The following is a 72,089-nucleotide window of genomic DNA, read 5'->3' as shown; positions in this document are numbered from 1 at the left end:
CAGGGCCACCTCTGCCCTTAACCCACAAAACTAACTAATCCCTGAGCAGAAAAAAACTAACCAATCCCTAGATAGAAAGTCTTCTCCCCAGAGAAACTCCACCCCCAAGAGATCCTATATAAACCACCCTGCCTGTTCAGTTGTGGCCTCTTCTTTCCCACCCCAGTAGAGGCAGCCACTTTCCTGGACTCCTCTTTCCCAAATAAATCTCTTTCTCAAAAAAGTCTTGGGTGTGAAGATCTTCATTTGCTGGTACAGAGAAGAAGAACCTTGCTAAGATGTCCCTTAGCAGACTGAGCAGAAAAAACCTTGCAGGGATGTTCCCTTTGGGGGCTGAGCAAGGTAGAGCTGAACAGACGAACCTTGGTGAGATGTCCTTTAGGGGGCTGAGCAGGGTGGAGCAGAAAAAGTAACAACTTCTTGACTGAGCTGGAGCTGGAGGAGATTGCTACATTTCTGCAGGGGTTTCCCCTTTAGCAAAGTGAAGCAAAAGAAGCAACATGGTGGGCTGGAAGAGAAGTGGAGCCCTGCTGGGAAGCCCCCTTAAGGGGGTCTGAGAAAAGCTCAGCTATAGCGGCTCTCCAGGAGAGGAGCAGGATTGCTATATTCTGCACGGAGACAATCCCTAACCACACTCCAACTCCAGGTATTGTCTGACTCTCCTGAGCAGTCTTGATACCTTTCCCTCCAGAGCTGAGCTGTCCTAGCAGCTCCAGGTATTGCCTGACTCCCCTGAACAGTCAGGATACCTTTCCCTCCAGAGCTGAGCTGTCCCATTGCAGTTCCAGCTGCCAGAGCTGCCCTAGCAGCTCAAAGTGTCACCTGACTCTCCAGTCAGGGTACCTTTCCCCTAGAGTTACAACACTCGCTTACAACTATGCTGGCTGTGTGTGTGTGTGTGTGCATGTCATGAGGCATGCATAGAAGTCAGAAGACAGCTTGCAAGAGAAATTCTCTCCTTCCACAATGTGGGTACTAAGGTTAAATTTAGGTCCCTTCCCCATCTTACCATAAGAGAAATCCCAGTTATAAAGTCTGCAGTATACTCCTTATCTTGCAATCCCCTGCCTCACAATTTGTTTTCAAACTGCAGTAGAGTGCACACAGACAAATTTCCTGTTCTAACCTCTTAGAGAGCACAGTTCAGCAGTGGTTAGTTCATTCACTGTGTGTATCCATCACCATAACTCTCTCCTGAATATTCTTACCATCCCCCAAAGGAAACCCTTTATTTATTACGTACTGAGCAGTCATTCCCCTTTCTTCTAGCCAGACTCCCTGGAATCTGCTAATGTTTTGGTTCCACTATTTGCCCATTATGGACAGTTCTAGTACATGGCTCTTTGGGGGATTGACTTCTTTCACTTATCTTAACGTTTCCAAGTTCATTCACATGGTGGCATGGATGTGTACCTTATTCCCTTTGTATGGCTGAATAATGCTCCTCTGAATGGATATACCAGATTGTGTTTACCCATCCACTAATTCACGGGCAATGAACGAGTAGTTTCCAGCTTTGGCTATGTTAACTAATGCTGCTGTGACAATTCACAGGCAAGTGTTTGCTCAAACACCTTCCTCCAATTCCTTTGATTATATACCTAAGAGTACATTGCCCTTTCATATGGAAATCCTATATTTATTTCTTGATCCATTGCCAAACCTTTTCCCACAGCAACATATGAGGGTTCTGACCTCTCTGCATCCTGAACTCTAACAGAATGAGTTTTATTATAACAACGGGAAGGAAAAAAGTCTGAATTATTTCAGCTTCATTTATTTAATGTGATCCCATTAAAACAAGAACTGGAAACGGGTGAGCATTTTAATGCAAAATATATCATAGCTTTTGAGATTTGGGAAAAGCAAAGGTTGTTTAACACATGGGGATAAATTTGGTCATTAGTTCGTATCTATGGACCATATAAATAACAAGATCATAAAATCCATGGAGCTGCTAGTGGCTCTTCCCCGTGACATGATTCATCAGGCATATTTTTCTATAAAAGTAGTACAAAAGCCCATCTCAATGACATCTGGACTCATCTGCATAAAATGAGCATTTGAGGTCATATCATCATTGCATCACATTCTGTGCTTCATCTGACCCATAAAAGCAGAAGTGGGGTGCTTCTGAACATGTTAAGAAATTTTATGCATGTCTTCTACTTTTTTAAATGACATGGAATGTTGAGACTTGGCATTGTTTCCCTTCTATCAAGCTATGGATGTGCCATTCGTATCAGAAGCCTAAATAAGTGCTCATTAATGTTAAGGGAGATTCAGACAATAGTTCAGATAAATAAGCTGCTTAAGAAGCCTGTTTCTGAAGATTTGTGGACCAAGATAACACAAACAGACTGAATGTCTTTTCACATTCAATAGAATCAACCAAGTAAACTGACTTTTATGACCTCATTTCCTAACCTCAGATAGGGAGGAATAGTGTCTGGGCTCTCCAGTCTCTAATCCGTCATACATTTTAAGAACAGCTTTATTTGGTTGAGGGTTTTATAGGGCAAATGGAGAACAATGTGTATGACTTCCCAATTCTATGATGACAAGGGAGGGGTTGGGACAGAGTGGAGTGTCTTTCTCTTTCATGCCTCTACTTATTTGTTCTGATATGCAGTGGTTAATGTCAGTAACATGGTGTCCTGGTTTGAGTGAGAATGGCCTCTCCATAGGCTCAAATGTATTAATGCTTGGTCCACAGTTGATGGGACTGTTTGGGAAGGATTAGGAGGTAGGGCCTTGTTGGCCTTGTTGAGGGAGATCCCTCATGCAGGGAGATCAAGATGTGAACTCTCTGCTACTGCTCCAGCTCCATGCCTGCAGGGGCTGCTGTCACGCTTCCTGCCATAATGGTCATGGAATCCAGCTCTCAGGAACTGTGATTCCCGAATTAAATACTTTTATAAGCTATCTCGGTCATAGTGCCTTGTCATGCACTAGAAAAGTAACTAAGACATGTGGTGATGAACTGAGAAAGCATTATTATTGTCCCCATGGAATTGATAGCTTCTGGTGAGTTTTATGAGGTGTCACAGTTGTATTTTGCAGTTACCTGTTGCTACATAACAAAGCACCCCAAAACTGAGTTATACTAATTAGTACGCATTTATGCTCTCAGTTTTGTGAGCCATGGATTGGGATAGGAGACAGAGACACAGCTCAGTTCTACTCTCCACGGACAGGTCTGCATTTAGGGTGACTTGGATGAGGTAGGAGGATGAGACCTTGCAGATGGAATATACATATGATTCCTCATGAACATGAATATGGATACCTCACCCCTTCTCTTTGTTGTATCTTTTGTCATTGAATGTTCTTATTTTTTCTGTCTTTATTTGTATGTGAGTCTGTGTGACTGTATGCCTTATGTGTGTGCCTATTTATAGAGGCCAGAAGAGGGCATCAGATCCCCTGCACTGGAGTTACACAGTTTTGAACTGCCAGACATGGAAGCTGGAAACTAAATTCAGAGTCTTGGCAAAATCAACAATTTCTCTTAACCACTAAGTTATTTCTCTCTCCCTGCCAGATAGTTTTCCACCCATCTGTCTGGCACCTGGGATGAATGGATAGGTAAATGAGTAGATGGGTAAGTCAGTGGGTAGATGGGTGAGTGGGTGGATGAATAGGTGAGCAGGTGGATAGGCAGATGGATGGATGGATGGATGAATGGATGGATGGATGGATGGATGGATAGAAGGAAGGATGTGTGGATGGTGGATGAATAGGTGGGCAGGTAGATAGGTGGATGGATGGGTGGATGGGTAGGTAGATGGATGGATAGGTGGGTGGGTGCATATATGGATAAATGGATGGGTAGAAGGGTAGGTGAATGGGTGAGATGAATAGATGAGTAAATGGATGGTTGAATGGGTGGATGGATAGATGGGTGGATGAACAGACAGCTTCAGCTGCCTAAATATCTCCCCCTTTCTCCAAGCAATCTGGTTTCTTGGAGAAATATAGTCTCTGATTGCTCAAGTGTCGTGTTAGTTGTGTGTCACTGTGACAAAATACCTGAGAATGAGGTAGGAGTGACTTACTTTGTCTCACAGCTGCCGAGTACAGTATATCATGGTGGGGAAGACCCAGCAGCAAGGACTTGAGATGGAAGGTCCCATTGCATCTACAGTCAGGAAGCAGAGTGATGAACACTGCTGCTCAACTCGGTTTTTTCCCTGTTTTATATTATCTAGGACCCTGTTCATGGAATGGTTCCACCCACATTCAGGGTCTTCCCACCCCAATTAACCCAATCTAGAAATTCCCTCACAGGCATGCCCAGGGGTATCCTAGATAACTCTAGATCCTAGCAACTTGACAATCAATATTGATGACAAGTATTTTACACAGCAGCTATCTTCATGCAGAGTGAACATGCCCAGAGATTCCAGACCTTTTATGAGCTGGACATAGGAATCATAGAGAAACTGTTCTGCTACTGGGGCCAGCTAGACTCATAGGGAGTGTGAGCCTCCACTTCTCAACAGAAGGAATTGTAACATATGTAAATATAATATATACATATAATATGTATATGAAAATAGATAAAAAGAATATATGCACATATTGGAACACACTTGCTTTAAAATTTTTTAACTATATTTGTATTGTGTATGTGGAGTAGAGAGTTGCACATGTCAGCTACATGCAAATAACCATTTCAAGGACTGCCAACCTCCCCCACTGTCTGTGCAACACAGCTGTGTATAAAGCCACCAGGCTTCCTAGCTGTTTACAGTGAGAGGATGATCTGGGTCCAGCCTTTGGCTGCAAGCACAGTCTCCCAAGCCCTGCTACTGGGTGTTAGAGATGGCTGATGATTTCCAGGTCCCTGGATGATTTCAGAATCATGTTCCTGTGGTAGCTTTACTGAGAATGCCCAGGAGTTATTCTTTGATGGTTTAATAAGTGTAGGTTTACCTGAAAAATTATGGACTATTCTATAAGGAAAGGAATTTGAATTTAAGGAAAGGTAAAGGAATTAGTTCAACAATGTTTATTGAACTCTGATAGTCCATGTGTTGGAGACAGAGCAGAAAACAGATGAAAAACTCCCTCTGGGGGCTGGGGAGGTGGTTTGGTGAATGTGTTTGCCAGGCAAGGATGAGGGCCTGAGTTTAGATCCTCAGCGCCCACATACCAGGCACGGTGACATGTGCCTGTCATTGTGGCACTGAGAAAGTGGATCCAGGGAGGATCACAGAGCCAGCTGGCCAGCCAGTCTGACTGTAATGACGAGGTCCAGCTTCTGTGGGAAATCCTGTCTCAAAATGGAAAACATGGAGAAACTTAGGACAATATCTTATACCAACCTCTGGCCTACATACTCACACACTCACATACACACACACACACACATGTATGCATACTCATCCACATTCACACATGCAAAGACTCACAGTCACTCAAACACTCACACACACACACACACACTCATATTCACATATGCACATGCATTAAACTCATACACATACCCATACACACATGCACACATGTAAACTCATATACACTCACACCCACCTCTGCTCCTATGAAATGCACAGGAGAGAAGGAGAGAGAGAGAGAGAGAGAGAGAGAGAGAGAGAGAGAGAGAGAGAGAGAGAGAGATAATACTAAAGGAGTCAAGTCCCAAACTGTAACATGTCAGATGGCAAGTGGTGTGGGAATGACAGAGAAATTACAGTTCTTCCAGCCTGCCTGAGGCACTGATTGGGAAACATGGCCACTGCCCTTCATACACTTCAATGGCAGAGCTGTCTGCTTAGGGAGAAAAGAGCTGCCTGAATTATCACAGGTGTAAATCTAGCATAGGGCCGCACCCTGGTGCCCTGTTGATCTCTGGTTTATGAATACTGACCAAAAAGTCACATCTATGGTATGCAGCTAACTCTATCCTGTTATGCTTCCCTAGGACAACTGGGTGCTCCCTCAAGTGGGTTCCACATCTGGTTTTGCTGGCAAATGTGTCCTCAAGAACTCTATAAAGTTTGGGATAAATATTTGGATGGTGGTCACCAGACACAACATAGCTGTTAAACTGTTGAAGAAATCCAGGTTCCCAGCATTTACCTGGTTGGTCCCTGGTGTGCACACTTGCTTTCCACTGGAAAATGATGGATCAGTTTCTCACTGAAAGTTACCAGTTGTGGGACCAGGGAGATGGCTCAGTCAGGAAACTGTTTGTTGCAAGTATGAGGACCTAGGATTAATCCCCCAAATGCCCGTGTCTTAGATTCATTTCTGTGGCTGTGGTGAAATACCTTGGCAGAAAGCAACTTAAAGGAAAGGGGTTGATTTCAGCTTGCAATTCCAGGCTACAGTTCATCATTGTAGGGAAAGAAAGGCAAGAACTTCAAATAGCAAGTCACATCATAGTGACACCCATAGCCAAGAGCAGAGAGAAACAAACACATGTACAATCACTGCTTGTAATCTCACACAGTTCAGGACTTCCTGCCTAGGGAAGGGTTACACCCACGGTGAGATGGGTCTTCTCACATCAATTAACTGAAGACAATCGCTCATAGACCAACCCAAGGTAGGCAGCCCCTCATTGAGACTCTCTTCCCAGATGTCAAGTTGACAATTAAAGCTGATAATCACACCAAATTAAAAACTAAAACTAAAACTGGGTTTGGTGGTGTGCCCTTGTAATCCCAGCACTGAGTGGTTGGAGAGACTCTCTGAGACATATGTGCATGCGTACTCATGCATCTGCATGCACGCACACGCGCGTGCACACAGAAAGAGTTAACAGTACCATTTTTATTTTTCCTTCTTTGTCTTTTCACAGCTGTGCAGTCACTGCACACCCTAAATGACCAGATTTCCCACTTTATTGTCACCAAGTCGAAGGCACTGGAGGAAGACGATGACCCCTTTCTACCCACGGAGAAAGAGACACTGAAGAACTCTATGATATTGATGAGACACCTCTTAATGGATGCCCAGGTACAAAGATCAGTGGTGGGTGGTCCAGGGTTGTCCAGGATTGTGTTATTATGACATGAGAGTGTCATTTAAAAAGTTCACACTCAAGAATTGCACAGCTTAATTACCAAAAACAACAATGAAAATACTACAAAAATTCTTACCATGTTTTATGCAAGCTTAGGATTTTATGTTGGGTCTCATTCATTGCTATTGTTGGCCACAGGTTGTACAATGCCTTTAATGGATTTGGGGATTATCTTTGGGATTTCTTTAAATGTTTTATTTGGGGGATAAGCTATCAAGGATGTTCAACTACCAAACCAACCACCAGTCACTTTTACCATAAACAACAGTACCTAAGAGGCACTCTGATACAGTGAGGACTGGGCTTTTTAGTAGATTTTACTATGTTTTTAAGTCAGAGTAATGGAGCTTAAAGATAATGTATGTGTTGCTTTTGAGAATGGAGTGTATCTCCTCTCAGTCTTGGGAAAGAGAAAGAATGCATTTACATACAAACTTGGCAGGCATTGAAACTGGCAAGAGTGTCGGTGTGGAGCAAGACTTGATCCAAAACTGTATCTCTGAGTAGCTGATAAATATTTAGGGGTGTCCGATGTGTTCCCTAGTAAATGAGTCAGCATTTGAAGATACTAGCAGTGAATATGCTGCAGGGGAACTGCCCATTTCACACTATTGTTGGGATGTTGTTTCTCAAGGTTCCTTCTCATATGCTGTTTTATTGAAATATTTAAAAGTAATCTTTCTCCTCCTTCTGTCTTTGTTAGTGGGTTTCTCCAGATATGTTGATGGGCAAACACCAGGTGTTCTAAGAGCCGGATGGTATTTTTCTTTGGTTAAAGCAAACTGCTCTAGAATTTATTGTCATTTCTGCCTCTTGGGGATCTGGAAGTATTTTTAGGAAATCATCTTTGGTTTGGGGGGGGGGGGGGGGTTCTTGTGTGACTTGTCTCCAAAGCTTTCTTCTGAAGCTTGCTTTCCATTGAACAAGTGAGGTCAATATGGCTGTTCCCTGCCTTCTGCTCTGAGTGGCAGAGTTTTGAACCATGGCCTCTCCACTTTTGTTCCTATTAGAATGATGCTTTGTGTTTTATTTTCTATGATCAATCTGGAAATCTGGGTTTCATCTCACCAAGACTGTAGCTGATGGGACCTGTCTACATGCCTCACCTGTCAGTGTTTGAAGCTGCCCCATGGGATCCGAGCCCCTCTGTCAAGGTGCCCCAAATTATGCAAAGCCTTTCATTTACATTCTTATTCTTCTAGTCCTCTTTTGAGTAAGCAGCCATTCAGCCTCCCCTTCCTTCCCAAGCCTGTCTGGGGGAGAAAAGAAGGCTTCTAAAGCCGCAAGAGCCAATTTTAAGGCTTGGAAAAAAGGGGAAATTTAGAGCAATTTACTGAATAAAGAAAGCAAATTGTTCCTGAAAGCGTAGCTTTGCTCAATGCCTGGACCCAATCCGATAGCTGACATTGCAGCCCAGGGAACTGTGTAAATGAATCCCCAAGGAGACTGTGTATGTTCTAGTTTGCAAAATCCCAGAGAATAAAAGCCTCTTCATTTCTTTTTCTCATTTGAATTTGCTAATGCAGAGTGCTGAACTTTTCAAAACCTTTAACATCAGAGGGAAAACAGGCCCCATATTTGAGGGGCATGGAGAAGTGAGTCCACAGCCCAGTCGGGTAAATAGAGTTCATAACAACTTAGTACATTTATTATTATTATTTTGGTGTTTTGAGGAAGGATTTCACTAGGTAGCCCAGGCTGGCCCCGAACTCATAGCAGTCCTCCTAGGGTTCCAGGCATACAGCACCACAGCTGGTGAATTCATTGCCAGTTTTATTAAGAACTGGAAGAGAGAAGATTGAAATGCCCCAGCACAATAATGTGCTTAAGAAGCTGGGAATACTATTTACCCCAGTTTGGGCCATACACATTGTATCCTTATGAATTACCACCCTGTACCCCAGAAATATGTACCTTTACTATATGTCAATCCAAAACATCTTACATGGCTTAAGATTATTCCTCATCAAATGTTAAACTGGCATCTTGAATCCTCCTTGGCATTGGTAACCTACCTCCCTCCCTCCCTCTCTCCCTTTCCCTCTTTTTTCCTCTCCCTTCCTTCCTTCCTTCCTTCCTTCCTTCCTTCCTTCCTTCCTTCCTTCCTTCCTTCCTTTCTTTCTTTCTTTCTTTCTTTCTTTCTTTCTTTCTTTCTTTCTTTCTTTCCTATTTCCTTCTTTCCCATTAGGAGTTAAAGTATCCCATCTGACAAGGTTCCTGAATATTTTATTGTCTTGTTTTATTGTCTTCTGTTCCTGAATTGATACAAATAGAATGTTCTCATTTTGACAAATAAAATAAGGTTTTATGGCTCTTCCTCTCCAGTCCTACACTCTACAATCAAGGTGGATTGGGTCCACATCTCCAGGAAATTGTCACAGGAAGCTGGTCAGGTATTGCCATGTGGTATCTAGGCACACTCTTGTGTCAGACCTCTTTCTGTTCAAAAACTGTTTGGTGAAAATCTTGTCGTTTAGATTTATAAAGGATGAAGTGGCTTGTACTTAGTTTAGTTTCAAGATATCAGCCTTGTAGCTTTACTTCCAAACAAACACACTTAAATTTCTGAAAGTTTTGCTGAAATCAAATAGAATTGTGATGTCCCAGCCCCTTGGGTTGCACAGAATCTCTGGGTGATTCTCTCTCAGCTTAATGACACCAATTTTATATGATGCCGAGGAAATGGCATTTTGTGGATGACTGGGGGTAGGTGGTTTTATTTATTTGTTTAAAGATTTATTTTATTTGTAATTATATGTATGTGTGTCTGTATGTAGGTATGTGCACATAAGTACACTGCCTACAGAGGCCATAAGGGGGCATCAGATCCTCTAGTACTGGAGTTACTGGCAGTTGTGAGCCTCATGTCATAGATTCTGGGAATTGAATTTGAATCCTCTGCCAGAGCAGCAAGTATTCTTAAGCACTGAGCATCTCTCCAGCTCCAAAATGTAGTTTTGAGTTTTGTAGTAGGCATCCAGAAATACATTCTTTTCTTGTAGTAGGCATCTAGAAATATATATTTTTTAGTGAGAATCTTTATTGAACACCCCATTTACTCTTGTGAAATTCAGTTATTTTTCCATCTATTTTTACACATTGCTTCGTATTTTTCTTCCAAAGACAGATGGATATACTTATTTATTATTCTAAGCTCAATAGTGGATTATCAATAGAATGTTAATGTAGCTTGCATGCACAGCTTTCTTTTGGCTCTGCATTTTATGATATCAATGGATCAGTCTGTAGGTTTGCATTTTGTGGGACAAAAGCAAAGAATGAACCACATGCCTTGACTTGGTGGGCTTCCTAAGTGTCTTAGTTCAGTACACACAGGGCTCTTAATAGTATTCGATTATGATGAAATTCTCTGACATCAGCCACACATTGTATGAAGCCAGGAAAAAGAAACAAAAGTCTTGCAGAGAGCCCAGAGGCTTCTTGGAGAGTGCATGCTTACAAGGCATAATCGATTCAAGTCACATCTGTTTTGGAGGCAATAAATCCTGCTTAGGAGAATGTCAAAGGCAAACGCACTGCTGTGCTATGAAATCCCACCTCTGAGGATTATAAAACAGTATGCATGGAGAAAACACATCCCCCAGTATAATGGGGGTGCCAGTGATGATTGGCAGGCCTGCTCTACGCAATGCAGCATCTCATGGGAATAAAGGGATAAGGAGAGGGTATCCCAAGAGGCCATGGTGATGCATTCATTCCATAACTGTTTCTTTGCATGGTCATGGTGGTGAGTCTCTGCAAGAACCAAAGAACATAAGAGCCTCTATTTGCATTGCATGGCATCTTCTGTCTGCAGCCCGCCCCCCCAGTTCAATGAAGTACCCTATTCAGATGGCATTTGAAACCTAATCTGGTGGTTTTTATTCCTGAGAGCTTCCTCTAAACCCAAAATGCCAAGCCAGTCTCGTAAGTGATTAGATTCATAACAGCAAAAAGGCAATTCTTTCTAGGAGAGATTAATTCTTTTCCTCGCACTGTGTAACTCTGCATGCTAGGAGGGGTCGATTACAGCAAATTAAATTTCCTAACATCAACTCTGCCCCCTCCCACCAAAGGCTTTGGGTCATTGTTTATTAAAGGAGAAGCCATGCTTGGAGAAACAGGAAGATAGCCGGGTTCAAAGTAAGGTCTTACTGTTGGAGGTTGAGTTCTAAAGACTGACAGATGTATGTACACATGGAAGGCTTCTTCTGCTGGTCAGGGGGTGAAGACTAGCTGAGGGAAGTTCCATTGCCCAAGCAGTGATTCCATTGCCCAAGCAGATGCTCTCCCTGCTTAAAACTTAGGGGACTCATTTTAAGAGAGGATGCACTGTAGGACTATCCCTTCCTATAGGTCCACATGTAGGGACAAAGCAAGGAAACCTGTCAAAATAAAAGCAAACCACGTGCCTGGCACCTGCAAGCATGTCTGTGTTTGACCTATCTTGCTTACTTCTCTGTTACTGTGATAAAAAAAAAATAATAATAACCTGAAAAAAGCAAGCTAAGGGAGAAAGAGTTTATCTTGGCTCATAGTGCCAGAAGGATACAGTAATCCATCACAGTGGGGAAGGCAGGCAGCAGGGCACAAGGTTGGCAGTCACGTCACATCTATAGTACTAAAGCAGAGGGACAACAGGAAGTGAGGGTCAGGCTTTACAACCTCCAGGAGGCGTGTCCCCTAAGACCCACTTCCTCCAGTGAGGCTCCACCTCCTAAAGGTTCCGCAACCTTCCCAAACAGCACCATCAGCTGGGGACCAAATATTCAGATACATGAACCTGTGGTGGCAGTGGGGGTGGGGGCATTTCGCTTCAAGCCACACTAAAAGTCAGATACCTGGTAGGAAAACGGTAAAATGGTATATATTTTTTTTTCTTATTTTCCTCTATATTCTGCCCTTTTCCCTCTAATCTTGTCCTTCTCTGCTTTGCTCCTCTCTTCTCCTCTGTCTTCCTTTCTGCTGTCTCTCAGGAAGCATGTGTGCCCATGCCTTGTGTGTGCCTTTCCAAGCAGGAAAACGGCACAGCAGCAGGAGGTGGGGTGATGAGCTGAACGCAAGCCTGGCGGATGGGAAGCAAGATGGGGACCCTGCCAAGATCTGGGATGGAATAGAGTTTGGGTTGCTTTGTTTTTCTTCTTCTTTTGAGAGAAGGCTTTAGCAAACTCCACTGGAGGGTTAGACCCTCCAGTTGGCTTCTGGCAGACTCGGGCTGAGTTAACAAGAATAGATCAGCTAGTGGAGAACTGTCTGTAGACTGGTCTCAGAAGGAGGAGGATGGATTTGGACTAGAGTCAACATCAGCTCTTACCAGTGGACAGGGAGGTTAGCTGAACAGCTGCCACCCCCCTGCAGTGGGGAGACATTGAGAGGCAGGCAGGCCATGCATGTCACAGAGGTAACCTTCAATTTGACTCCTGATTCTAACACTTTTCATGCCTGTGGGTGCTATTTTATGTCGATACTACAGTTAGAAAGCATCGCAGTTATTACTAACGTATTTATCTGGGGCTGATAAAATTGTTTGGTCAATTTTAAGAGACAAGACAGTAAAGGTAAACTCTATACTCTTAGACCCCAACGAGGTTTATGGCTCCAAAAATGCAATTTTCTGAACTCTCCAAGCAGAATATAAAAGACACCCCAAATATATCAGGGTCTTCAAGATATCTGTTGTTATGTTAGCAAATAATGACTTCCAAGATAATGTCCAGTTCCAGCATGATCCTTTCAGAGGCGTCTCATCTCATGAAGGTGACACAATGTTAACAGAGCCCACACTTGGGAACTTTGCAGTCACCACAAAAACATTGCCAAGAAGATCATGATGTTTCAAGTATGTTTATGAATTTGTGTTGGATTGCATTTATAGCTATCTTTAGGTCACATGTGGTCTGGGACGTGGGTTCAACATGTCTATATGAATGATCTCAACTAAGAGGAGAGGAGAATAAGTTTGCCTGCCACCTTCCAGAGAATGTCTGCTCTATGTTGAGGTTTTCCTGACTGGTGGTTGCTGGAGACTGGGATGGTTGGCTTTAATTGCCAACTTAGTACAACTGAGAACCTGGAAGACAGTCTCAGGGAGAAATGGTCTACTGTTGGTTGACCAGTAGGCTCGCCTGTGGGGAATTGTTTGAATTAAATTAATTGATATGAGAAGTTATATTACTATTATATAGTATATACTATATAATTAGTATATATAAATATAAAGAAGATATATATATATATATATATATATATATATTACAAGTTAATTGATATGAGAAGACCCAGTCCACAGAAGGCAGTACAGTTCTCTAGGCATGGGTGTACTAAATTATATGCCAGTGGAGAAACCAAAGCTGGAGAGATGGCTGAGTGGTTAAGAGCATATACTGCTCTTGGTGAGGACCTGAGTTCAGTTCCCAGCACCTGCTTGGGGCAGTTGACAGCCAGCTATAACTCTGAGTCCAGGGGATCTGATGCCCCTTTCTGGCTTTCATAAGTCACCAAATACATATAGCAAGCACTTGCACAGTCCCACAAACATAATACATATAAATAAAAAAATAATTCATTCTTAAAAGAGTAGAAGATTGAGCTGAGCAGAAGCAAGCAGATGAACATGCATGCATATATTTCTCTCTGCTCTTGACTGTTGATGTGATGTGACAAGCTATTTTAAGTTCCTTCTGCAATGACTTCACTGCTATCATAGACTGTCGTCTGGAATTGTGAGCTGAAGTAAATCCTGCCTGCCCCTCTTTTCAGGGAATCAGGGAATTTTATCACAACAGAAAGTAGGATAGGGGTCATGGTGTTATTGGCATTTTAAAAAAGTTCTTAAAAAGTGTGTGTGAGAGGGGGGGGGGGGAACGGGGACCAAAGAGGCTAGAAGAGAGCATAGGATCCCTTGGAGTTGGAGTTACAGAGATTGGGAGCTGCTTGGGATGGATTCTAGGAACAGAACTCCAGTCCTTTGAAAGAACAAGCATTGGCCAACCGTTGCGCCTTAAGGGAGGAGACCAAGGCTGTTTCTAGACTCATCACAATACACAGAACAGCTTTACCAAGCAAATAATGATGTACTCATAGATGTCCATAATATCAAGGTTGGAAAGCCTGCTTTAGATCCAAAGTTCACATTTTAATTATTTATGGAAATCTTCCAGTTGCAAAAACCCCTGTTCTCTAAAGTCCACTACTGATGATAAATGTTCCTCAAAACATGTCTTGTGTTCAACCCACTCCTTTTCCTCATCTCACTGAACATCCCCAGTGTCACAGACACTGTGCTAGACTGTGGGGGAGGAAAGAAGTGATCCTTGCTCTTCAAGATCCTGTATGAAATCAGTTAATAACAAGTTTCCAAACTGTCTTAAAGGTATGTTTGGTAAGGTACAAGGACTTTCTCATCATCACAATTAAATTGAGATCTGAGGAGCATGTGTTTGTGGTTTTGTGTATCTCTGCATTTATGTGTGTGTATATGTGTGTTTATGTTTGTGTGCATCTTTGTGCTTATGTGTATTTATGTGTGTTTATGTGTGTTTATGCATGTTTATGTGTGTGTTTGTGTATATTTGCTTATGAACATGTTTGTATGTTTATGGATATATGTCTGTATGTATTTGCAAGTGATTACAAATATGTGTTTTTGTATGTGTTTTGGGGTTTATATGTATATCTGTATATATTTGTGTGTGTGAAAGTGTGTACACTTGTGTTTATGTGCCTGTGTTTATGAGAGAAAGAGAACTCTCCTTATGCTTTATTGCATGTATTTGTATTTTAATTTGTCTCTTTAGTATTACCCCATGAGGTAACTGAAAATAGATCCCTGGAGATCGTACAAAAGAGACCCGTAAATTACTTATTCTAGGAATTAGCATTTCATTTAAAGACTATAAAATGTACAGCTGGCCTCTCAGGAACAGAAGATCCTTTAATCCTTTCCTTACCGGTGTCCACAGGGAAGCAGGCAAGGATGCAGTTCTTGTTAGATGCATGGACAATTAGACACATGGAAGGAGACTGGGGAAAGTTGTCTGCACTCGGAGGCGGTTGGTTTGGAGGTAAGGGCTTGCAGTTCATCAGTGGCTGGGCACAATCCAGCCAGCAGGCAGCTCTCCATTATGCACCTGCATTAAGAGCTTTATGGTTCCATGCTGGGCAAGGCATTGTTTCCTCAGCATCACACACTCTAGAAATGTAAATTAATGGTAGTGGTAATAAGATGTAATTAGGGTGAATTAGGGTCTAAGAGGTGATTTCATTACCAGTACCCTTTTCACCACAATGGAATTCAATATCAGGCTTTTATAAGTGTCAGTTACTCAGTATTATTTTTATGTATGGCTCCTGTCCATTAGTTAGAAAATAGAGAGTTGAATGTATGCCATATAGTTATACCCTAAAATATTTTACACTTATAACAGCTATTGTTTATTTATTTATTGTGTGTGTGTACATATTTTTGGAATTCAGAGGACAACTTGTGGGCGTCAATTTTCTCCTTCCACTTGAGGGACTGGAGATTGAACTCAGGTCATCAGGCTTGGGAGCAAGTGCTTTTACCCACTGAGCCATTGTACTGGCCCTAGGATATTAATTCTTTTTAATTTTGAGTTTTATGTGTTTGAATGTTATGCTTTTATGTATGTCTATGCACCATATGCATGCTTGGTGCCTGTGGAGGCCAGAAGAGGGTGTTGGATCCCATGAAACTGGAGTTACAGATGATTATGAGCTACCATGTGGGTGCTGGGAACTGAACCTGTGCCTTCTAAAGAGCAACAAGTGCTCTTAACAGTGGAGCCATCTCTCCAGCTCCTAGAATACTAAACATTTTTTGAGATGCATGTATTTTTATTTTATGTGTCTGGAGTCTGAGTGTTTTGCCTGCATGTATGTCTGTGGACCATGTGCATACAGTACCTGCAGAGGTCAGAAGAAGCCATCAGATCCCTCTAGAACTGGAGTTACAGCTGATTGTGAACTGCCATGTAGGTGCTGGGAATTGAACCTGGGTACTTGATACATTCCCACCCTCCCCATTTCCTCTCTATTTCCCCCTACGTTTCGCCAGCTCCCTCTAAAATTCATGACCTCTTCTTCAGTTATTATTGTTTTACACACACACACACACACACACACACACACACACACACACACACACAAATACAACCCACTGAATTCACTTAGTGTTTCTCCTATATGTATGTATTTAGGGCTGACCATTTGGGTTTGGATAAGCGACCAAGGGGGTCACCCCTGGGGAAAACTGATCCTCCCTTTCAGTAGCCATTCATTGCCTATAATCACTGAAGCTTCTGCCTGTGGATGGGATTGTTTGTTCTTCCTAGAGGAAGGTGTTATGAAGGAGCACCCCTCACCAGTCCCTCCAGCTTACAGCCTCACCCTGTGTCCTTTTCACCCTACAAAATTCTGAGCTTTTTACATGCCATCCAGCTCCAAATATTTCATTACAGCCACAGAAAACAGTAGCATATGATACAGACATCCTTGGCTACTTTTGATCTGTTGGAAACGGTATTTGAAACAGGTAATCAACAAGTTTCATACATATCACATTTCTTTCAGGAAAGTCTCAAGTTGGCTTATTTAGAGGTGGTGGGGTGTGTTCTTTTGTCCCATAAAAATGCCCAGAGGACAGAATGTGTTTGAACAGCTGGAGGATATATTTCAAGAGAACTCTATGTTAAGCTTGGACAGGTTGATGTCCAAGTGTGAGAAGCATGGGCTCCTGATAAATCTGGAAGTCTGAGGAGTCATTAAAAGACTGTTAATCCCACCGTAGGTAGAGCCAGGTGCATGGCTAATTTGTTTGATGAATACATCCTGAGAGTCTATCAATTACTGAAAGCCACAGTGCTAAGCATTTCATAGAGATGCAAAAAAAAAATTAATGTAGCGGAGGGTCATTGAGTACTCGCTCACTCTGCCGAGTTTTCCACCTCCATCATCTTATTTAACACATGGAGGAAACACGTGATAGCCTCCCTATTTTATGGATGAGAAAACTGAGACCCAGAGGAAACACCCATGATCACGAATCTGGCCATCAGCTATGCTGGTTCAGTTGTAAGAGTAGCCATGGTTTTATTTTTAGAATTTCCATGGGAGGTGACTCTGAAGCTCCTTGCATTAGGTACAATGTGTTTCCTCCCCTCTGGAATCTTAAGCTGGGTAAAGCAGTGTTAGATTCAGAGCAGACATCCAAATGCCTTGTGTGCTTCTGCCTTCTTGAAGGCCGATGATGCTGTGAGAGCAAGTGTGATCTCATGGGGAAACAGCACTTGGGACAGAAAAGGAGTCATCCCCACTGAGTCTCTCCTGGATTTGCTGAGGTGACAATGCCCGAGGAAGCACAGCCAATCAGCTGAGCTCAGCCTAGCCTGGGCTGGCAGCACTGCCAATCAGCCAATCACTGTAGACTTGTGGGAAATGACAAGAGGTAGTTGTTTTACGTAACTGTTTGACAACCTTTCATTGCATAGTAAGACCCATATAGAGGCTGGGGAAATGGCTCAGTCAGTAAGATACTTTCTGTTTAAGCACAGAAACCTGTGTTCCATAGAAGAATCCACATACAAAGCTGGACATGGTGAATGCTCCTGATTCTGATGTTGAGGAGGAAGAGACAGGAGGGTCCCTCAGACTCACTGGCCAGCCAGCTTAGACTAGTCTCCCTCTCCCTCTCCCTCTCTCTCTTCTCCTTCTCCCTCTCCTCTCCCTCTCCCTCTCCTCTCCCTCTCCCTCTCCCTCTCTCTCTCTCTCTCTCTCTCTCTCTCTCTCTCTCTCACACACACACACACACACACAAATTAGTCATATAGAACTTGGGCTATCTATAGAGTTGCAGGTTACCAAAGCACATTTATTTATTTATTTATTTATTTATTTATTTATTTATCTATCTATCTATCTATCTATCTATCTATCTGTTTGTTTCTCTTTTTTTAGACCTATTTATTTTATTTTGTCTATGAATGCTTTTCCTGCTCATTTGTCTGTCCACCACCCATGTGCATTGCCAGTGGAGGGGTCTGGGATTCCCTGGAACTGGAGTTACAGTTGGTTGTGAGCCACCATCTGGGGGCTGAGAACTGAACCTGGGTCCTCTGCAAGAGCAGCTATTGCTCTGAACTGCTGAGCCAACTCTCCAGCTCCCACCCTAATCTAAACAAGAACTTTTCTACTTTTCTTTCTTTCTTTCTTTCTTTCTTTCTTTCTTTCTTTCTTTCTTTCCTTCCTTCCTTCCTTCCTTCCTTCCTTCCTTCCTTCCTTCCTTCTTTCTTTCTTTCTTTCTTTCTTTCTTTCTTTCTTTCTTTCTTTCTTTCTTTCTTAAATTTTGGTTTTTCAAGAAAGGGTTTCTCTGTGTAACGACCCTGGTTGTCATGGAACTCACTCTGTAAACCAGACTGGCCTCTAACTCACAGAGATCCAATTGCCTCTACCTCTTGAGGGCTGGGATTAAAGGTGTGCGCTACCACCACCTAGCTAAACAAGAACTTTTATGGTTTTGATAGTTTACAGGAAGTCTTTTAAACTAGACTGGAGCCACATGGGCAAGAATAAGGATATCTGGAAGCACCATTGAGATGGACACTAGAATTCCCTCCAGAACTACTTTCTAGAACCATGGTGTCTAAAAGAGCCAATATCTCACAGCGGTAGCTCTGTTGGGCAACAGCACCTCATTCAGGCAGAACCCAGGCCACCTTGATGATCTTAGCTGCAAGGGAATTTGGGAAATGTAGTTTTCAGCTTTCCATTTTTTTTTTTTTTTGTAGTTCTGGGAGGTGGGCCACGGAAAGTGAAATGTGGGGGCTCAGATGGCTCGGTGGGTAGAAGCACTTGCTATGGAAGTTTTAGAACCTGAGTTTGAATCCCTAGAGTTCATACAAAAAGCCGGGTATCCCCAGCACTGTAGGATGCAGAGCAAGAGGATTGCTGGAGTTTGCCAGCTGCTAGCTTTTCTCCAAGTTAGTGAAAGAGCCTGTCTAGAGGGAATAAGGTGGAAGGTGATAGAGCTGGACACCCATGACCTCTTCTGGCCTGTACACATATATGTACACACACCATATCCCCCAAATATCACAAATATTCCCACACTGAAAATATTAAAAATAAATGATTTTTAAAGGGATAAATTTGGAGACAGGGTTAAGGATATGTAGAAGAAAAGACATGGTGGGAGACTGTCAGCTCAAGATTGGGGATCAAAATGATGCAGCTATAAGCCAAGGAAGGCATGCGGCTGCAGCAGCTCAGTATGGTGATGACTGTCCAGGCTGCCAGCTGTCTCTGTCTACCCTGCAAGACTTCCGAAAGTTGCTTGTATCCTTCTCCCATTTCTCAGGTTGTATTATATCCTTCTGAGGTCTTTGATGTAGTTGAAGACTAGATTGTTCCTCAGTTATGATAAAAGCTAAGTTAGATATGAAACCTTAGACTCACAAATATAGGAGAGATAGGATATCTTCTTTATTTTTGCCAAATACAAATAGACTAGATATTATAAATAGACTAGATATTGTACCTGTAATTCTTGCTCGATAATTGTTTTGTTATATGTAATTTTACTATGTTAAAGTTAAAACCTTCCTTTTTGAAAAAGAAGAAAAGAGGAAGTGTTGTGGATATCGCTCTGTATAAATAAACACTGATTGGCCAGTAGCCAGACAGGAAGTATAGGTGGGACTAACAGAGAGGAGAATTGAGAGAACAGGAAGGCAGAGGGAGAGACTGCCTGCAGCCGCTGCCAGGACAAGGAAGATGTAAGGTACCAATAAGCCATGAGCTACGTGGCAAAGTATAGATTAATAGAAATGGGCTAAACATAAGAGTAAGAGCTAGACAATGATAGGCCTGAGCTAATGGCCAAAGAGTTCAAATAATATAAGCATCTGTATGTTTATTTTATAAGTAGTCTAAGGGACTGCCAGGACTTGGCAGGACCTGAAGAGAAAACTCTCCAGCTACAGCTCAGAGAGAGGCCTCAAATTCTCATTTGAGGACTTCACACAGTTCCATTGCTGTCGCCATTTTAATTCAGGATTTCTTGCCTTAAGGCCCGAGAGACTCTAAATTGCTGCCTTTGTATTAAATGACTCATTTTGTGACCCTTCGGCATGGTGGCCACAAGGAAGTAATACGTTCTGCAAAAGGCTGCAAATCAAACAGGTTCAATAGAAAGTTGGTTCTTTTTTTTTTTTGGGTGGATTTAAGGTGATTGCAATCAAAAGCAATATGCTTGTTTTCCAAAGGGTTAACAGCCTTGAATGCTGAGCCCAGAGGTCTATAGTCCATCAGGGTAAGATAAGGGTCTTTTAAAAGCCCAAGAATGGTGGAGCAGGTGCCTGGGTTCTGTCATATTTGCTGGTCCTGGTATTACTGTTTATTAATATTTTATTTATTTATTTATTTATTTATTTATTTATTTATTTATTTATTTATTTGGTATAAGCATTTTATATGAATGTGTGTCACTGGTGTGCAGTACCCACAGGGGCCAGGAGAGGGTGTCAGATTCCCTAGAGCTGGAATTTACAGGCAGTGTGAGGTACTGTGTGGCTGGGAACCAAAACCAGGTCCTATACACGAATTAGAAACATCTTAACCACAAAGCCCTCTCTCCAGCCCTTCAAAGCTGATGCGAACATCACACATTATCTGTTGTTTTCCTTGTGTGATGGGAAGTCATCACCTGGCTTTTGAGTCTCCTTTCATTCATCACTGCCTCCACTGTCATCCTTCTAGCTCAGAAGCAAAGGGAAGCAAGCCTTTGCTCATCTGGGAAGGATTCCAGATGCATCTCATCAGAATGGAGAAGCACTTGACATTTCAGATCGTCATGTGCACTTCTTAATCAGTTTCCGTTGAGCTTGGTGCTCCAGTGGGCCCATGGGGCAAGTGAACAAGCAGAGACAGAGCAGGGTTCGCTGGCAGGTGGCAGGTGTTGCCCTTGGACAGTCACTCTGCTGCTCCGAGAAGGATGCATGGAGTCTCTTTCGGAATCCAACCTTTGGCTCAGAGTGACAGGTCTTCTAGCCGTCTTTTCCCAGGGTCATCTTTTGCCTTCGGAGCAGTTATGGAGTGTGTGTCACATCCTCAGACTGACATCTACTTCTATATAGCCAGCTTCAGTCTGACTGGCCTGGTGTCCTCAGTGCAACATGTTCTGTCATCCTTGGTCTTTGTAGTATTCTGTGTCCCCAGGTCCATGCCTGTCCCCTGGTCAGGGTTTGGGAAGGCTGTCCACAAAGTACCCTATTTGAATTTTAAAGGGAGAGTGTAGCTTTTTCCTGAGGGCCTTGCCTGCTCAGGCTGAGGGGCTGTCTCTCAGTTCTGCAGAACGAAAGGAAGAGTAGCCAGGGTAAGAGAAACACAAAGGACTGAGGGGAGCCAGGGAGAGCTGCAGGGGAACGATCGATGTTTACGGGAAGGATGGATCTCAGAGGATACTGCAATAGTGATATCTGCCCAGGGTGGAGATTTGGTTGTTGAGTAGCTGCTTGCTTAGCCTGCCACAGGGCAGCCCTGATTGTTCCAGCCCAGCTCCTCTCCAGATTTTGTTGGAATATTTGATTTGGGTCATTATTGCAAGGAGGCCATGTTAAGTTCTTAGCTCAGTTGGCTGTACTTGGCCAGTAGAATCAGACTTCTGGGGAAGGTTCAATAAATTCTTATGGAAGAAGTTATGGGATCTGGAGAGATGTCTCAGTGGTTAAGAACATTTGCCGCTCTTAGAGAGGACCTGAGTTTGGTTCCCAACATCCACATCTGGTGCCTCATAACTGCCTGTAACTCCAGCTCCACGGGATCTGACACACTCTTCTGACCTCTGCGATACCTGCATGCATATATGCATATACACACAGATACACATGCACTGAAATAATAAACTTCAACAAAAATCTTATCTATAGGAAAACTCCTATTTTGTGGGTTTTTTGGAAGTTCTCATTTTGTAGGTACATTCTAACTTGGCTTTTGAAAAGTCATTCAGTGTTTCTAACACATTGACAAGGTTGCTCCTTATCTGTCAGTATTGGCAGATTTTCTCTTCCTGAGGTAAAGGATTGGTTCTAGTCACCGTCAGCTGCCCCTTCACGTTTTTCTCTCTGGCCTTCTTGGAACCTCCAACCCCTCAATGTCCTCCTACATGATTAACAGCTCCTCAGATGAAGGAGGCCCAGGGAGAGGAAAGTGGAGAGACAGGTGGACGACATCACCAAAACCAAAGCGTTATATGTCAGAAGTTTCAATTCCCCAAATGACTCCCTAGAACAACATCATCAGACATCTGAGAACCACTAACAAAATGAGACAGAAATGATAGAATTACAGGCTCAATGAGCTGAAAAAACTTATATCCAAGAAGATAGCTAATAGAAAATGTACAACAGGATTTTAAATAAGTATAATTAATATCTCCAGAGAAAGGAGCAAATAACACACCCAGGAAATCAGGAGAGTGGCCCTTGGTTTATCTACTCATTAACTTCAGCATCATTTTCTGGGTTTCTACTAAGTGCTAGGAATAAAGTCTGGACGGGAAAGAAAAAAAATATAACCAATGACACAGTAAGTAGGCAATGCCTGGGGTTATGTATTGTGGGGAGGAAGAAGACAGAATGAGAGGTTTAGGAGGTGCAGGAATTGGGGTGAGCATGCCCTGCCACACAGAGCATCAGAAAGAGCCTCAGGGAAACAAAGGAGTGGATAAGTCAAGTGGGGATCAAAGGGAAGAATGTTCTAGTCAGAGGGACAGGAGGTGCCAGGGCCCCCGAGTCACGAGGTGTCTTAGTGTTCTATTGCTATGAAGAGACACCATGACCAAGGAAGTTTATAGAGGAAAGCATTTACCTGGGAGACTTGTGCACAGTTTCAGAGGGTGAGTCCATTATCTTTATGGTGGGAAGCATGGTGGAATGTGGGTAGGCACGGTACTGGTGAAGTAGGTGAGAGTTTTACATCCTGATCCACAGGCAGCAGGCAGAGAGAGAGAGAGCAAGAGACAGAGAGAGAGACAGAGACAGAGAGACAGACAGACAGAGACAGACAGAGAGACAGAGACAGAGAGACAGAGACACAGAGAGAGACAGAGACAGAGAGACTAGGTTTACTCAGGGCTTTTGGAACCTCAGAGCCCACCTCCAACAAGGCCACACGTCCTAATCCTTCCCAAACAGTTCCACCAACTGGAGACCAAGCATACAAACACATAAGTCTATGAAAGCTGATCTCATTCCAACCTTCACAGAAGTGTCAAGTTTCAAGTTATCATTGAGGCTGGATGAGGTCATCAAGGAAAATGGTCTTAGAGACCACACAAAAAGAATGGGCAGACCATTGAAGACTTTGAAGGAAGACTCTAACTCTCCTCAGAGCTAAAGGGGAAGAAGCCTGAGGAAGATTTTGTGTGGAGGAATGATTAAACATTCCACAATGAAGATTTTGGACTGCTATGGAGCCAATTGTCCAAGGTGCAGAACAGAAAGGAAATGAGTGAGGTGGTCCAGATGAGAACCAGTCAGGCTCCATTACTCTTGAAGGTGCTGAGAAACAGATCCCTTCTGGGGATCTTTCTAGAAACTGCCAACAAAGGGTGATTACATTCTGAATAACAAATAGGAGAAAAAAGTCAAGGGAGAGCCAGAAAGCTCAGCCTTGAGGAAGTGGGATGGTAGAAAACAATGTGTAGAGCTGTGGTTCTCAACCTATGGGTCACGAAGCCTTTAGGGCCAAATGACCCTCTCACAGGGGTTGCCTAAGACCATCAGAAAACACAGATGTTTACATTGTGATTCATAACAGTAACACAATTACAGTTATGAAGTAGCAATGAAAATAATTTTGTTGTTGAGGGTCACAACATGAGGAATTGTATTAAAGGGGCTGTAGCATTAAGAAGGTTGAGAACCACTGGTGTAGAGGGAGGTGAAAAGGTAGGAGTATTTTGAGGATGTTCGCCATGCCATGCAGGAGATGTTTAAGCAGACATGGACAGTGGGAAAGGGCTGGTCCACAGTGCACAGCTGTGTGGGTTTTCCTAGGAAGCTTGTACATGGAGGAGAGAAGACACCCCAAAGTGAGTCCCCAGTGCAGTTTCAGAGGCTGGGATTGGAGATACCAACAGGAAGAGCAGGAGCTGGGATCTACAAACATTTCCAATAGGTTTCACTCTACTTCCCATGCCCTGACCTCTGTGATAACAGTCCCACCCGCAGGTAGAGGCATTGGAGGGAGGGGTAGAGGGAGCAGTGAGGACAGGGATGAACGAATGAGTAGGAAATGCTGGCCCTTGGGCCCAAAAAAGCTTGTGTCCAGTTCCTGACCCACATCTACCAGCAATGTGACTGTGCCCAGACAGTTTGATATCTCTGAGCATTCAACTCTTCCCTGTGAAATGGTTATTGAGATACAGATGGACCCTTGGGAGATGAAGGATTCCTGGCATATTGCAGGACTCAGTAAGTGGCCTCACACAATAGCAGCCACCTGATCAACACTGCAAGGATGTCACAGGAATACGTCACTCAGGGTTTTTGTGAAGAAAAGCGGCTGGACCTCTGCCCCATGACCAAAAGCCTGTTAACATGAGCTAGAACCCTGTAAGAGGGTAGCTGAGGGAGCTAAAAGGTAGTCTTCAGTGGATGTCACCTTCATTTTAATCTATCTTACTTTTTAACAAAAAGTAAATGCTTTACTTCATGACTGTGTTTGTGTGTGTGTGTGTGTGTGTGTGTGTGTGTGTGTGTGTGTGTGTGTGTGTGCACTATAGGACAACCTCAAGTGTTTTCTCAAGTGTTTCCTACTTCTTAATTTTTTGAGACAAATATCTTCCTGGTCTGGAACTTACTAATTATGTTAGGCTGACTGGCCAGCAAGTCCCAGAGATCTGCTTGTCTCTTTGCCCAGCACCAGGGTTGCATGTGTACCCCCATGCCCAGGTTTCCACCCATTCTAAGGATGTGCTTTATGTTCGCATCTTGCATAGTAAGCACTTTATGGACTATACTATTTCTTAGCTCTACAGTTGCTTTTGAATATGATTTGAAAACTCATCTATTGCTAATCATAATGAAAAATTGAATAGCAAGTGAAAACCCAATACTATGTGATTGGATAAATGAAGACCAGTCGTCCCTAGAGTGGAGTACTCAAGAGCCATTAAACACAATTATGTAGATCTGTGTTTATTGACATGGAAACATGGCTGTGTTAAGATGGTAAGTGAAAACAGGGTCAGGAAGACAGCATCCAGAAATATTAACAGAAATGGCCTCTCAATGGTTACGTCGTAGACTTTTTCTTCTTTTTAGGTTTTGTGAATTTATATAGCAAGCCTGAACTCTTTTCATAACAATTAGAGGAAAATTCTTCTCAATATAGAAAAATTGGGAAAATATTAATTCAAATTTAAGAGCAAAAGCATACTAATATTTATTATTCTATAGTACCATTGTTGATCTTCGAGAGGTCCAAGGTTTTAGAATGAGCCTGGTATCATGGGAATGTCCCCCCTCCAGTGAGGGGACAGGGGTGACTGAGCAATATTTACTCCCACTCCATAAGGTCACGAAGACTCAAAGTCTGAGTCCACCAAAGCACCAAAGTTTATCCTGAAAATCAGTGAGTTTTTGGGAGCTTACATACAGAGATGAGGGTAGTGGTGAGGGCTACAGGCAGGAGCATGGGTGACCTTAAATTAGCCATATGGGAAATCTGTACCCCAGATGGATGATGGTTTCCCCATGGCTGTGAAGATGTTGCTCCTCTCCCAAGTCTTCCCCACCTTCCATAGATAATGAGGTCTTGGGCAATTAAGGCAGAACTGAATACTAACAGCTGGGAGGAGATGGTGGGTACTCTGGGGAAAGGCCGATAACTTCCTCCGCCTTCTCGGAATGTCAACAGTTAACACGCATGAGCTTTTCGAGCTTGCTCAGATGGTCCAGTGACGATGACAGTTACTTGTCTCAGAAGATGTTATATGTAACACCTGGCTTGTTTGTGTGCATTTTCACTCTCCCTGCCATGTCTGTGTAATAGGTGTGCAATTCAAGAAGTCTACTTTGTGTGATATGATACAGGCTTCATGATACGTGTGCACATGTGTGTGCTTTGGACACATATATGGCATCTTACCTTATTCAGCATATTGAGGATTTTTCCTTTGTTTTATGTGTATGTGTGTTTTGCCTGCATGTATGTTTGTGCACCATGTGCATCCAGTGCCTGCAGAAGCCAGAAGAGGGCGTCAGATATCCTGGAACTGGAATTGCAAACAGTTATAAGGGGCCACGTCAGGGCTGACAATTGAACCTGAGTCCTCTGGAAGAGCAGCCAGTGTTTTTAACTGATGAGCCACCTTTCCAGTCCCCAGTATATTGTTCTACTGGATAGCTCTTTTCAGAACTCTCCAGCACCATACATCCTATTTAGTTAACCATCTCAAGTCTAACCTTCCCAAACCCTCCTGTGCTGGAGCCAATGTCTATAAATGGTCTAGGTTTCTTTTCCTTGTTAAAGTAAAACATTTTTGGAAGATAAGGAACCCAGCTGGCCTTAGAGGATATGTGTTTGCTTGTGTGGCACATGTGTGTGCCATGTCCCTGCATACCTCCATTGCTCCTGTCTGGAGGGTGTTCAGCCTTCCCTGACCAGCTTATCTTTGATAAGGGTGAATGTTGGATTAGATCATAAATGACAGGTCAAGGTAACCTTCAAGGAGCTGGTTTTGTATCTTGACTGATAATCTGTTCTCAGTTCCCAAATGTCTATGGCATGCATATCTTCTTAGCTACCTTTTTTCTTTATTTTTTTAATATCTTAGTTATTTATACTGCTGTGACAAAGTGCCGTGACCAATGAAACTTTTAAAAGGAAACATTTAATGTAGGTGATTCATGACTCCAGAGGGTAAGAGTCATGACAAGGAGTATGGCAGCAGTCGAGCAGGCATGGTGCTTGAGCAGTAACTGATAGCTCACATTCTGATCCATAAGCACAAGACAGAGAGACAGAGACAGGGACAGAGATTGGGAATGGTGTGATCTTTTGAAACCACAAAGCCTACCCCCAGTGACACACGTCCTCCAAGAAGGCCACACCTCCTGCTCCTTCCCAAACAGTTCCCTCTACTGGGGACCAAGCATTCGGATATATGAGCCTGTGGTGGCCATTCTCATTCAAACTACCACATTAACTGAACTAGAGAGGGGATCTTTTGTCTTTTCCTTCTGTTCTTTCTTCTTCATTTCTCCATTTTTCTCTTTTGTCTCCCTCCATCTCTTCCTTCCTTCTTTGCTCCCTGTCTGTCTTAGTCAGGGGTTCTATTGTTGTGAAGAGACACCATGACTACAGCAACTCTTATAAAAGAAAATATTTAATTGGGATGGCTGTCTTACATTTAAGAGGTTCAGTCATTACCATCATGGTGGGACATGACAGCATGCAGTTAGACATGGTGCTGGAGAAGGAGCTGAGAGTCCTACATCTTATAGGCAACAGGAAGAGGACTATGACACTGAGCAAAGCTTAAGCAAAAGAGACCTCAAAGTCTGCCCCCACAGTGACACACTTCCTTTAACAAGGCCATGCTTCCTAATAGTACCCTCCCTATGAGATTATGGGGGCCAATTACATTCAAAACACCACACTATCCCTACCCTGACATGTCGTATTTATCCATTGAAATAAGCAGTTGGAATTCTGCAGTAAATTGTTCACATAGATGGCTTTTCTAATGCAGGAACCACAGAAAGTCTCCAACTCTGACAAGATGGCCTGTTGGCATTGAGCCTATAGCCTCAGAACTTCTGTCAGAGTCCGACCACTGTTCCATAGGTCAGGTCCTCTCCATGAGCAACCCATTGGCCACCCTGACCTGCTTTGGAAACAGACTCTGTCTAGGGTCTTCACAGACAAAGCCCAAGCATGAATTCCCCTCAAAGCTGAAGTCCTTTGCTACCAGCTGGCTTCCTCTGAGAAGCCAAGGGGCAATCATACCTCTGTTCACTGGTCTCTTACTGGAATTAATGGCTTATTTTCACAAACATGCATTGAGTCTTCAGTGCCAGACTCTGCTGGTTGCTTTAATTTTCTTTAGATAAAGATATTCTTATGTATCCTAGGCTAGTCTTGAACTCATTAAATAGCCCAGGTTGCCTTGAACTTGGAATCCCACTGTCTCAACATTCCTGGTGATTGGGTTGCAGGTATGTGTTACTATTCCAAGCTCTGTTCTAGCTACCTTGATTGGTCAAATACTCTTAGCCAAGTAGGGTAAATAATAACATTGTTCCTATGTTAAGGCCAGGAAATAGGGAGAGAGGGGTTCATGATAAATCCAACATAAGATTCAGAGTGAGTCCCAGAGGTAGGATGAACATTACATTCCCCCTTGTTTAGCCTGCTTGCCATGTCTGTGAGCTAGTACTACAGAGACAGAGCACAAACACACCACTGCCACAGCCAAGACTGCCTCAGACTAACCCCTGCCCCGTGAGTCCTTTCTCTCTGTGGTTTCCAAGGAAGACACTCAGCTACTTGTGTGTTGTGGCCTGTCTGCCCTGCCTGCTGTGGGGAGTCCAGGATAAGCGGGCTTCTGTAGAAGGTGCCTTCTCCCTGGTGGATAGGAGTTCTCAGATATCCCAGATACAGAGTTCCAGGCAGTGAAGTCAGCCAAGGAAGGATGGGTAAGAATCATCTCATGCCCAATACAGCTACTTATGCTCCAGGTAACTTTCTGAAGTGACATTTTACCAATGGGCCAGCACTTGGGTCTGTAGATAGAGATGCCATTCTCTTAGCCAGCAGCCCCAAGAGTGGCGTGAAAGAGATAGTTTATATGAAGGGCAAGATAGAACATAATTCTAGAACTTTGCATGGTTCCCTACCTGAAACTAGTCATAATCACTTAATGATAAAAGTCAGCACTGTAAAAGGAAACTATTTTCTTAAATTAGGCATTTTGCATGTATTGGTAATGAGAAAAGCATGTTTCATTAGCTAAAATCTAAGATAAATAGCAGATGGCCTGCAAGAACACATTTTAAGGTGGTATGGGCTATTTCTCCGCAACAAAGTAGCTAATTAAAAAAACAACAACACAGTTTTAGAGCTTGTGAGATGGCCTAGTAGGCAAAGGTGCTTGCTGCTAAGCCTGATGACCCGAGTCACTGCTCAGGACCCATATGGTAGAAGGAGACAACTGACTCCAGCAATTTGTCCCCGGACAGCCATCTGCATACTGTGGCATGCAACCCCACCCCACAGACATACTAAATAAGTAAGTGGAAAAATGTGAAAATGAATTCTCTATTGTGCACAGGAGTGGTCTTCTTGGGTGACCACAGTGCAGGAGAATGAGTTTGCACATAGTAGATGGTCAGTAAATACCTCCTCAGAGGGAGTTAACAATATTGGAGATGAATGAGGTAGGGATCTCAGGCCAGATTCACACCTACAGATTTAAAGAAAGAATAACAGACCAAGAACCCCTGAGCCTTTAGGAAAGATGGCTTTCGGCAGAACCCAAACACCCAAACATTGTCCTATGATCTAATCGCCCCGGCTCTGATTCGATGTGAGGCAGAGTAATTTGAAAAGCCACAGTGCCAGTTCAGCAGAAGCGCAGCTCGGGGGGGATGGAGCCCCATTACGATGACACAGTGAAGACAGCAAAGGATCTTTTGGTCCAATCAATTTATTTTAGTGTCCCAAATGTTCACAGCAGCAGGAGCAAATGTGATCACAGCTGCCAATGTGGCCAGCCTCCTGTCACAGGGAGAAATGTATAGCCTTTCCTTCCCCACCAACCTGTGCTGCCTCCAAGAAAGGATCAATCCATCTTCTCTAGAGAGGGGGCAGAGCCACTTTTGGGCTGCAAAGTCAGCTTGTAATGGAAACCCAAAGAAAGAAGCCCCGCCCATTGTTCTTACAGCTTCTGGTTTGAAGCCAGGAGATGGCTAGAAGTGTGATGGGACCAGTGACTGGCATGTAACAAACCAGAGGCAGACACTGCCTGAAACCGAATGAAAGTCCTTACATCTCTCCCTACGGTTTGCTCTTTATTTCCCAAGCAGTCATCACAAACTACTTCTTCACATATCATTGTCCTTATGAAAAGCTGATGGACACATGGAGGATGAGGCATGCCTGGGTTCATATGTAAATCCATCCTCCAAAAAAGAGGTCAAGAGATGGTGATGTGGTTAGCCTAGGTGACCTTTCTTTCATAGGAGAGTAGTTTGATCATGTAACTCTTGAGGGATTACTGTCCTTAAAGAGGCAGATACAAACTCAAATGAAGTCATGCATATGCAAAAACTGGGTAAGATTATTTTTCCTAAAGACACAGATTTGTTCTACATTCTGTGCAAGCTTCTCTTTTCTGGGATGTATCTTATTCCTGTAAATGACGAAAATAACCAGTATTGTATGTGGTTGGATAGCCTTAGAATTATCAAGAATTTGAATTGGAGAGATAGCTTAGTATTTGCTGCTTTTTTAGAGGACCCGAGATCAGTTCCTGGCACCATATCTGGTGGCTCACAATCACCACTAACTGCAAGGGATCTGATGCTCTCTTCTGATCTCCATGGACACCTGCACACATCACACACACACACACACACACACACACACACACACACACACACACAAATAAAAACAAAATGTTAAAAAAATATTGAGAATTAACAAACAAATGTGAATAATGGTTTAACTTCTGAAATTAAAGCATGTTTTATTACTTCACACAGAATTCCCTCACTACAGAGTTAATGAACATGGACTAGTTTCTGGCAATATATGCACAGCCACAAACATGGGGATGAAATTTTTTTAGGGCTGGGATTTGAGCCTAGAGCTTCACACATTAGTTAGGTGCTCTACCAGGAAGACCCTTAGTCCGGGAGAGGATTGATTTTTCAGCAGTCAAAGCTCTTGTGATGGATGAATCTCACAGGAAAACACACTGTAGCTCAGTCCTATCATCCTGTGGAAGACAAGGATGGAAAAGAGGGAGGTATGGGAGAGTGCCAGCTGCTGTAACAGATAAACCCCAAGATTACTACTTTGTGACCTGTGTGGGCTTCTTGCTGACACTGTGTCCAGATGCTGATTTTGCAGAAGTTCAGGTGAGCATGCAGAGGTGACTCTTTCTGCCTTGTGGTGACTGCTCCACCTTCAGCCAGGAGGTGGAGCAGAAGGTGAAGGCAGCATTTAAGAGAACTGTGAAGTCTGTGCCTGGGCATCCATCGTGTCTTCAACAGTTGGCTGATGTCATGGGAAAAATGCCACCATGGCTGGAAGATACAGGTCAGCTGGGTTGTTAAAAATGGAAGGACACAGGTTTGCCAGTCATCCAGCCTAGTCTCTGGTGTGGGGACAAAGTCCTTGAGGGTTAATTAGGAAGCTGAAGCTTGAGCTGGGTCAAGCACCAGAATCAGAGAGAATTGTGAAGTGGATGTGAAACTGTGGCCACCATCAGCATGACCCTGTGGTGTAACACGAATCTTAAAAGGTGTTATTAATAAAAACAAATCCAGGGCCAGGTATTGGGGTGTATTCTAAAAGATCAGAGAGACAGAACAGGCCATAGCTAACCTCACCTTGCCAATTCCTCAGCCAATCCTGTTTCCTCAAACTGGAAGCCTCTGAGTCCTCATCCAAGTGGTTCTCAGCTGAACTGCTGCTAAAAGCCTAAAAGCTTAACAAGCCTAGTTCCTGGTCCTCATGCCTTATATACCTCTATGCTTCCTGCCATCACTTTCTGAGATTAAAGGTGTTTGTCACCATGCCTGGCAGTTTCCAGTGTGGCTTTGAACTCACAGAGATCCATACGGATCTCTGCCTCCCAAGTGATAGGATTAAAGGTGTGAGTGCCACCATTTTCTGGCCTCTATGTCTGTCTAGGGACTGTTCTGTTCTCTGACCCTGGATAAGTTTATCAGGGTAAACAACATATTGGGGACACAGTATCACCACAGTGTAGCAGTGCCCATTGTCTCTCAGACCTAGTCAGCAACTTTATATTTCTAAATAAACCTGAAGTTAATTATAAAGTTTTAGTTATTAATTTTTTATATTTATTTAGTGTATGTATATGTGTGTTTCTCTCTCTCTCTCTCTCTCTCTCTCTCTCTCTCTGTGTGTGTGTGTGTGTGTGTGTGTGTGTGTGTGTGTGTGTGTGTGTACATCCATGCACATGTCTATATGGTGTGTCCTCACACATGTGCCATGGCACACACATGAAGATGAGAGGTTAACCTATGGAAATCTATTCCACCACATGGGTTCAGCTGACCTAACTTGGGTCATCAGGCTTGGCCATCCCCTTTGCCCACCGAGCCGTCTCCCCAGCCCTGTAAAGTATTATTTAATGAGAAGGACACATTCCAGTGTGAAAATGGGGTTTTATAGCAACTTTGCTTGGACATATTGCCCTGTTGAAGAATGCATCTGTCTAAGTAAACTGCCATCTAAGACAGGTGGCACTACCCCACATGGCAATATCACCTCATCCCCAAACCCAGTGACCAACAGTGGGGTGACTACAGCATCAAATTTCTACCCCCTCTATCTTTACTTCTTCAATAATATGACCACAAACAACAACAACAAATTTAAAAAAAAACTGGAAGATATAGATGATTAACATCTCACCTCACCTCTTTCCTGACTTTCATTGTTGATTTTTTTAAAGAGAAATGTAAGTACCTCTAAAGAAAACACAGCTCAATTATTGTGTGTTCCAACTGCGTTTTGAGTTTTGAGTTTCGGTCAATAGCAAGAGGTGAAGTTCTTGTTCCCCCTGCTCAGTATTCACCACAGTAACCTCACCATACCAGCAGATGAAAGACTTAGAAAACAGGTGTTATTTTCCAACCAGGCTATTTGGTGATTTGACACCTCTTTCTGAATGAACAGTAATAGCTGTGGGTCTGCAGGGATTGGATCCCAGCCCCTTCATCTTCAAAGGAGAAAGCTGTACTAACAAGGACATTTTTGGCTTGTTCTGAAACACAAAACGATTTAGTATTATAACCTTTAGACATTCCTTTTGTGTATCTCTTGCTATAGCTTGGATCTTGGATTCCCCATTCCCCCAAGACTGTGTGTAAAAGACTTGGTTCACAGTGTGTCATCTGCAGAAGATGGTGGGATGTGAAGCAGGTGAGGATGTAGCATGACAGATGCTTACACACACACACACACACACACACACACACACACACACACACACACACACACATGCACTCCAGAAATGGAAACCCTTATGGACTAAAGTAACAATTGCACCAACAACCAATTTGATGGACCAATGAGTTTTTATTGGGGTTACTAGCTGGGATGTAGGTGAGGGGTCACTTACAGGATCAGGTAAGTGACAGCTGCATCGCAGCAACACCCACCATGACACAGAGGACAACTCCTGAAAGTTTGTAGCCCTGGAGCTCTCTGCACAGCTCTACTGTCTAAATCTCTCTGTCTCTCTGTCTCTCTCTGTCTATCCCACCCCATCCCAGTTGGATTAGTCAGAGTCCTCTCTCCTAGGAACCATTACTCATTTGTATACTGCTAAGGAGGGATCCCCAAGGACCTCCCAAGCTTCTGTGTGACCTTTTGTTAACTTCCTGAGGCTCATGAGCTTCCCCCTCCTTCCTGGAGGGAATGTTTCAATTTGGAGAAAAATGCCATCTAAGGGGGAGAGGGACTAGAGAGAGGAGGTTCTTATGTCATTCCATGGGAGCCCTTGAGGCCCTTGAAGGGGTTTGGGGAACCACAGCCCCCTCCTCTTCCTCTTTTGCTGGCTGGATGGCAGTGTAATTGGTTTCCACTCAAATCTCCAGTTTAGTTAATTAAAACGATTTGTAAGGAATATGACACAGTGTAGCCCAAACAGGGTTTTCTCTACAGACAACAGTGCTTGTGCATAGAATCCTATTAACAAATGCCTATATCTAATTATAATGTCACTCAAAGGTCCCCTATGCACTCCTGATATGATATAATCCCTTGACAGGCCTCAAGCAATGGGGCCAGTTGATTATGAGCTGAAGTCACCAAAGCTCATAATGACCTTTTCTTTTTGTAAGTTGATTAGTTCAGGTCTTTTGTTATAGCAATAGAAAGCTACCTGACACCTATATCATTCTTTAAATTAACAATACTCATGAGTATTTTTCTGTAACACTGACCAGTCTTCAAAACTGAATTTCAATGACCATACCTCATGCCACCACGTGGCTGTACTGGCATTTAGTGAGCCACTCCCTATAGCGGGATACTAGATTATTTCTGGGCTTTTCTTTGCCCTAAATAACACTGTGATAGATGATGTCTTTGTGTGTATTTCTAGGTCTTTCCTTACTGTAAATAAGTCTGGGGAATATTAAAAGGTCAAAGGGAATGAGTGCCCTTAAAGGATCTTTTGTTTGCTTATTTTCAATCCTTAACCTAATACCATGAACACAGTTGCTAGTCATGACAGTAACTGTCTTCATCAAACCCAAGAACAGTGTGCCTTCTAGTGTTGCCATGGAAACCAAAAATAACAATGGCCAGTCTACAGACAGGCTCCATCCCTCCCTCAAACAGTTCAACCTCATTCACAGCTGTAGTTTGGAGATCGAGTCATGTTATTGGCAGGTTGTGGAACCTGTAGGAGGCAGAGCCTAGTGGGAGAAAGGTAGTTCAGTGGTCACATGCCTTGAAGGGATTCATGGGATGCTAATCTCTGTCTCTCTGCTTCCCAGATGTATAGGGTGAGTGGATTCCTACCTCATACACTCTGACTGGGATGTCTGCCTCACAAGAGATCACAGTGGCTGTGGGCAAAGTCCTGCAAACTGTGAGCCCAAACAACCCTTTCTATGGCTGAAGCAGGTTATTTCAGGTGTTTGTGAAATAACTGAAATAACCTAGTGTAACAACTGCTCTCACCTAAGCATGATGCCCATTAATTGTCTTTATTTTAAATTTTGATATTTTGTATATTGTATGTTTGTTTTACATTAGTCTTAGTTTTTAAAACCCATCAATGTGTTATTTATTTTGCTTAGTGAGATTTTTTTTTTTTTTGGCACGGGGTGGGGGTGGGGTGGGGAGCAGAGCTGGAGTGGGTGTCCTTTTTACTTCATCCTAATCCTGTAAATTGGAACATCCCAGTGAGATGGAATATCCTGGAATGCCCACTGACATTTTAATAACTAAAAGAAACACCTGAATGTACAGATTAGCAAGCTGATAAAAGATCAAGGGCCATTAAGGACTGGAGGCCTATGAGACCTGCTGTGGGTGGTATGCACATTTATTGTATCTAAATGGCTGAAAATGGACAGACCAAGGAGGGCCCACAGCAGCTGATGGTGGATCACGGAAGCTCAGAACCTGCTTTGAAGCTTCAGCAATAAGCAATAAGCCCTTCTGATGCAAACACTTCACCAAGATTCCTCCTGAGATCTCCATCTCCTCCCATCACTTAAAAAGACCATTTAGGGGAGCTGTGCGCCCTATTAGTCACAGCTTTGATCTTCGAATCTAATCGCAGCCTCACAGAACACCCACGCTGTTTGTGCTGTGTTATACCAGAGCAAATGAAGATTATCTCCTGCACCCACCATGAGACTCCTCCATCCCCTGGTGTGGAGGAGACAAAGGCTAATGGTTACTGGGAAGCTAGTAGCTGGGGTTGAGAGTGCAGCCACCTCCATTTAGAGACCAAGGTGTCATTTGGGTCCTGAAGGTGAATATACATTTGTCACTACTAAATGCCAGATTTAAAAAAACTGTTCTCAGATAATTAGCAATTAAGGTCATTTTTGCATTAAATAATAACTCCCTTTCAGGGACGACTTATTCAAAATATATTGAACATGTATCATGTTGTCGATTCTTCGGTTAGTCTCTGAGTTTTTCAGACGGGGGCAGACAGAACAGTCACTCTTGGAAGTGACAGCTGGGAGGGTGAGGGAGACAAGAAGCAAAGAGTCCCTTTGTGATTACAGATGGCGAGGGACATAAGGAAAGAGCAGAGGGCCCAATCGGAGCCCAACAGCTGGCGCTCTGCAGTGCTGGGCTTCCTTTTCATCCATAGAACAAAATGATATGGATATCATCGCTTACATTTAACCAATGGGAAGATAGAAGAGTGGCCTAGCAGCTTGGCAGGGGGCTCCCAGAAGTAAGCAGAGGGCATAAAGGGTCTAACCATGTTTTAGCCAACCTCTGTAGGAGGCACAGAGGTCTTTGTGCTCACGGCGACTGAGTCGTGTTGAACTGGACTGCCTTCTTCCCCCACATGGATCGATCCTCTGCTGGCCATGTTGGTCGCAGAGACACTCCCCAACCCCTACCCCTACACACACAAGCCTCTACTCCATGCCATGCCATACACACCTCCTGAGGGCCTGTAAGTTTTGTAACTGATACCACTGCCTCTTCGTCTGTGAACTTGGAATCTTGAGAACTGGACACAGAGTTCAACAGGACATCACAACACCCTTCTGGATAACGCTGTCTGGAGAATGAAAGAGGACTTGACCATGATGGCAGTGCTCACCTGTCTTCTCTGTTCTCCTTTCCTGCACATCATCATACCAAACACCCATCTAGTCAAGTCCAATCCCATAATGGCTCCTCTTAGGGAGGCTTCCCTCTGCAGGAGCAGCAGCTACGGCCACAGGCCCAGAAGAAAAGCCCAAACCTCTGTGTTGTCTGGCCTTTTGGTTTCAGAAGGAACACAGGACAGCTAACTGCAGGATTGTCATTGCTACCCAGTGTCTCTGCCTCCTACTGACCCATCACAGCAAGAAAAGCAAAGAAACCCAGCCAGAGTCATCCCAGGCTCTCCCAGATTGAAAAATGAACTGGAAGCCACTGGCTGTCACTCAATTGCTAGGTGGCTTGTTCTCTGCTCCCTAGTACAGCAAATAAGGGTCTCGCCCCAGAAGCTTGGAGGTCCCATCCCTGGAAATATCAGAACCAGGAACAAAGGGTTTCTATCACACCCAGTTCCTTCTAGCTTAAAGTAAACCCCCAAGTCTGCTGGGCAGCTGTAACTTTAGGAAAAATCTCTCAGCCATTTACAAAGCCTTCTGAAATCATAGTATGGTTTTCTTTCAAAAGATAAGGACTATAATAAATTAAGGCACAAGTGTGAATTTAAATAAGCAGGTGATTACTATAGATAACCATAAAACAAGTGTGGCCTCACATGTGTGCCACTACCAGCTCCTTATCTACATATCTAGACCCAAGTTCCAGTTTCAGAGACCGTGACTATGTGTTTGGAAACAGGAATTGGGATTCTCCAGATGACAGCCCGATACTCATTATGTGTTTGCACCTGGCCAGGTGTACCCATGCAAAGATGGCCTATGTAGACACGTCATATCCACGGCAATGACAGTCTGGACACCAGGCTGGCCTCCTATTAGTGCCTACTGAGGACTGCCTGTCGAGATGAGCTGTCACTATTTGTGAGGCGGGAGCCAGTGGGGGATTAATTAACCCTTAGAATGCATGGCTTCCTCTGGTGTCACTTTCTCTTCTTCCGCTTTTCTTGTCATTTAGGAAGTGTCACAGGTCTGCTCTGAGGTCATGATGGGATGGGGCTGGTTCCCATAGCCCAGCGAAGGGAAAGACTTGTGGTGATCCTACATAGGGATACCAGCTGCAGTGGGGATGGCCCAAGTATGGTGGGTGGACTCTGAATCTTCTCTCTAATGCTGTTTTCTGGCTTCCTCTCTGGCTTACTCACAGTCTCATGCTCAGCTACCTTTTTGTACAGTCCAGGACCACCTGCCTAGGGATGGTGCCACCCACAGTGGGCTGGGCCCTCCTGTTTCAATTAACAATTAAGACAATCCTCTAGAGGTGTGTCCATAGACCAACCAGATGAAGACAAATCAACTGTAACACTTTCAGGTGATTCTAGGCTGTGTGGGGCTGACAGTAACTATAATAGCAATTAAAGCTGAAGAATTTGGGAACACTTCTTGAGATGAGACTCCACTTCATGCTCCCCATGGAGCAGATGAATAGTTTATTTAGAGTAAATGATTACCACCTACCTTATGTTAACATCAATAGTACGTGTGTGAAAAAAAAAATCACTGTATCTCACTAAATGAGGAGTATAGAGGAATGATGTCATGTGACAGTCCTGCTGGTCTTTTCTGTGTGTGGCTTAATGGAAGGCAGATTGTGTCCTCTGCTTCAGTTCCCAATCTGTGGCAACAAGACGCCATCAAAGTGGAAAATCCCACTGTACACTCTTGGAGAATAAAAGTGAAGAGGGTTCATAACATCTCAGGCTGATTATAAAAACAGCCTTAATCTCATAATAGATGAAGACCTGAGAGACACGGGGTTCCCAGGTGACACTTTGGGAGCTCCTGTGGCATAGCCTTAACCAAAAACCTTTATGCATCTCAGTTGGAGAGGATTCTGTAGAATGTAGGCACAGGGGCTACGGATTTATGCAACATTGTCATCATCACTTATGACCAGTAACTTTCCCTTTGAGGACAGAAAAATGAGATTAGATGATAAATTGATGGCCAAGAACCGGGTGGCATACACAGGCTCTAGAGAGGTGGAGGGGACCGTCGGATGGCAAAGGTCTGATCTGTTATTAAACTCTATATCAGTAGCTAGAAATTGGCCAAGGCAGGAGTGTTTACACCAGAGAAATAGGCAGATGGAAGCAGCAGAGCCTTTCTTTCCTCCCCCACCTCTCTTTTTTCCCTCTCCCTCCCTCCCCTTTCTTTAAAAAATTTTTCCTCTTTCTTCCTTTCCTTCCTTCATTTCTCCCCCTCCCCTCCTCCCCTCCCCCCCTTTTCTTCTTCTCCTCCTCCCCCTCCCCTCCCCCTCCTCCCCCTCCTCTTCTTCTTCTCTTCTCTCCCCCTCCTCTTTCTCCTTTTTCTTGGTTTGCACAGTTAATTTTTCTTTGCTTTGTGTGTGTTTTACATTTGCTATTTGAAAGCTGAGTTTGCTGTTACAGCCACAGCTCCTCTGGTCTGAAACCTAGCCTGATTACACATTTCTGCAGACTCTTCCACACCCAGTCTGGCCCTTGTAGGCATTTGTGCTCTTCTCTGTGGCTTAGCTGCTTGGGTACGTGGAGAGTAGAAGGTATTGGACAGCCTTGGCTGCTGCCTCTGCACCGAGCGGCTGGCCACTAAGATTTGGGTGAAATGGTTCATGAATACAATATCCCTTTTCTCATTAAACTGAAGCAGCCAGGACTCTGGTCACACAGGCGCTTGGCACTCTCCTGTGCTGGCTTTGACTAAGATGCAGAAATTAATGGTTGCTCTGTGGTTTGGGGAGGGGCAGGAGCCGTGATTTACAGACCTCTCTCTTACCATCTGTTCCCTTGCTTCAAGGCACTGCTTCTTGTAGCCCGAGGATGTGAGGGAAATTATGTTAAGGGATCACAAATTTTCCTTAAAGTTTCATTTTCAGAAAAACAACAGCATCCCACGAGATAAGCATCTCTGTTTTTATTCCTGGAGGTCAGTATACCAAGAGATTACAGGCAGGAAGTGGGGGTGGGGGGATTTTGTATCTGGGTTTGTTTTTAATTAAGACTTAAATGATGATTCTCTTCGAATGGAATGGAGAGTGACCGTAGCTCAGGCAGGGAGTTGATCAATTTTGCAACACAGAGAGACATTTCATCATTTTTGCAACATCCTGGCTGCTAGCAGGGGAGCAAGAGCAGGTGGGCCCGCCGGAGGGATTCCTCTATACCTTGGCAACGGGTATCACTGCCAGCCTAACTCAGGCAGCCCTGCTGTTTCTAGCTTCCCACCCCTAGAAACAAATTTTGTCCGTTTGTCTGTCCTGTCTAGTACAAAGTCTTGTGACTCTTGTTCTTCGAAGCTTCCCAGGGGGTGGGGAGATGGCTCAGTTGGTAAGGTGCCTACTGTGCAAGCATGAAGACCAGAGTCTGGATACCCAACACCAGGTGAAAGGTCAGTCAAGCACACCCATGCATGTGATCTCAGTGTAGGGAGGCAGAGATCCCTGAAGCTTATTGGCTAGTGGCTAGTCAGCCTAACTGAATTGACCAGTTCCAAGTTCAGTGAGAGACCCTGTGTTATAAATGGAGGAAGACACCCAGCATCAACCTCTCGTCTCCATGTGAACTTGTTCTCTCTCTCTCTCTCTCTCTCTCTCTCTCTCTCTCTCTCTCTCTCTCTCTCTCTCCCCACCCCACCCCCCCATGCATGAGCATGGACACGTGCATGGAAGCATTTTGGAAAAACTCACCAATGCTTAGGCCTCTATATGCTTTGATCTTGTGTCATACAAACAAAAGGAAGTCCAGTGTATACAAGAAGTTAAGGAAAACACCAGTAATTGGCTTTGGTGGGGTTGGGAGTGGAAGGATGGATGAGGTGGGGATCTATGGTTGGTATGTAACATGAGTAAAAAAATTTAAAAAGAGTTCTTCCAGGATTTCTTCAAATAACAGACTCCTGTGATACATGGAAAACGACACTTGGGGCTGGGAAATTAAAGGTCCATTCTGCTGTTTGGGAGCAGGTCTGCCTTACAAGCAGGCTGCACACCTGTGTCTCAAGTTAGGAAGAGCTCTCTTTGATGCACACTTTCTGTATTTATTTAAAGACTGTTTTAGCAGATTACTTCTTAAGTAGATGTAGAAAATTACTTTTATATTCACAGTACTCAAATCTTCTTTTCCTTGTGTGTTCATGAATGTATGTGTATGTGGGCAAATGTGCACATGTGTACATGTGGATGCCTGATGTCAACATTGGGTGTCTTTCCTAATCATTCTCCACCTTAAAATCAAGACAGTCTCTCACTGAACTTAAAGCTCATGATCTGGCTAGGCTTGACTAGATTGACTAGAGAATGAGCTCTGGGAACCCATCTGTCTGTACTTACCTTGTGTTAGGTTTTTTTTTTTTTTTTGTGCATACTGTTGCACCCAGATGCTTTGCAGGGGCACTGAAGATTCAACTCGGGTCTTCATGTTTCCCAGGCAAGCACTTGATAACTGAGCCAGGTGATGGGTTGTGTTGGCTGTAGCAGAGAAAAACCATGCAAAGAGAACATTTTAAACTATCTTCAGGCCAGGCAACCTTTGTTTTTCAAAGTGTTTAGCAATCTCGTGTTGGTAATTTAAGGACTCCCAGAGTCAGATGTACACACAGTGTTCATCATGTAAGCCATTTCCCACACTGGGAGATTTGAGATGCTCATGGTCTGCAGAGGAGTGACAAAACCCTTCAGATAATTACCGCAGTAACTCTTTGTATTTTACATCCATTTGTTAGGGTGATGTGAGGCCGAGCAAGTTGGGGTTGTGTGACTAACAGTCTATGCTTTCTACTTTGAGGCTGTGTCAGCAGACTCCCAGAGTGTAGTGCCCTAGGATCTTTTCAGACTGTCTCATCTATTACCCGATCCTCCCTGATGGACAGGATTGGAAGACCCATGTGAAAGGCCTGTCCACTCTCTGCCCAAGTAGTACTATTCCTTATATACTCCTATTTATCCTAATAACATGAGTATGCCGATACCTCTGGGTGCTGCAAGACTACAGCTTAAAATAATGTATCAGCAGACACTTCAAGGTATATTTGAGTTTCGTTAACTCATTTCACAAGGACTTTTTAAAAGTAATGTTTCCTTCTATAAGGAAGGAAAGAGCCAGTGAGAAAGCTTAGTAGATAAAAGTGTTTGTGGCCCAGCCTGATGGCTTGAGTTTCATCCTGGGCTGCACATGGCGGAAGGAGAGGAATGACTCCCACAAAATTTCCTCTCATTTCCATGCATGCCCCCTCATAATAAATACATTTTAGAGTGAGAAAACCTACTTTGGGTGTGGAGCTTGGCTTCATGCAGGTGATGTCGTCTCCAGTTTTATATCAGGCGCAGAGGAGACCCAGGTCTAATGGGTGTCAGTCTGTGTCCTTCATCATCCCAGCTGCTCTGAGACAAGTGATAGAATTCTAGAACTAGAGATGAACCTGGTCATAGTCCAAGCTTCCGCTCATTGAAGAGATGTCCATTCAGCTTACATGTCAAAATGTCTGTCATCATAATTTTGTTTTTTTCTGAATAATACATACTATATACTTAAGATTTTCTACTATATCGAAAATATGCAAATGTATAAATTCCTTAGGCTAGTCTGCCAATAATAGAAAGTTTTGAATCTCTTTAATCTTCCTCCAATAGAGCAAAGAATAGCAAAATCAAAACACATAAATATTGTCAACAAATCAAGCTGATGAGCTCTGATTTAGTGGTGAATAGACTTTCAGTAGCAGCAAGGACCTGAGTGATAGCAGCAGTGAATTAACAGATAAAAGCTAAGAGGAGAAAGAATGCAGCCAATGTGCTGAGAGACCCCGGTTTCCAACATGCGCTTGCTCACTGGAGAGAGGCTTGGTGCATTCTATTGGCACAGGGTTAGAACAAGTTCATGGTGGGATCTAACAGGAAGTCTACCTTCCCTCAAATCTTAATAAGACCTGCTGAGACTGTCACTTGTCAAGGATGAGCTGTTGAGAGCAGAACTCAAATGGAGCAAATAGACAAAGGGCAAGAATCAGGTTCAACGATGGAAGAAGAATATGAAGGTGAGAGAGCCTGGAGAGCAAGCAGACATTGGCTTTGAAAACTACATGAAGAGAAGATGTGCTAAAGCCCAAGACCAGAAAATTAGGAAGTCTAGCCACTGAAGGAAAGGAGTCTCAGTGAATAAGACACTATGGCTTGTGTGTTTACCCACTCTAAAAGTCATGGAGAGACCAGAGTGCCACTAGAAAGAACTGTATCAAGATGTGAGGCCTGAAAGGGCATCATGAAATCAGTTGTTTGAAGATTGTTGATCATTTCACTGTGACCTTTACCAACCATCAACTATGTAAAAAGTCACTGTTGTTAAGTGCTGCCTTCTAGAAATTTCCTCCTTGTCTGAGCCATCAGGCTGTCCTGCCCTCCCCCAACCCTTCCATCTGTCCCTTTTACGCCCCTGGGATGTGTGTTGCACGTCTGTGTTCTTGCTTCCTGCCCCTTCCTCGCTCCTTTCTCCTCCCTTCACCTGCTATCATAAGCAATCAACATCAAAGTGTCTGACCCTTGCCCTGGGGGAGTCTCAGGAGCATAGTTCCAAGGCACAGGTTGTCGTACCTTCCCGGATGTCCATCTGCCACTGTAAAACTGGTGTGCCCAGTCGGAACCCATTTTGTTCCTCAGTCTAAATCCTTCTCCCATCTTCACAAATTCAACAAGCAGCTTCTTCATCCTGGTTCTGACTTCAAATCTGACTCGTTTCTAGCTGCTGCCTGAATGTGTTTGTTTGCACAAACTTGATTAAGTTCCAATTCTCTGTGTCTCTTCCTGCACCTGACTGTGTGGAAGACAGTCAGAAGGCTTCCTGTGGTGGCTTCCTTGGCAAGAGCCACCTTCATTCTCATATGGACAGCGTCATGTCTGCTGCTTATCTGGTGACGGTGTGTTTGGGCTTCAGACCAGCACTAGTCACATTGTACCATCAGCGTAGATGGTGAGAGAAAAATCAATGGAACTAACTGACAGTGATCACTCTCCTGTGGTTGTTTACTAAAGAGAATTGTTCAAAAAAAAAAAAAAAGAAGATACATAGAAATGATAGAATAGAGGGTAGATTATTGAATCTACTCTGAAAAGTAAAGAGAGGATATAGATATGATATAGATAAAAAGGTAGATTATTGAATCTACTTTTTGGACTATGGCTTCTCTCCACACCATCAAGCTAGATGATCATGAACAACGTTCAAATCTGTCTCTGTAGGTAGCAGGGTGAGAGATCTCTAGCAGCTAGTGATACCTAGTCTCTGGGGCGCCTGCTCCCAGCCACACATATACTTGATAAGCTCTGATTTTCTACTGAAGAACTAACCTTCACTTCCATTGGGCTTTTTAAGAGAGGAGAGAGAGAGAGAGAGAGAGAGAGAGAGAGAGAGAGAGAGAGAGAGAGAGAGAGAGAGAGAGAGAGATTATTTTCAGGCATAACATCTGTTGTTTGTGCCTAGAGGTACGTGTGTTAGGTGCATGTGGGTTCAGCCACACATCCATCTGTTCATTCACTCGGGAAGCATTGCTGAGGACTGTGGTGCAGGGTTCTGTTCGGCTAGGTAGTAGTGTGGTCACAACACTTTGTACAATACTCTCCTCCCAGGAAAACAGCCGCCATCTTCATCAGATTAGCTGTGGCTGCCCGAGAACAGCTCCATCAGGAGTGGACTGTGGACTGTTGACATTTCCTCAGAGGATGTGGTGGTGGTGGTGGGGGCTGAACCCTTTTCTGAGACTCATTCTACTCCCCCTAGCCATTGGCTTGCAATGTATCCCAATTGCATGTGGCTTTGGGGCCCAGGGGAGGTGCTAGAGTATGTAGGTGGAAAACACTAGAGGAAGGACTCCATCTCTGGGGCTGTGGGAAGACCATCATCCGTGGTGGATGAAGACTTTCCAGTGTGGCTGCTTTGGGACCACCTATGCCCCTCAACCCATGCTCATTATGACAGCCCAATGAACTCATTGGTTCCAAGTCTAAACTTAGATAGTATTATGTTTTGATTTGCTGTTGGGACCTTGGAGAGAGTAAACATTGTTTACATCTCCCTTAGGAAAGAAATTTTTTGTAGCATGGTCCCAAGAAATTAACTGTCTAGGCCATGCTTGCCATACTATGTCTTCTTCTTTAATTTTTATTGGCTAAAAGGATATGTCTGCTAATTTATCCACTCATCCATTCATCCATGGCACATGCACATGGAAGCCAGAGGAAAACAGGTATCTGCTTTATTATATTCCACAGGATGTCTACCTGAACCCAGAGCTGGGCTGGTGGTCAGCAAGCCCCAGAGAGTCTCCTGTCCCCCTGAACCACACCTCACAGAGCTGGAGTTACAGACACATATGTCCATACCAAACTTTCTATTTGGGTGCTGAGGATTTGAACTCAGGTCCTCCTGCTCGTCTAGCAAACTCTCTTCCTGCTGTGAGCCATCTCTCCAGGCCCATTTGTTGTCCCTACAATCTCCTCTTATCTCTTGTTGTTAGCTCCCCATCCCTTGAAAGAGGTTATTCTGGATGCTTTGTACTAATCATTTAAATTTCACAATGTCTTTTGAAAGTCCAGTAAGAATTTTCAAATAAGACAGATGGTGAGTGTATTCCCTGGACAATGAGGTTCCCACTAACTTACTTGAGAGCTTCCACAATTGTCTGGGTATAATTCAGATCTATCAGTCCCTAGCATGAGGCAGGTGACTTGGGTCTGATACCCTGACTCAAGGCAGCAAGGTAATGAAGAAAGAATGGAAACAGACAGACATACAGAAAAGTGGGGTCACGTGGGCTGTGTGCACTCTGATGGAGATGCCCCAACCTCTACACAACCGCTATATACCCAGAACATTCATTATGTACAGGGCAGGAGGAGTTGGCCCGTCTCCATAGGAGGTGTCTGAGGGGAGCTGTCTCAGGTGGTAAACATTCAGCGGAAGGAGCTGTAATTGGTACCTGTTGCACAGACTGACAACATGGACACTTTGACCAGAGGAGGGCTTTGCCATCCCTCTGAACCTCACCTCTGGCGTTGAGACTCTTGACACGGCTGTGCAGATGTCGAACGATACACAGTCACTCCGGACTTCACCTGCTCTTCACACATTCACTCCAGGCTTCCTCAGGTCCCTACACATTCCCCAAACAAAGTAGGAAGCTGCTATGCTATGGTTTCTCTGTTCCAGGCATTTCTGGGCTTCCCTAAAACCACAATGATGGTGAGTGAAGTCAATCTAAATTGCTTGAGGTTTCCTTTGCTTTCTGCCTAGATAAGTTACTGCAAAGAAGGAAAATAATAATTGAGGGGCATCAAAACTCCCCTTCCAAAGAGTTTAGAGTGTGGCTTTCTGGGGGAACCCAAAGCAGAGCTTCCCAGCTAGAATTATTTGCTGGCTAATCATAGTCCTGATCCTGGCCAAAGTTATCCCAACAATGTCTTAACCAACACCCCTCACAGACAAGACAGTAACCAGTTACAACCTGACCCTGCTGATTTCTGTCTATACAGATGTCAGAGAAGAGGAAAGAGAGAAAGATGATGCCAGGAAGATTTTAAGCACTCTGGAAAATTAAGAACAGGTTTTAAAAAACACTCACTTCTCAAATACAGGTCTTTCTGTGTTTAAATGTGTCAGGACACAACAGCTCATTTTGATTGATGAGGGAGGAGATTCCTATGAGAATGACATATTTCCATCTGCTTTCTCAAAGAGGAGGTAGATGACGGCCGTGAATAAGGAAACAAAACAGCTTGAAATTCCTGTTTGGGATTTTTCTTTTGAAACCAGTATCTTCAGGAAGTACATAATCCATCCTTTTCTTGTTTTAGCATCACTCATTCAAAGTGCCAGAAGTCCTTGTCTGGGAAGATGGAAATGTTTTCTCTTCTCTCCTGAGGAGAGAAATCAGTTAGCTTGTTCTGGATTTTTTTTTTTTTTGACAGATTTTGGCCTAAAAAGTGTCACATCTCAGAAGTTCTGGCTCCAGAGAGCTTGTTAACGGGTACCAGTTCCATCCTCAGTGATAAGATTGTAAATGGGAGATTCACAGTCCAGCTCATCACAGTCATGCCACAGAAGACTGAGCGGCAAGAGGCCAGAGCTTCCAGCTTTATTAGAATCAGCAATCAAACATCTGGTCCAGTCTCTGCATTCGGTCTCACTTGCAGATGCCCAGCTGTCGAAAAGCCCAGCAATGCCTGAGTACCACTTTGAGCTTATAGCCACCTTTCCCAATGGACGGTTGTTTTCCATTTGGGGTCTGTGGTTGGAGCCAGGGAATGGTTCCATACAAACCTTGTTTGGGGAACATTAGATCTCAATTATGCTCAAACAAATGTGGACTCTTCCAAATAAGTTAATACAAACTCTACTGTCCTGGGGGAAATATCTTCAGTAGGCTATTAGAGTCTCATCCCCAAAACTAAAATATTATTTGTGAAATGTGGAAGAAAATTTGACATTCAGTCTTTGAATCTACGAATATCATGATGTCCCCCTTGATGCATTCAAGAATAATTTTTAAAATATTTTTAAAAGATTTATTTGTATTTATTGTATGGGTATGGGTATTTTGCCCAGATGTGCATCTGTGCCCCATTGTGTGCCATGCCTGTGGAGGCCAGAAGAGGGTGTTGGATCTGGAACTGGAGTTATATGTGCTTTAGAGCTGCCATGTGGGTGCTAGGAGCCAAGCCCAGGTCCTCTGACAGAGCAGTACATACTGCTAACCACTGAGCTGCTTTTCCAGCCCCATGACTGCTTGGCTTATCCAAAGCTTTTTGTTGTGATTGTCATTTTCATCATCACCATTATGTGAACTGGTGAAGTCAGAATACATACACGTTACGATATGATAGGGAAGTAATCACAGACACCTAGAGAGAACTCTACAGGGTCCTTGAAGGATGATGGAGAGGGCCCAAGGGAGGCTGAGCACATGAAAAATGGGAACTGCCTCCCCAAGGCAGGGTTTCAGACCTCTTTAGAATGGGTGAAATCATGCCTGAGATGCTGAACCACAGTCACAGTCCAAGTAAACCACCTTCTAGGTGACAGGGCATCTGTGCCCTTATAATCCTGCAAAAAACAAATATGGCTGCCGGGAACAATGGCTTGGTTCCAGCATGCTCTTTGGAATATGCTTCCTTTCCTAAGCTTTGGAAAACGTTGATCTACAGCAGGCTTGTTCCAGTGCCAATGCCTGAAGAGCGTCTGTACTGGCTATTTTGAGTCTGAGTAACGCTGAGCTTTGCAAACCCTGTCATCAGCGAGCTACTTGAGAGAGACCTCAGTTGGTCCTTCTGGATGTTGGCTGCTGTGATGGACATGCTCTTCTCTTGTTCCTTTTGATATGGATAAACTTCGTAACATTGTCATTTTCTTTCTGTGAATTTCCTTCCCCTGTGCCTTCTCTCCCCCTCTCCCCCTCTCCCCCTCTCCCCCTCTCCTCCCCCTTTCCTCCCCCTCTCCCCCTCTCCCCCTCTCTCCCTCTCCTTTCTCTTGACCTCTCTTTTCCTACGGAAAAAAGCAAACATTTGGATCTTCTCCCAAATTTCTAATCTTTTTCCAACTGCCAAGCCAAATTTGACAGGAAATCCTGCTCAAATTACCATTGCCCTTCCTTGAGCTGATATTTTAGATAACATGAGAAACAGGACCATGAAACTCCAGAGGAAAAACCCTGGATTAGTTAAACTCATTTGCGTACAAGGTAAATCTCGGTTATTGGGCTTGAGGGGACAGCGTCGGTAGAAGGTATTATCAGGTGTCTAATGAGACACAAAAGAAAAGAGCCACTGGGCCTTGGCCAGGCACCCAAACTAAGAACTCAAAATGCCAGGGTACCCATTGTTTCTTCTGTGGGATTCTTGCAAAAAGAGTTTGTCCTGTTTTCTCTGGGTAAAGGGCATCTGTCCTATGTTATGTCCCCCAATAATCTTCCCCTTTACACACACACACACACACACACACACACACACACACACACACACACACACACAGTGTGTTGTATCATGCCGTCACTAGTCAACAAGATTTTTCAGATCCAGGTCTTACTGTAACCTTGTGGTAATCCTTGTGGTCTGTGACTGACCAAATGCTACAATGCATATGACTGTATTTCCATGGAGGGGAAAATTTTAATCATTGTAGAGATGAACCACTATAAGAAGAGATTTCTAAGGGCTGGAGAGATGGCTTGGCATTTAAGAGTATCTTTTCACAGAGGACCCAAGTTCAGCTCTCTGCATCCATGGTGGGTGGCCCACAGCTGCCTGTAGCTCCAGTTCTAGGGGATCTGATGCCATCTTCCGGACTCTATGGGTACCTGTACTCACACATTCACATGCCCCCCCCCATATACACATAATTAAAATTCTTTTAAGTGAATTTCTAACAAGCCAACTATCAATGATGTTGGTGTGAAATTCAAAAAACATTTCAGTATAATACTCTCTCACTGCACACTGACAATGATCCTAGGGCAAATGTCACTGTCCTTTTCTCTTAAATGAAGAAAGTCAAGGTTAGAAAGCATATCCAGTGTCACAGAGTTAGACTTTGGGCAAAGAGGAAGTTGGGTTTCTATCCCAGGCTACTGAGCAGCGTGGATAGCATAGCAAGTCCACTCATCCATTGGATCAGAGGGGATAGAAGGCTATTCTCGTTGTCGCTGGGAAGAAGACCCTCAGAAGAGAGTTCTGGACACTAGTCACAATGGTGACTTTTTCTGACAAGATGTCATGAGGCAACTGTTGTGTAAAATAGAAAGGAACGTTGTAAAAGAGCATTCGCTTACTTTTGAGGACCAGATAAATTACCTCCCAGACTCTGAGAGAGGATGATGAATCCTTACCTATAATTTTAGGAATCCTAAAGAATCTAGCAAACCTGGCTGTGCTGGTTAGTTTTAACTGTCAAATTGGCACAGCCTAGAATCACCTAGAAGAGAGTCTTACTGTGGAACTGTCTAGATCAGGTTGATCTGTGGCATGTCTGTGGGGATTTTCTTAATTGTTAATTCAAAGAGGAAGACCCAGCCCACTGTGGGTGGCACCACTCCCTAGGTCGGAACCTGTACTCTGTAAGAATGAAGAAAGCTAGCCGAACACAAGCAAGTGAGGGTGTGTTCTCTCTTTGCTCTTGTCTATGAATATGATGTGACTTCTGACCTTGACTTTCCAGAAATGATGGACTGTAAGCCAAACAAACCCTTTCCTCCCCTTTTCTATTTTGGTCAGAGTATTTGTCACAGCCACAGAAATTCAGCTAGAACAGGGGTCCTGATACTAAGCAAAAAAGGAAGTAGAGAATGCAAGTCTGAACTCTCTCTAAAGTTCTAGATCATCTTAAAAGGAAACTCAATCTGGTCTACTAGCCTGCTCCCATCCCAAGAAGGGTCCTGCATTGTCAGCTCTGTGCCACTGGGTGGCTCCACCTTGATGACCCCTCCCTCCTCTGTCTACATTCTAGAATGGGAGTCAGTACATCACTTACCAAATGCAGATACAAAGGACCACCCAGTTACAAGACAGAGGGGCAGCTTGGACAATCTGTGACTAAGCTGAAGCAAAGTCAAAGACTTCAGAATATTTTATGTACCTACATATTATGAATCTAGTAATGAGCTGCCTTCATTTAACAAGGAAATAGTTTATCTAGTTTAGTTCCCACGATCTTTACAAGTGGGAAAACCAAGATTGCACCACAAACTGTAAAATGCCGAGAAAGAACTTGCCTTTCTTTAACTCTATTGCAGCCAACTGATTTTCTCCCTTGTTAGTTTCTTTTCCTCCCAAACAAAACAAATTTATAATAGAAGTGCTTTCCTGGCACATGATGTATCTGGCATTAACACTGTTTATCTGTTTTACAAAAATATGTTTGCGAACTCCTCTGAACGTTTCTTGGAAATAGAATACTTTTAGATAGAGACATTATTGAGGTGTTATCCTCTGAATTTAAAAAAAGTCTGAACATGACATATTTCATACCCACGTAACATATTTTATACAAAAATATGGTCATGTTGGGGGAAAAGGAAAAAGATGAACAGATGTAAAGAATTCATCCTCCTGTTTGCTCTTGGGCCATTCATTTTAAGGCAGACAGTCTTGCATAGTTTATATTTTCCTGGAATTATGTTTTTCACAGCAAATAGGCACACCCTATTGCTATGATGGTCTTCTCATGAATCATGTCTTTAAATCACATTCGGATCCGAGAAACAACTCAGGTGCTTGAGGAATGCTAGCCTCGGTTTCCAAAGTTCCTTTCTCAGGAGAGCCTGATATCACTACTTAAAAATCAGCCTCACAGGAAAAAAGGCATTCTGATAATTCACATCTCTCCAGGGAATATCAGGACCATGCTGGGTGCAGAAGAACCTCATGGATTCACCAACCTGCTCCAGCCAGCTGTGCAAACACAGCCCTATGTGGAGAAAGCACCATGCAAGGTCCATTGAACTCCTGTCACATTGACTGTATTGTCCACAGCGTCTTCCACTAGAATGGAAGCACTCTGTTTATACCATCCAGGGATGCAGCCACCAGCTTCATGTGGCTGCTTGCATGCCTGAAGAACCGACTTTTCAAGCTTTTTAGTTAATTAAATTTACTTTGAGGCAATTTGGCACATGTACACAATGCATATTTTTCTAATTTGATGTCTGCCACTGTGGTAAGACCCTCTTACCACACCTTAGGAGAAGAAATAAGGGTTTTATTCAGTTACAATTCCATTTCATAGTCTATCATTGAGGGATGTCAAGGCATTTACTTAAGGCAGGAACTTGAAGGCAGGCCTGTTTGGTAATCTACACAGCATTATCTCTGACCAAGGAACTCACTTCCACAGCAGGAACCACAGAGAATGCAGCTTGATAGCCAGCTTACATGCTAGCCTATACTCAGTTTGATTTCTTATAAGATTCAGAACCATCTGCCTAGGCATAGCACCGCCCACAGTGGGCCTGACCTTCCTACATGAATTATCAATCAGCACAGACCCTCACAGACCTGCCCACAGGCTAATCTGATTCAGGCAGTTCCTCAGTCGAGATTCGCTTTGCAGATAGTTCTGGGCTGTTGAAGGGAACCAGGATACATACAGACCACTCTCGCCCCACATCCCTGCCATCAACCTCTCCCCAAGGTTAATTCATTTATATTTAAGTAGTTTCCCATGACTGGTGGTTTCACTTTGTGGACAGTACATTTCTAGAGCCCTCAGAGAAAGCAAAATAACCCCCCCCCAAAAAAAAAATCAAACTGGTGAATTCTGAGGGAAGTTCAGTCATTGCCTTTAGTTGTGAGCCCACCAGGGTCCAATTGAGGTTTCTAAACCTATGACCACACATGTCCTGCTTAAAATCCTAGGATCACAAAACCAAACCAGACTAAATGCATGGATGTGGGAAAGGGAGCTGGGGAAGGAAAAGGAAATAAAAGGGGGGACATGAGGGAGATTAGAGAGGGTGGGTGAGAGGAAACAGAATGTATTATGTATGGAGATAAAGTTGGTCAAAGAACAAGCTTAACCAATAAAATTATCCAAACAACTTGAGCTTTATTTGGCTTTGAGTTGAATAAAATTTCCAGGGTGAATTGCAAAGTTGTCTTGCATCCAGCAACAGTGCAAATAAGCTCCAGTGTGCTCAGTGCACCCTGCGAAGCCAGGCAGGGTGTGATGGGAGTGACTTAACAGTTTTCCTAGGTGTGGTTCCAGCTTGCCATTGTAGACTGCTCATGAGGTAGGACTGCTCCCACCTACCGTAGTGGGCGGCCATTCCAGCTTTGATCTGGAAGTTCCAACCCCCATTGAGGCTTCGGTAACTGTCACGCCTACAAGGCGGGGCCAAGAGAGGACCCTGAAGACCTGAGGTCCAGATGCGCCATCTCTCTTGGTTCCTGGACCCTGGACCCTGGAGGCAGATAGAGCAGAGTTCTCCAGAGAACACCGCTGGACTGCGCCACACCTTTCCCAGACCCCGTTACCTATTCCTTCACTTGTAAGTTACTCCACAAAATAAACCTCCCTTTTAACTATGTGGAGTGGCCTTAATAATTACTATACTAACCTACTGTTGTTGTTTGCAGAGGAAAAACACACGTGCATTAGAAAGATTAAAGACCACAGCTTATTCTGGGGAGAGGTAACTTTGAAGTTGGATCTGACTCAACATCTGTCCATGTGACAGGCTTTATGTCCTTCAATAGCTTGTTGGAATTCACACCTCTGCTAACTAGAGGTTTGGCTCCTTCTAGAAAGTTCTATATCCATGGCAGATTTCCCTGTGAGATTTATAGCTTTGGCATGGAGAGAGACCCTTACACAGGGAACCTGGAAGTCTCAGGATTGTCTGTTGTTCTTGGTAGCCCCAACTTTCCCGTTATAACACAGTAGTAAATGTGCCATCTTCATTTGTATGTGGTCCTGGGACAGTCTGATTTTATATTAGCATCGCCAAAGATAGTCTCAAAGAGGTTTGAGGAAGTGGCATTGTGGAGCCTGAGACTGGTCGTTTCATCCTGGGGGGGCTCTATTTTGTCATCTGTAAAATGGGGGTAAGGAAAGTTTTATCACCACATATCCTTCTCTGACAATCAGTGATGAAATACTTGAGGTATTAATCATGTTGTCTACGACACAGTAAGTGCTTAGTGAGGATTAAAGACTGTTGTTACAGTGATTTTCCATTATTAAGGGAGGTATATTATTTCATTGATACCTGAAATGATGGGTAGTGTTGAACCTGTTTTTTTTTCTTCTATCTCTGTCTACACACACACACACACACACACACAGAGAGAGAGAGAGAGAGAGACAGAGAGAGACAGAGAGACAGAGAGAGAGAGAGACAGATAGAGAGACAGAGACAGAGAGACAGAGAGACAGAGACGGAGACATATACATATGATAAAGTGGTCTTCATTACTTAGGTAATAACAAGAAACATTAACTAATTCAAGAGCTGAATGCCTGGAATTCCAGTGCTGTGAAAGCTGAGGCTGGAGGATGGCACATTTAAGGCCACTCTGGGTTACACAATGAGAACTCCCCCACACAAAAAAAGAAATAATAATTAAGAATAAAGTAGGAAATTTGTAACAGTACACAATAATCAAAGTTATTTGAAACTTATAAACTAAACTATTTTTTGATTTTCAATTTAATATCTTTTGGTGGTGATTATACCCCAAACCATAATTCAAAATAAAGCATTCTTTCTTTAAATTGGGTTTTGCTAGGTGTTTTGTCACAGTAATGAGAAAATTAGAAAAACCTAAGGGTCTGCCACGTCATTGTCCTCTTAGGATTAGCAGAGTGAAGGTGTCTCCAAGTGTGGCTGTGGGGTTTCATGGTTCAGTGCTCCTCTGTGGGATGCAAGGTCTATGTGGCCATCAAAGACAATCTGTAAAGGGGGGATTATAGATTAGAAACAGATTGAGGAAATAAAAAGCAGCCTGGATCCGTGCCCCAATTCTTGGGTGATTCACCATCTAAAACTTTCGTTGGACCATTCGGAAGATCAAGATCTCAATCTCCAGGTGTCCTCCAACATTGCCTGGTGACGAGCCAATCATGACTCAGGAAAGACTTCACTAACCACCTTTTTATCACTGCTGGATGCGCAAAGGTAGTGCCAGCCACACTGGCAGATACTTCTCCCTTTCTCATTGCAAAAGCCTCCTCCACACTCTTGAGAAGTCCAAACAAATGGCCCTGATCAGTCTTCCTAAGTGACACAGGGACCCAGGACCCTTTTGCCTTGTGATCTTGCACTTTTGAATACTTGTTCCAAGGCAGTCCATTGAAAGGACAGGTCTGGAGGACCATTAGTGAGGCAAAGGCCAAGTCACCAGGTTATAGTTTGGAGGTGTATGTATGTGTCCATCAGAAAGGGCCATAGGCATACAACGCTCCAATTAAATTCCTCAAAATATTGACAACAGTTGGGGGATTATGTTCTCATCCATCAGGTTCTAGCTTCCCATCACAGTTGGTGGATGTTCCCTTCTGTTGTTTAGGTCCTGACAAGATCCTGCCCTACTTTATAATAGATTCTTAGGGATCTAGAGCTGAAGTCTTGAGCTTTCCCTGGATGCCGCTGGGGTCCCTTCCGTGATGAAGATCCTTAAGGCAGTGAAAATAGAACTGTCATGTGGCCCAGTTGTCTGACTCCTGGGTACCTTCTCGAAGGACTCTGAGTCCACATCACACAGAGATACTTGTGTATCCATGTGTCTTGCAGCACCGTTCCCAATAGCAGAATAATCACCCGAGCCTAGGTGTCCATCAGTGGAGGAATGCATGAAGAAAATGTGGTCCAAACACAGTGGGATCTTCTTCTGCTCTAAAGTAGAATGAGTTAATGTCATTTGCAGGTAAAGGAGTTCAATGAAGAGCAGCATATTAATTAAAACAAGCCAGATGTGGAAAAATAAATATGTTTATTTCATTTGTGGTTCCTAGAGGTTATATACATGCATACAATTATACACATATATGGGGCACCAAGGGCTGATGGGGTGGGGTGGCTCAGAAGTTAAGAGCACTCCCTAGTCTTACAGAGGACCCAAGTCTTGTTCCCAGCACCCACATCAGGTGGCTCCCAACCACCTGTAACTCTAACACTGGGAGACCTGATGCTCTCTTTTCACACTGTGGGGACTGTACTCAAGAGCAAAAACCTTCATACAATCTCTATATAATTAAAAATAAAGGAAAATAGACAAGGGCCTACACTGGGAATGAATGGGAATAATGGCAGGGAGAGGGAGAATGGTGAAGAGAGGGTGAATGTTGTCCAAGTATATGAAAATGCCATTGGAAGCCCACCGCTATCTACGGTGAATGTATGCCAATAAAATATTAAAAGAGGGACTGGAGAGATGGCTCATTAGCTAAGAGCTCTTGCTGCTCTCATAGAGGACCTGGGTTTGGTTCCCAGCACCCCTGGGGCAGCTCACTACCATCTGTAGCTCAAGTTCCAGGAATCTGACTCCTGAAAGTTGCCCTCCATCTCTCTTTCCACCTGGGAAGACAGGGTCTCTATTGTTTCTGCTGCCCTGCACACTCCCAGCTGTTTTGCCTGTGAGCTTCCAGGTGGTTGTTCTATCTTTGCCTCCCATTTTCTATAGGAGCATTGCCATTTCAGACCTGTTCCATCACGTCCAGCCTTATGTCGGTTGTGAGGCTAGAACTCAGCTCATCTGGCTTGTACAGCAAGCGGTGTGCCCACTGAGCCACCTCGCTTGCCCATTCCTGGTGTCTAAGGCTCCAGCTCAGCCCTGACTCTGTTTGGAATCCTGTGTAGGGAGAAGAGTAGAGACCTCCCACATGGTCCCTTAGGTCTTCCCACGCATGGATTAAAAGTGCAAGTGATTTTCAGACCCTGACATGAAGGGATGCCCTTCCTCTTTCTCCCCTTCCCTCTGCCCTCCTCCTCCTCCTCCTCCTCACCTCTCCTCGGCCCAGGCTTTACCACTTGTGACTTCCTCCTTCACAGACGTGTTTACAGACCAGCCCAATAAAGATAATCACTCAGCGGAGACTGTTTTATCCAGGTGAGTCTAGACTGTGTCAAGTTCGCAGTTTGTGCTAGGACAACACCCAACATAAACTGTCTTCTAGGGCAACATGTCTTAACACATGGGTTCTTAAGCTTCTTCCCCTCATGACCCCCCACCCTTTTTTTTACCTGATAATTTTTAATATGACCCCAAGCGTATTGATATATAAAGTCAATGCTCAAAACATAAAGAAATTTATTTTAAAAGAACTCATTGAGAAACATATAATTTTATCATTTGTTAGAGATTAAAGCAAATCTGCATACTAATGAGATGAATGGGCTGTGGATGCTGCGGGAATTGTTCTTCTGAAACAGAAAGCTGGGCAGCAGAAAAGCAATTCTCTGGGGCACGCTGAGAGACTTGGGAACTGTTTCCCACTGCAGGCCAGAGCATTTCCCAGGAACAAGACCCTCAGTAGCCCAGGAGTGAGCTGCCAGGCACAAGCAGCTTTCTAGAAAATGAATTACAAAGAGCTGTGACCTTTGGTTTTAAATCACTTCTTCCTCTCATAAAACCATCTCATGACTTCCCTGCTCTTTGGCTTCTTGTTTCCAACCCATCCAGAAAGCGTGCTCTGCAGAGTGTTCCCTCTGAGCATCTTTAATTTAGTGGCGTCCTTTGAATACCCCTGTAGGAGGCAGGATAAATCATCCCCGAGTGTGCCAGAGCCGATTATTATGGAGCAAACCGGTGTCATCGATAGAGGAAAACAATTCGGGCAGACAGGCCGCTCGGCAAACATTCATCAAGTGGCAACTGTCTGCAAGTTCCCGGGGATAGACAGAAAGGTGAGAGGCCCACATGGGGCTTGAGAGTGTCACGTGGTGGGCTCGTAGCGTCACATGATGAGTGGAATCCAGGATGATGGGAGGTTGTGGGTGAGGGGAATATCAATAAGAACATTAATCATGGGGCTGGGGAAACTGGATGGGGATCAGACCATGCAATATGCAAGCTGTGGACCCTGACCCTGGGGTAGACTCCCTCTCAAGCAGCTTTTTGGCCACTTAGAAAGTCAGATACAAAGCCTGTTAGCTTTTGACCTGCCCTCTTCTCCAGAGTTCACAGTTTAAATCTATACAAATTCTCCCTTTAGTAGCCTCCATTTTTTTTAACATCATTTTTTTTTTTTTTACAGCATCCCTGAGGGATAAATCATGTGCTATACAATAAAGCCATGTGAAGTCTGTATCTGGTGCTGCTGCCTGTGTTCACTCAGTTTTGCAGCAGTTATCACAGTTCGACTGATACTTTTAGGCTTTTGGGGGTGGGGGAGAGAAAATGAGGTAAGGCATAAGAAAGCAGGGGAGGCAGAACCTTGAGCCGGGCCTCACCTTGAAGAGAGCTTCAGCTAAGGGGACATGAAGTGTAAGGGTAGAGGAGAGGGCAGGAGAGGCCCAGAGGGCGCCCTCTGCAGGTGGGAGTAACTAATTACATTCCTAACATTTCTTTGTCTCTCTGTCTCTGTCTGTCTGTCTCTGTCTCTGTCTGTCTCTGTCTCTACCTCTGTGTGTGTGGGGGGGGAGCATATGTCTGTGTGTCTGTGTAGAGTCTCTGGTGCTGTTTGTTCCTTGGACGCTGTCAATCTTGGTTTTGATTTTGTTCTTTTTTTGCTTTTTGAGACAATGTCTCATTATATAAACCAGACTGGCCTCAAACTCTTAGATATCCACCTGCCTCCACTTCACAAGTGCTGAGATTAAAGGCATATGCCACCATGTTTTTTTGAGACAGGGTCTCCTGTTGGCCTGGAGCTGGCTAATTGGACTAGGCTGACTGGGTAACCAGCCCCAGGGATCCACCTCTCTCTGTTTCCCATCTCTGGGTACTGGAATTACATATGAGAGCCACACCGGCTGTTCACTTGGATGCTGGGGATGGAACTCAGGTACTCGTGTTTGCAAAATGAGCACTTCCTTGCCCTACCTCCTGAAGTCTCTTCTCACCCCGGTATAAAGCCATGGCGGACTTGGCTGGAGCTGTGGACTGGGTTAGGTGGGTTAAATTCAGAACTCCACATCAGTAAACTCTACCCTCACACGCTAAGCCTGTACCCAATAAGCAAGCGGGCAGCACACTTGGGAGATGGGTAGCTAAGCTAAATTTACTTCCTCTTCACCACCAGGGCCACAAGCCATGAGAGGCCAGACATAGTTTTGGATGCTTCCTCTTCATGAACAGCACAGCTGGGCCCCTGAGAAGGAGCAACCGAACACAGCAGTCCTATTTCATCCTGAATTGACTGCTCGGCTGGGGTACTGCCAGCCTGATGGGAAAGATTTGGACCCCTCCAGCTACCTCAGAGTCCTGCTATTATCCATAGGCTGTTTGTGCTTCTGAATCAGCAGCACAAACACAGCTCTTTCATTTGCTGCCCCAGGCGGGAGGACAATGCACAATCAAGTCTGATCGCTGGCTTTTAAATGACGCTGGAGCCCACGACTCTGTGGCTTCCAGGTGTACCCAGGTAGTTGAGGATAGTGGTGTCCTGCTTTTCATTGCGCATGAAAACTTTTGACTGGCGGCTGGGGAAAGGCCCCAGTGTGTTCTATGTAAGCATGAGGACTCAATATGCACGCTGGGCTTTAAGTCTAGCCCACCTACAGGGGGATGAGAGGAGAAGACCAGAGAATCCCCAAAAGTTCCTGGGCCAGATCGTCTGGCACACGTAGTGGCAAACTGGACCAATGTCGTCGTGGTTAGCTTTCACTGTCACCTCGGCATAGCCTGGACTCATCTGAGAGGAGAGCCCCAATGGAGGAGTTGCCAGGATCATGTCGGCCAATGGGCATGTCTGTGGGGGATCGTCTAGACTGTTATTGGATATGGAAGAGCCCAGTCCACTGTGGGTGGCAGCATCCCTAAGCGGGTAGTCCTGGGCGGTATTAAAAATCTACCTAAGTGTAAGCCTGTGAGTGAGGCAGTAAGTCGTGTCTCTTCATAGTTTCTACACCAGGCTCCTGCTTCCAACTCCTGCCCTGACTTTCTTCAGTGATGGACTGTGACCTGGAAGTGTAAGCCAGATACACCTTTCCATCCTCAAGTAGCTTTTCATCACAGCACACTTTGTCTTAGACCAAGTGGAAGGGGAGGCCCAACAGCTCTGCTTGCCATTTGACCTCCTAGACTTTTGTTCCAACCCCCTCTTCCACCACGTGACTTTGCTTGTCTTCTTTTGTATGCATGTGTGTCTGCGCACATGTGTGTGAGTGCTTGTGCATATGTGTGTGCATGTCTGTGTGCATGTGTGGAGGGCAGAGGGCAGTCTTCATAGTTGTTCATCAGGGACCATCCACCTTCTTTTTTGAGACAAGGTCTCTTATTGGCCTGGAACTTGCCAAGGATGCTTGACTGGCTGGCCCGTGAGCCCAGGCATCCGCTTGTCTCCATCTACCCAGCTCTGGTATGATAAGCATGCACCCCTGAGCTCCACTCCAAGCCACACCTTGTTCATTCTCTCCCACTAAATTCCCGGGAGCAGGGGTCAGGATTTACTGTGGCTTGACTGGGAAACTTCCTCCGCAGGTTCATGTGTTCAAATTCTCGGTCCCCAGGTGGTGGCTCTGTGTTGGGAGTTTGTGGCACCTTTAGGAGGTGGAGCCTAGCCAGAGGAAGTGAGGCCCTGGGGGTGGGTCTGGAGGTTTTATAGACTAGGTGCACTTCCTGTCTGCCCTTGGCTTCCTGACTTTAGGTGAAACATGGCCAGTCGGTTCGCATTCCTGCTGCTGTGCTTTCCCAATTCACAGATAAACAGCGAGCCACAGCAAGGCCTCCCTTCTTAGGTCCCTTTTGCCAGGTGTTTTTGACCCAGTCGTTACACAAGTGCCTCAAACACCGCTCTTCCCATTTCACAGGTGAATGCAGAGGCTCATTCTGAGCGGGGCTGATTGAGACCTCAGCGGGGAGGGCTGTGCTCAGGCGCAAAGGAGTCACGTGGTCTCGGAAAGCCATTTGGGATCCTGATACATGTTGAAATACAGAATCTATTTTTCATAACACCTATCTTAAAAAAAAATCTAGCTTTATATTTAAAAAAAAAAAAGCCTGCTGATGTTAGCTTTTTATTGCCCTTCTCCTCCTCCCTCTGGCGCTTCCAAAGTGTGCCAACCACCTTACCCATAGAAACCAACTGGAGCTTCTAACACACAGCAGCTGCAGGGAAAACGCAGATCTGTTTGTACAAAGCATCTACCAAATCAGACCCTCCCCTGCCTTGCTGCATTAAGTCTCCTTGGCAAGACGCTTTCCAGAAAATATGGCCTTCATCCACATTTGGCTGTGGCCAGAAGTCTCCAGTTCTCTCTGAAGATGTGTTGCATTCCTGCACATAAAGTACAGTTACACAAAACAGAGGCCGAAATGAATCCAAAGTGTGTCGTCTGTCCAACCAAGATGAGCTAAGCAGGAGCTCATCGGCTCCTACATGCTGACTGTGAAATAAGCCACCGATGCAAGGATGAAAACTGGGCCAGCAAGATGGCTGCCAAAGCTGATGCCTGCGTTCCCAGGATGCACATGGTGGGAGGCGAGAACCGATTCCTGTGCGTTGTCCCCTGGCCGTCACCTCCACCTGTGCACAGTGGCAAGTGTACCTTTCTCCCAAAATCAAAGAAATACATTTTTTTAAAATCTGAATGAAGAATTAGAATTAGAATGAAACTAGAGTTGTCTGGTGTGTGTGTGTGTGTGTGTGTGTGTGTGTGTGTGTGTGTGTGTGTGTGTACATGTGTGGCTGTGAAGGCCAGAAGTCAACACTGGGGTCTTCCATGACAATATCTCATATCACATACAATTTGGAATTCAATTATTTGGGTAGACTGGCTGGCCAGGGAGCCTCAGGGATCTGGCTGCCTGCGTATGCCCAGTGTTGGGGTTACAGATGCCCACAACTGTCCCTGGCTTTTATGTGGGTGCTGGGCAGCCACACTCAGGTCCTGTGCTTTCACAGAAAGCATATCAGTCCCTGAGCCGTCTCCCCAGCCAAGATAGGTTTCCATCACTGTAGCAGAATACCTCAAGAAGGCTCTGTAGGAAGTCAAGAGATTTATTGAACTCACAGTTTGGGAAGTTCAAAGGCCATGGTCAGGGGATCCACTGATTTGGTCTTTAATGAGGGTGACAGGTAGGAGCACTTTCTGGTGGATGTATGGGTGAGAAAAAGTGGTCATTTCTCCCACTGGAGGAGTGAAAGAGGGAGAGAGGAGAGGAGGAAGGAGGGAGGAGGTAAAAGAGGAAGGAAAGAGGAGAAAGAGGAGGAGGAGACCCCAAAACCAGGTTCCCTAATCCCTTTTAGCAACTGTGCCCCCAGTGGCCTAATGACCTCCCACTGAGCTCTGCCTTCTTTTGTGAGCTCATGTGTGCATGCATGCAGAGGACAGAGGTCCATGTCAAGTGTCTTTGTCTGTCGCTTTCCATGTTATTTTTGAGACAGTGTCTCACTGACCTAAAGCTCATCAATTCGGCTAGACTGTCAGTGGCCCTGGGGAGTTCTCCCTCCTGCCTCCACATCTCCAGGGCAGAGGGATGCTAGGTGCCTGTGGCTGTACTTAGTTTTTTGAAAACACGGATGATAGATATTTGAATTCAGATCCAGACCCAGAGCTCTGGGGTCAGCAGTGGCTGGGGACACTGGAAATGGTAACGGGTCCAAGTTCAAGTTGGTCTGTAGCCGGCAGCCACCCGCTCTAGTGAACAGACAGAGCCAGGGACTGTCTGCGTTTTCTTCCTTGGCGTGCATTGCCCAGACATGGCACATTTTGTGTTGTAGTTTTCCTCACTTCATCCCGTTATGGTTTGCGGACTGAGCTCCCTGAAAAGGTCTATACAGAAGGACTTGTTGCCTAGGGTGGCACTCCTCTGGTGCCCTGTGTGGCTTCAGAAGGCGGGTCCCACGGGCCAAGGAGACAGCTCAACTGGTAACGTGTTTTCTGTCCAAGAACGTGTCTGTCTTTTGTTTCTTTGCTCTGAGCTTTCTCTAAAACCTTGACATCCTCTCCTTTACTCTCTCTTCTCATGCTCCCCACCCACCCCTTCGATTCAGTCACACACTCTGCTGAGACACAGGCTTCCAGCCAGGCTCTGTCCTTTACCCCAGGCAGAAGGTCAATTTCCTCCTTTTTATTCTTTCTCCACCAATCTTTGGGAGGAGGAGATCACAGAGCGATTTATTGCCACATCGACATGTAAATTATGCCTGAGCGTTTAGAGCATAAAAGTGGCACACTCGCTTTGGGCTTAACATAACCCTTCAATCTTGTTCCTTTTCTTCTGCACACAGTAGCCATCCCGAAGACACTGGGAGAGAGAGAGAAGCACATAAAAGTGTTCACATCCAGTTAACCACACAGAACTGTGCACTTCTCGTTTAGTGAGAAAGGTAGGGCCTCTTGCTAAGTGTCCTCACCACTGCAAAAACAAACAAGCAAATAAATGATGACATAATCTCCCTGCTCTATGAAACAGCTCAACTGAAGCTGTTGCTAGGGGCAACCTTATTTTTCTGGATGTCAATTTAAGTTAGACTTGAGCTGGCTTGAGCACGAAGGGAAAGGGGTTTCTAATCTCACTCTGGGGAGAACGGGAGAAAAGATGTAATTGTGTGTGTTTGAGACTCCCTGGGAGCCAGAGCCTGGTGCCGTCATCTTGAGAGAAGGCTGGTGGGGTTTCTCACCCACAGCCACTGTGCCCAAAGCTGCACTGGGGGTCCCAGGAAAGTCAGATCTTCCTGATATGGCTCTAGTCCAAAGCAGACCTATGGTACAGCCTCCCTGCTCAGAATCCTGGCTCCCTGGTTCAATGTTAAAAGGATAAAAATAACAATTCAGGGTCAGCAGGACGGCTGGGCCAGTGAAAGTGATTGCTTCCAAGACTGATGACCTAAGTTTCATTCCTGGGTCCCATATGTGAATAGATTCCAACAGATTGATTATCCTCTGATCTCCACATATATACCTTAGCATGAACACACACACACACACACACACACACACACACACACACACACACTGAATAAAATATAATAAAATATTTTTTAAAAATTAAAAAAAACCCAGCAGTTCCTAAAATCTCCCACACTGTCCCTGTCAGGTAGAGGTCACCCTCTAAGCTCTCCTTCCCCAGGTCTGTGAACACTGGTTACTCTTGCCTCAGGACACTGTCTCTTTCTGTTCCTTTCACCTGCGACAGCTTCACCTCCTGCCTCTGAGCACCCAAGTCCTGCTTCTCATCTGGATCTTGTTCAAATGCTACATACCCAAGAAACTATCTCTAGACACATCCTTTAAAGACACGGCCTGCGTGCCTGGTTCCGTGGGGACTCTCCCGCCCATTATTCTGCACTTTGCATTCCACGTCTACAGTTGTCTCCTGCCTTTGCTCAGTGATTCAGTCATTCTGGAAATGTGCGTCAAGGCTTCCTGTGTGTCTGTGTTGTTCTGGCTTCTGAGGATACAGTAGGGAATAAACCAAGCAGAAGATTTTGTGAGCTACCATAGATGGTAGACCAACAAATAAAACCATTTTCTGGACCATGCAGAGAGTGGTGGAGGTTTGGGGGAGGAGGGAAGAAGACATAGGGGTGGGGCGTTCATGGAAGGACACTGGGAAGGTCCTTATATGGGATTAGGTAAGGCAGGAGCATGTGGGGAACTGAGGACTGGTAGAGAGTAGGACAGCCCAGTGGCTAGGGTAAGGTGAGCCAGTGCAGAGGGGTCTGTGGTCAGATAGACAGGAGGAAGTAAGGAATACATAGAGAAGGATTAAGACATTTCACAGCACAGCAAATCCTGGCTTGATGCTGAGTGACATGATGCAGAGGCAGTTGGAGCATTTGTATTGAGGAGTAAATTAGTGTGGTTTTGTTTTGAAAGGTTCATCCAGATGCTGAACTAAGGACTGGCTTCAGGAATCCCCGGGGGAAGAGCACATACTCAGGCAAAAGAGGGTGTGGAAAAGGAGCACCTTGACTGTGTGCACGCACACACAATTATGCAGAAGAACACAGTTATATTCCTATATTTCCGATCAGTTTCTCCAATCCTCACTTCTCATAATGCTACTCACATTTTTCCATATTGATTGAGAGTAATATCGTACTTCCGATGCATTCATATTATCCCTCTGCCTGGATGTGCCACCGTTCACCTAGTGAGTTGTGAATCACACACTTCAATAGTCTCATGGGCTTCAGTGTGATAAATAATTTTTCCATGAAACTTTCTAGAATGTCCACCCCTGAACCCTGGTCCATGCATTTGAGTTTGAATCTCAGAATTGTTGACCAAGGTCTGCGAATAGTTGAAGACTCTTGGTACATTATGTGACATTGACATTGCATGGTAGGAAAGGGATGTTGAATATGTCCCTGCATGCCATAGGCCTATCACTACAGCCAATCCAAAATGTTCTCAGCCAGTTGAGCGTAGATTAGTGCTATTGATTGATGTTATTCACTGTCATTCCATCACCTTACCCATAGTGTGTGTGTGTGTGTGTGTGTGTGTGTGTGTGTGTTCATGTTATTATGTGACAGAGGTTTCCAGAAGACAGACAATATCTTACATACACACACACACACACACACACACACACACACACACACACACACACACACCTATCTACCTCAGAAAGGGAATCCATGATAGACCAAAGTAACAGTTGTACCTTAGTCCAACTTGGGGAACCTATGAGTTTGTGTTGGAGTTACTAACAGGTCTGTGGAGGGGCTACAGGATCAGGGATGGTACAAATCATCACCGAAAAGGTCACCCCAACCTGAGGGATAACTCATGAAAGCTGCAGCCCTGAAGCTCTCTGCACAGCTTGCCGGCCACATGTCTAGGAGGTCTTTTCTCTCAGCCCTGCTGTTCGGGGTCTCCTGTCACTGTTAATGGCTTCTATGAAGCTGGTGAGGGGCCTTGATTTTCTTACAGGTTCCAGCTTTCCCAGACATGTGGCCTTTGTTTACCTCCTGTGCCTCGTGAGGCTCCCCTGAGACCCCAGAGGGAATGTTTCTGTAGGAAACTGCCATATAGCAGAGATGTGTCTATGTTTTTGTGTAGGTGCACACACGTACACACATGTTATGGAGGATGGAGGTCAATGTGAGATGTCTTCTTCACTTGTCACTGGCTAAGCAACAAGCCTCAGGGATTTCCACCACTCTGGCTCTCAAACTATTAGCCTTGTCTGGCTTTTACATGAGCGCTAGAGACTCAAACTCAGGTCCTCAAGCTTGCGATCAGGCTCCTGATCATTTCCCAGCACTTTGCCCGTTCATGTGGCCACCTCGATGCCTTCGACTTACTAGTTTTCAAGAGTGCCTAATGAATTAAAGACATTATCATGGGCTGGAGAGATGGCTTGGCCATTAAAGGCTAGGCTCACAATCTAAAATATGATGCATTATCATAAACATTGCAGATACTTAAGGGTTTGCCCGGGTGATCTGTAGGCAGAAGATCCTCTCCTGCCTTCCTGTTACCAAATATCCAGTGGCCGCTTTTGGTTTGGGAAATTATGAAATATTGCCACATAAGAATATATGATGTTCTTGTGGAAGGTGTGGACATAAATAAAACCAATACCTATGCACTCCTCACCCAGCTTAGAGGGAACTGCGTTCCCAGTTCCCTGTCTGTGGTCTCCTTTCTCTCCAGGCAACAAATCAGTGTCCTGGATTGTATGTGATGTTTTCTTTCATTCTTTGCCATTTTTCCTAATGAGTATTTCTTCCTGAACAACATAGATTTGGGCCAATGAGGTGGGTGACTCAGCAGATAAAAGCATCTGCCACCCAGAGGTGGATTGGTAGGTGTGGAATGGGCAGCCACACTCTAGGAAGTGTTAGTGAGGGATCCACTCCATGTGGTACCACCCAAGTTGTATGTGTAGCTGTGATTCTTTATATATAGATTCCTTGAGGAAGAGAGAGAGAGAGAGAGAGAGAGAGAGAGAGAGAGAGAGAGAGTGTACATGTGTATAGGTGAGTATAAATATGTATGTGTGTGCACATGGAGGCCAGAGGTATCTTCTTTAATTGCTTTCTATCTAATCTATCTATCTATCTATCTATCTATCTATCTATCTATCTGTCTATCTATCTATCTATCATGTGTGTGAGTGTTTGCCTGCATGTATGTCTGTGGACCATGTTCTTGCTCAGTGCCTGCAAAGGCCAGAAAAAGGTTTTGGTCCCCTAGAACTGAAGTTATAGAAGGTTATGAGCTATGATGTGGGTACTTGGAATCAAACCTGAGTCCTCTGAAAGAGTAGCCTGTGGTCTTAACTCCTGAGCCATCTTTCCAGCCCCTCCATCTTGTTGAGACAGGCCCTCTCATTGAATCCGGAGCTCATGGATTAAGCTAGGCTGGCTGGCCAGTGTATTCCAGGGACCCTCCTTTCCCTGCCTCCTCAGTGCTGGGACTAATTACAACTATTTGTCATCATAACCAATTCTGTGTGTGTGTGTGTGTGTGTGTGTGCGCGCGCGCGCGCGCGCGCAAGAGACAGGAGGAGGGGGCAAACTCGTGTTCTCATGTTTTCATGACAAGCATTCTGCTAACTGGGTCATTTTCTCAGCCCCTGTGGTTAGATTTCTAATTGACTGTCATTCGGTTTTTTCATTTGTAACAAGTTCATGAAAAGAATGAACTTGTAACTGTAAAGAATGTTCCCCTATAACCTTGCAGAACACCTCCCTGTCTCCCTGTTTCCCCTTTCTCCTCTTCTCAAACCCTCTCCACAGCAATCCTTGTGCATACCAGCATACCAGCATCTGGCCCCCATATGTGTGTGTGTGGAAGCCAGTGTGTTCAATGCATTCCTTTAGTGTTAGCAGAAAAGTTCACAGCCTGCTGACAAAAGGCATGACCTAATTAGGTGTGAACGCCACCACCACCTGCTTGCTTCTTGCTTCTGCAAATATAAACCACTTCTTCGATCTGTCTCTTCCTCGGGTTCTGAAAGCTTCACACATTAGTGAGTTTGGAGAGCCAGGGATTTCACAGGCCAATGGTGGTTATAGCTGTTCTTCAGTTTATTTCCACTGCTCATATGCCCTCCCAAGCACCATGCTGGGCTTATGCTCTGGAGATGTTGTGGACCTGAGACTCCTTCATGTTAGTCGGCTTTAAACAATGCACTTCCTCTTTTGAAGTGGTGTTTCTCATTTACAAAGCAAGAAAGTTGGACATTTTTCACCAAATACATATGTTGTAGCATCTGTGATGTGCCAGGAGCCAAAATAGTAATTATCAGCATCATTCTATACATTATCTGGGGTATCCTCTCTTCATTTCTATTATTTATGGTGCTGGAGATGGAGTGTGGTGCTTTGTACATGCTAGGTGAGTGCTCTACCACAGAGATGCATCCCCAGTGCCCCAAAGAATAATTAGAACAATACAAACCATGGTGTCTGTGCCTCAGGGTGACCATGATTTGTAGAAGGGTGACAAAGAAGATTCAGCCTGTTAGGTGGTGAGATCCATGCAGGTGTGGCACAGGAGAGCCCAGAGTCTCTTACCCACCTGAGGAAAAGGATTTGGGGATGTTCTCTGGGAGGCACAATGGCTTGCAGGGTGAAGAAGAGAGTTAGGAGGAGAGAGATGGAGGGAGGATGTTAACTTAGAAAAAAAGTGCCAAGACAGGGAGGCATATGGGGAAGATGCCCCATGCTTATTCCTTCTGGGCCTGAGGTGAAGTAGAATACCATGGCAGAGAACGTGTGACATGTTGGAATAAAGCTGCTCACCTCAAAATGGCCAGGAAACAGGAGTTGGGAGAGGTGGGTGGCAGGGCCATGATAGCCCCTTCCAGGACAGGCCTCTAGTAACCTGTCTTCTCTAACTAGGCTCCTCCACTGTTGCTTCTATCACTTCCCAGTACTATTACTATCTGGAGACAAGCGTCTACAAGAGGAACCTTTAAGATTCAAACAAACACTGCAATTGGCCTTGTGACTATGGTCATGGGAAGCATGTACTATACCCAACTTAGCCTGCTGGCCACATTTCTCCCTTGTGAGACAGAAGACAGAATAGAGCCCGTGGTTCCTCTCTTAGGTGGGGTTTCTATTGCTGTGATAAAATATTCTGACCAAAATCAACTTCTTTCCAAATGACTCTAACTTGTGTCAAGTTGACAAAGTACTATCTAGCATAGTTTCCTAACAGCGGAAGAAGTAGGATTATTATTTCTTATCAGAGGCAGAGGTGGTGCTAAGAACTGGATATCTCTTAGGCAGACACTTCTGTCTCTTCCCACAGGTGCCTCTGAGCAGAAATGAGCACCACTCTCAGGAACTACTCATTATTGGGCTAACTAACATGAAAGCGACAAAGCCATCCTGCCTTTATATAGATACTCAGAAAATATTTACTAATTCTAGAGTCTTGGCAACTATTAATATTTAGTAACTCCCAGTATTTTTGTTATTGTTCTTCTGAAGATTTATTATTATTATTATTATTATTATTATTATTTTATGTGTATTATGGATACTTGCATGTGTATATGCACTACATACATGCAGTGCCTGCAAAGGCCTGGAGAGGGCACCAGAACCCCATGAACTGGAGTTCAGGTAGCTGAGCGCTGTCATGTGGGTACTGGGAACCAAACCTGGGTCCTCTGCAAGAGTCACAAACACTCTTAACCATTAGCCATCCCCACAGGACCCTCTTTTTTGTTGTTAACAGACATTCCTGAATTTTAATGACAGGTTCCCTTAGATACAATTATATTCAGCAGTACAAATAGAGCGCTTCCAAGCTTCCTCTAAAATGTCAATTGTTTAAAAACTAGCAGGTATTTAGCCTCATGGATCTTATACAAATCATTATGTTTTAGTCAAAGGCTGCAGCCTTAGCACCCTGAGCTCCATATGGAGCTCTAAGTCTTTGTTTCAAAGCCTTGATGTGGGAGCTCACTGTTAGCCTCTGCTCTCTACATCCCAAGTATGTGAGACCTGGGATTTTTTTTCTTTTTCTAATCAATACCGTGGAACATAAAGAGACTGAGAATCAGCAAGGTATTCAGAGGAGCCTAGTGCCTTGTGGATAAAAGGTAGAGCAGAGATAAAGGTGAGAATCTTCTTTCTGGAAATTTCCTTCAACTTCTATTAGGTCAAATTGACTTCAATGCTGTTGTTATTTAGATCCAGAGTGCCCCCCAAAGACTTGAGTATTAAAGAGAATCTCAACTGAAGAATTGTCTAAATCAGGTTGGCCTGTGGGCATGTCCATGGATGATCGTCTTTATTGTGTTTGTTTTTTGTTTTCTTTTATTCTTGTTCTTTATTCTTCTCTCATACAATATATCCCAACTGTGGCCTCTCCTCCAACCCCTTCTCCCAGGGCCCCATTTCTCCTCTCTTCCAGATCCATTGTTCCTCTGTTTCCCTTCAGAAGAGAGCAGGCTTCCTAGTGATTTTGACCAAACACAGCATAACAAGATGTAATAAGACTAGGCGTAAGCCCTCATATCAAGGTTGGATGAGGCAAACTGGGAGGAGGAAAAGGATCCCAGGAACAGGCAAAAGAGTCAGAGATGCCCCCCACTCCCACTGTTAGGAGTTCCAAAGAAACACAAAGCTAAGTAACCACGGCATGTGTGCAGAGGGCCTAGCACAGAGCTGTGCAGACTCTGGTTGTGGCTTCAGTCTCTGTGAGCTTCTAGGAGCCCTGCTTAGTGGATTTTGTGGACTGTGTTCTCCTGGTGTCCTTGATCCCGCTGGCTCCTACAATCCTTCCTCCTCCTCTTCCGTGGGGTTCCCCAAGCTAAACCTAATGTTTGGCTGTGGGTCTCTCTGTCTGCTCCCATAAGCTGCTCGAGGAAGCCTTTCTGATGACAGCTTGGGCTAAGCACAGAGCTATGAGCAGAATATCATTAAAATCATTCATTGATTTTTTTTTTTTGGCAGTCATGTTTGGTTCTACCCTAGGTTTCTATACCCAGCTTCCAGATCCTGGCCATTCAGGCAGTGTCAGGCATAGACTCCCTCTTGTTGCTTGGGCCTCAAGTTGGCCACTCCCACAAGCTCTGAGCCACCATTGCTCCAGCTCCTCTTGCATGCTGGATTGTCTGTATTGTTCATTGTTTGGGAAATATGGAAGTACCCAGCCCACTGTGGGTGGCACCATTCCCTAGGCTGGGCCTTGAACTGTACAGCAGTAGTACAGGAAGCCAGCTAGTACTGAGCATCAGTTAGCAGGCAGCATGGGTGCGTCCCTTTCTCTTGGCTCTGAACTGTGGAGGTGGCATGACTAACTGTCCCAAACTCCTGTCACCCTGACTCTCCTTCTGTGATGGACTGGAACTTGGAACTGTGAGTCAAATCAACCCTTCCTTCGCTGTGTTGCTTTTTGTCAGGAGAGTTGATCACAGCTGACGGAAGTGACAGTAGAACACAAGGGCGTAGGTGACTGTGAGAGTCTAAAACATTTCGACAGACGTGCTTGTGAAAACAGCTACTAGTTTATCATTAGGGTCATGTGACATTAGTGGCTTCAATACATAGCACGAGGGCTGGGCACAATAAGTGTTCACTTCTCCACTTACCCGAAATCCAGCATCAGTCAGCAGAGGCCGCTGTTCTCAGGAGTCTGGGCTCCAGCCCTTCCCACCATATAGCCTGGTCAGTCATCTTGTAGGGCCTCAGAAATAGTACTTAAGTGTCGAGGGTGGTGCAGGAGATGTTGTGGGCTAGTTTGGATATCATGGACACCCTTCTTCCAGCCTGTTCTGTTTTGTTTTGAGACAGGGTCTCACTATGCAGTCCAGGAATGGCCTGGAATGCACTGTGTATACCAGAGCTGACCTCATACTTACAGAGATCCACATGCTTCTGCCGTTTGCCAACAGTACGACTCTTTGAAGTCATTTGATCTGGGTTGATGGCTGACAGCAGGCTAATGGAGAATTGTCCCTAAGACTAGTCCTGTTTTGGAGTAATGCTCGCAGGGAAAAGAGGAGCAGGGTCAGGGAGCGAGATCCTGGGACCCTGGTAGCAAACAGCCTCCTTTTCACATCCAGTCCGAACAGTGACCTTGGTAGCTCCCTGTTCTTCCCAGCAATGCAATGGAGATTCAGGTGGAGAAGCACATCCTCATCCCGTGCACTGGAATTCTGCTGCTCTCGCTGTAGCCTCTTTACTGTTTTAAAAAGGTTAATTCTTAGAGAATTTCATACAATGCATTTTGATCATATTCATCCTGAGGCTTCCTTTTTCTCTTCCCAGACCCATCCCTACCCACTAACCCCCTCAATGTCATATCATCTTTGTGTTTGTTTTGTAACATTTAATAACCCACCAAATCCAGTTGTGATAGCCACATACTTCTGGGGGTGAGGCCACCCAGTGGAGCCACATCCTTGTAGAAGCTGACTTTCCTTCCTGCATGAGCCATCAGTTGGCCACAGCTCCTCAGTTAGAAGTGGGGGCTCACGACGCCTTCCCACTTCACGCTAGAATGTTGACTGCACTCAGGAACTCGCAGCAGCTGTGGCTATTTGCACAAGATCTGCTCTACAGCATTGTTTATCCCTCCCCAAACCAGAAGAGAGAGAGGGAGGGAGGGAGAGAGAGAGAGAGAGAGAGAGAGAGAGAGAGAGAGAGAGCACTCTTTGGCGTACTAGTGCCTTCATCCATTTCAGAACCCTTATGGACCAGACATCTGCATACAGATGTGTGAGCACCCAGTGCTGTTATCAGTCCCCAGACACACACATGTTTCAGGGGTGTCTTTTGTGTATGAGTGATGAGAGGGTGGACTTGGGTTTGGGGTAGGTTGTTTCTTTTGGAGAGTTTACAGAATCTCTTAACCGGTGACTCACTCAGAAA

The sequence above is a fragment of the Peromyscus leucopus genome, chromosome 2, assembly GCF_004664715.2.
Source record: "Peromyscus leucopus breed LL Stock chromosome 2, UCI_PerLeu_2.1, whole genome shotgun sequence".
Classification (NCBI taxonomy): Eukaryota; Metazoa; Chordata; class Mammalia; order Rodentia; family Cricetidae; genus Peromyscus; species Peromyscus leucopus.
The sequence above is the reverse complement of the archived record's forward strand: the minus strand, read 5'-3'. Positions refer to the sequence as shown.